This window comes from Coregonus clupeaformis, chromosome 2, assembly GCF_020615455.1.
Source record: "Coregonus clupeaformis isolate EN_2021a chromosome 2, ASM2061545v1, whole genome shotgun sequence".
Classification (NCBI taxonomy): domain Eukaryota; kingdom Metazoa; phylum Chordata; class Actinopteri; order Salmoniformes; family Salmonidae; genus Coregonus; species Coregonus clupeaformis.
In genome coordinates, this window is record NC_059193.1 from 21810146 (window position 1) to 21882234 (window position 72089).

Sequence of the window (72089 nt, forward strand, 5' to 3'; positions counted from 1 at the left end):
TTTTTGCTTCAACTGGCTGTCCAAATCCACTGAAAGATCGGAAATCCTGTCTGCAACTGTGTTTCTTGTCAGGCTGATATTTGCAAAAGCCTGGTGCTTTTCAGGGCACACAATCTCCGCTGCCTTCATCATGCATGTTTTTACAAATTCACCCTCACTAAATGGTTTTGAAGCCACTGCGATTTCATTAGCAATGAGGTAGCTAGCTTTCACTGCAGCGTCACTGATGTCTCGGCTGTGAGTAAACACAGACTGCTGTTTCTTCAGACCCGCCAACAGTTCATTCACCTTCTCTCTTCTCCGCTGTCCTTGAAAGTTGTCATATTTGTCGGCATGAAGACTCACATAGTGGCGACCAAGGTTATATTCTTTCAGCACTGCAACATGCTGTGAACACACCAAACATACAGCTTTCCCATTCAATTCCGTGAATAAATAGAAGGATGACAATTTTTCTTGGAACACTCTGCACTCTGCGTCCACTTTTCTCTTTTTTGACAGAGACATATTGGGGCAATGAGGGTGCCAAAGCACATAATGTTAAAAGTAGAAGCCGTAATAAATATTGCGGGCAAAACAAAGTAGCTCATCCGGACTGGCTGCACTTGCTTAACCTATTTGCTCTGCCCCGGTATAAACAATTTGCTTGCTTAACACAATTGCTATTCCGCCATCCAGTGGACACAATTGGAACAGCAGTTTCTTTTATTGAAAAATTGCAGCTCATTTTTATACTTTACAAAATCATCTCGCGGGCCGGATTAAACCCGTTTGCGGGCCTGATCCGGCCCACGGGCCGGACGTTTGACACCCCTGGTCTAACACATCTGCACCTTTAGGAATGGGACAGCTCTCTGTCCAGTGCTACAGATGGGACAAACACTGGTTAGTGGGTTAGTAGCATGCAGGTACAGAAACATGTACAGTCATAGGCTTTGTCCTAGTAATGGGATAGTTACATATCGGGATAATATTTTGACGATATATCATATATTTTTGACGATATATCGTATCTTTCTGACAATATCGCAATATTATTTTAAACTCCAGTATTTTTCCTTCATAGCTTGGAGAGAGAGAGAGAGAGAGAGAGAGAGAGAGAGAGAGAGAGAGAGAGAGAGAGAGAGAGAGAGAGAGAGAGAGAGAGAGAGAGAGAGAGAGAGAGAGAGAGAGAGAGAGAGAGAGAGAGAGACAGAGACAGAGACAGAGACAGAGACAGAGACAGAGACAGAGACAGAGACAGAGACAGAGAGAGATAAAATGTTTAGCCGAAAGCTATGAGTGGTAGTGATCATTAAACATGAATCATGTTCCAACAGTCCCCCAACTGCACACTGTAGAACTGGCCCTTGCCCTCACCCTCTCTCATACTGTTGCTGCCTCAGGGGCCGGAACCAGTCTGGGAGACACAGACATCGATGTGTTAGGACTGGTCCTAATATAATTCAAAATGGATGTCTCACTCAAATTTGCAAAGCATCCTTCTATCCATCTAGCCAAATTCTGTTATTGTAAGCAGAGTCCGAGAGTGAGTGCTCTGTGTGTGTGCTCTCTCTCTCTCTCTCTTTCTCTCACTCTCTCTGTGTGTGTGCTCTCTCAATTTCAATTCAATTTCAATTTAAGGGCTTTATTGGCATGGGAAACGTATGTTAACATTGCCAAAGCAAGTGAAGTAGATAGTAAACAAAAGTGAAATAAACAATAAATATTAACAGTAAACATTACACTCAGAAGTTCCAAAAGAAGAAAGACATTTCAAATGTCATATTTGTCACGGTTTCGGCCGAGGCTGCTCCTTCTCCTTGTTCGGGCAGGCTTCGGCGGTCGTCGTCCCCGGAGTACTAGCTGCCACCGTTCGTTGTTTCTGTGTTTGTTTGGTTTGGTCTGTTTTGGTACACCTGTTTCTCATTTTGTCTTGATTATGTGTCCTTTAAGTTCTCGTTGTTTCTGTCTTGTGGTTGTGTGTAACTGTTCCTTGTCAGCAGGTGCTTCCAGTCAGTTTGTGCTCTATTCCGTTTTGATAGAGAGTCCGCACTTGTTGTGCGTGTTTTGCATTTATACGCTGTGTGCGTTATTGTTCTCGTGCCTCCGGCTCTGTTTGTAGCCGTTCATTCTGTGGACTTTACTAAAGTATTTTTGGACTAGCATCTGTGTCCTGCATCTGATTCCTACACCACACCTATGCCCGCTCTGACAATATTATGTATATATACAGTGTTGTAACAATGTGCAAATAGTTCAAGTACAAAAGGGAAAATAAATAAACATAAAAATAGGTTGTATTTACAGTGGTGTTTGTTCTTCACTGGTTGACCTTTTCTTGTGGCAACAGGTCACAAATCTTGCTGCTGTGATGGCACACTGTGGTTTTTCAACAAGTAGATAAGGGAGTTTATCAAAATTGGGTTTGTTTTCGAATTCTTTGTGGATCTCTGTAATCTGAGGGAATATGTGTCACTAATATGGTCATACATTTGGCAGGAGGTTAGGAAGTGCAGCTCAGTTTCCACCTCATTTTGTGGGCAGTGTGCACATAGCCTGTCTTCTCTTGAGAGCCAAAGCTTTCCTTAAATTTGGGTCAGTCACAGTGGTCAGTTATTATGCCACTGTGTACTTGTGACACTCTGGCTCCAGGGACTCTGATTTATGGAGCCAGGGTTGTTCATTTTCATTTGGGTGTATTTCTATGTTGGGATTTCTAGTTGTGCATTTCTATGTTGTGGTGGTTCTTGATTATTCATGTGACTCCCAATCGGAGGTAACGAGTGACAGCTGTCGGCTCGTTATCTCTGATTGGGAGCCATATTTAAACTGTTGTGGTTTCACTGTGTGTTTGTGGGTTTTTGTTCCGTGTTCAGTCGTGTACTGTTGGACTTCACGTTTCGTCAGTGTTTATTGTTTTGGTTAGTGTACTTTATCTTAATAAAGTCATGTTCACTCAACGCGCTGCGCTTTGGTCTACTCATTCGTCAGACGACCGTGACAGAAAAACCCACCATAAAAGGACCAAGCAGCGTGTCCAGGAGCAAAGAGACTGGACATGGGAGGAGGCGCCTGGTAAGGAGATCGAGAGGCTGGCGATGGCCCAGGTGGGCAAATCGTGGTCCTGGGAGGACATGCTCGGGGGCAAGGGACCTTGGGGGAAGATCAAGGCCCTGGCGAGAGAGGAGCAACGGCGTCAGCAGGGTCATCGTTGGAAGGACGAGAGGCAACCCCAAAAAGTTTTTTGGGGGGCACATGGCTTAGGCGGCTGGGCAGCAGGAGGCTGCCACAGGGAGACGTGGAGAGAAGGCTATCGGATTACGGGAGCCATTGGCAGTAGAGGAAGGGAAGTTGTTGCGGCACGGCGTGAGAGACTGATGTGTGTTACCAGTCCGGTCCGGCCCGTTCCTGATCCCCAGTTAAAGCCAGTGGTGTGTGTTCCCAGTACGGACCGGCCTGTTCCTACTCCACGCATCAAGCCCACGGTGTGCGTCGCCAGTCCAGCCCGGCCTGTTCCTGCTCCACGCACAGAACCTACGGTGTGCGTCGACAGCCCAGCCCGGCCTGTTCCTGCTCCACGCACAGAACCTACGGTGTGCGTCGCCAGCCCAGCCCGGCCTGTTCCTGCTCCACGCACAGAACCTAAGGTGTGCGTCGCCAGCCCAGCCCGGCCTGTTCCTGCTCCACGCACAGAACCTACGGTGTGCGTCGCCAGCCCAGCCCGGCCTGTTCCTGCTCCACGCACAGAACCTACGGTGTGCGTCGCCAGCCCAGCCCGGCCGGTTCCTGCTCCACGCACCAGGGATATGGTGCGCCGCCAGCCCGGCCCGGCCTGTTCCGGCCACTCGCACCAGGGATACGGTGCGCGTCGCCAGCCCAGCCCGGCCTGTTCCTGCTCCACGCACCAGGGATATGGTGCGCTTCGCCAGCCCGGCCCGGCCTGTTCCGGCCACTCGCACCAGGGATACGGTGCGCGTCGCCAGCCCAGCCCGGCCTGTTCCTGCTCCACGCACCATAAAAAGCCCTGAGATGCGTGTCCTCAGCCTGGGACCACCAGTTCCGGCACCACGCATCAGGCCTACGGTGCGTCCCCAGGGCCCAGCATGCCCTGTTCCTTCTCCCCGCACTAGCCCTGAGATGCGTGTCCTCAGCCCGGTACCTCCAGTTCCGGCACCACGCACCAGGCCTACGGTGCGCCTCAGACGGCCAGAATCTGCCGTCTGCCCAACGGCGCCTGAACTGCCCGTCTGCCCAACGGCGCCTGAACTGCCCGTCTGCCCAACGGCGCCTGAACTGCCCGTCTGCCCAACGGCGCTTGAACTACCCGTCTGCCCTACGGCGCTAAAGCCGCCCGTCTGTACTGAGCCTGCAAAGCCGCCCGTCTGCCATGAGCCTTCAGAGCCGTCCGCCAGATCGGGAGCCGCTAGAGCCTTCCGCCAGACAGGAGCCGCTAGAGCCTTCCGCCAGACAGGATCAGCCAGAGCCGTCTGCCAGACAGGATCAGCCAGAGCCTTCCGCCAGACAGGATCAGCCAGAGCCTTCCGCCAGACAGGATCAGCCAGAGCCTTCCGCCAGCTATGAGCAGCCAGATCCGTCAGCCAGCCATGAGCAGCCAGAGCCTTCCGCCAGCCATGAGCAGCCAGATCCGTCAGCCAGCCATGAGCAGCCAGATCCGTCAGCCAGCCATGAGCAGCCAGATCCGTCAGCCAGCCATGAGCCGTCCAGCCAGGATCCGCCAGAGCCGTCCAGCCAGGATCCGCCAGAGCCGTCCAGCCAGGATCCGCCAGAGCCGTCCAGCCAGGATCCGCCAGAGCCGTCCAGCCAGGATCCGCCAGAGCCGTCCAGCCAGGATCCGCCAGAGCCGTCCAGCCAGGATCTGCCAGAGCCAGCCAGCCAGGATCTGCCAGAGCCAGCCAGCCAGGATCCGCCATTTAGTCCGGTACTGCCCCTTAGCCCTGTGCTGTCCCTTATCCTGGTGCTGTCCCTTATCCTGGTGCTGCCCCTTATCCTGGTGCTGCCCCTTATCCTGGTGCTGCCCCTTAGTCCGGTGCTGCCCCTTAGTCCGGTGCTGCCCCTTAGTCTGGTGCTGCCCCTTAGTCTGGTGCTGCCCCTTAGTCTGGTGCTGCCCCTTATCCTGGTGCTGCCCCTTCTCCTGGTGCTGCCCCTTAGTCCGGTGTTGCCCCTTAGTCCGGTGCTGCCTCTTAGTCCGGTGCTGCCCCTTAATCCAGTGGGGTTATATTGGAGGGTGGTCATTTGGAGGAGGCTACGTAAGCGGGTAGTGACTATGGTGGGGTGGGGACCACGACCAGTGCCAGAGCCGCCACCATGGACAGACGCCCACCCAGACCCTCCCCTAGACTGTATGCTGGTGCGCCCGGAGTTCGCACCTTTAGGGGGGGGTACTGTGACACTCTGGCTCCAGGGACTCTGATTTATGGAGCCAGGGTTGTTCATTTTCATTTGGGTGTATTTCTATGTTGGGATTTCTAGTTGTGCATTTCTATGTTGTGGTGGTTCTTGATTATTCATGTGACTCCCAATCGGAGGTAACGAGTGACAGCTGTCGGCTCGTTATCTCTGATTGGGAGCCATATTTAAACTGTTGTGGTTTCACTGTGTGTTTGTGGGTTTTTGTTCCGTGTTCAGTCGTGTACTGTTGGACTTCACGTTTCGTCAGTGTTTATTGTTTTGGTTAGTGTACTTTATCTTAATAAAGTCATGTTCACTCAACGCGCTGCGCTTTGGTCTACTCATTCGTCAGACGACCGTGACAGTACTCTCTGTTTAGGGGCAAATAGCATTCTAGTTTGCTCAGTTTTTTTGTTAATTCTTTCCAATGTGTCAAGTAATTCTCTTTTTGTTTTCTCATGATTTGGTTGGGTCTAATTGTGTTGTTGTTGTTGTCCTGTGTCTCTGTGGGGTCTGTTTGTGTTTGTGAACAGAGCCCCAGGACCAGCTTACTTAGGGGACTCTTCTCCAAGTTCATCTCTCTGTAGGTGATGGATTTGTTATGGAAGGTTTGGGAATAACTTCCTTTTAAGTGGTTATAGAATTTAACGGCTCTTTTATGGATTTTGATAATTAGTGGGTATCGGCCTAATTCTGCTCTGAATGCATTACTTGGTGTTTTTCGTTGTACACAGAGGATATTTTTGCAGAATTCTGCATGCAGTCTCAATTTGGTGTTTGTCCCATTCTTGGTTGGTGAGCGGACCCCAGACCTCACAACCATAAAGGGCAATGGGTTCTATAACTGATTCAAGTATTTTTTGCCAGATCCTAATTGGTATGTCAAATGTTATGTTCCTTTTGATGGCATAGAAGGCCCTTCTTGCCTTGTCTCTCAGATCGTTCACAGCTTTGTGGAAGTTACCTGTGGCGCTGATGTTTAGGCCGAGGTATGTGTCGTTTTTTGTGTGCTCTAGGGCAACGGTGTCTAGATGGAATTTGTATTTGTGGTCCTGGCAACTGGACCTTTTTTGGAACACCATTATTTTTGTCTTACTGAGATTTACTGTCAGGGCCCAGGTCTGACAGAATCTGTGCAGAAGATCTAGGTGCTGCTGTAGGCCCTCCTTGGTTGGTGACAGAAGCACCAGATCATCAGCAAACAGTAGACATTTGACTTCAGATTCTAGTATGGTGAGGCCGGGTGCTGCAGACTGTTCTACTGCCCTCGCAAATTCGTTGATATACAGTGAGGAGAACAAGTATTTGATACACTGCCGATTTTGCAGGTTTTCCTACTTACAAAGCATGTAGAGGTCTGTAATTTTTATCATAGGTACACTTCAACTGTGAGAGACGGAATCTAAAACAAAAATCCAGAAAATCACATTGTATGATTTTTAAGTAATTAATTTGCATTTTATTGCATGACATAAGTATTTGATCACCTACCAACCAGTAAGAATTCCAGGTCTCACAGACCTGTTAGTTTTTCTTTAAGAAGCCCTCCTGTTCTCCACTCATTACCTGTATTAACTGCACCTGTTTGAACTCGTTACCTGTATAAAATACACACCTGTCCACACACTCAATCAAACAGACTCCAACCTCTGCACAATGGCCAAGACCGGAGAGCTGTGTAAGGACATCAGGGATAAAATTGTAGACCTGCACAAGGCTGGGATGGGCTACAGGACAATAGGCAAGCAGCTTGGTGAGAAGGCAACAACTGTTGGCGCAATTATTAGAAAATGGAAGAAGTTCAAGATGACGGTCAATCATCCTCGGTCTGAGGCTCCATGCAAGATTTCACCTCGTGGGGCATCAATGATCATGAGGAAGGTGAGGGATCAGCCCAGAACTACACGGCAGGACCTGGTCAATGACCTGAAGAGAGCTGGGACCACAGTCTCAAAGAAAACCATTAGTAACACACAACGCCGTCATGGATTAAAATCCTGCAGCGCACGCAAGGTCCCCCTGCTCAAGCCAGCGCATGTCCAGGCCCGTCTGAAGTTTGCCAATGACCATCTGGATGATCCAGAGGAGGAATGGGAGAAGGTCATGTGGTCTGATGAGACAAAAATAGAGCTTTTTGGTCTAAACTCCACTCGCCGTGTTTGGAGGAAGAAGAAGGATGAGTACAACCCCAAGAACACCATCCCAACCGTGAAGCATGGAGGTGGAAACATCATTCTTTGGGGATGCTTTTCTGCAAAGGGGACAGGACGACTGCACCATATTGAGGGGAAGATGGATGGGGCCATGTATCGCGAGATCTTGGCCAACAACCTCCTTCCCTCAGTAAGAGCATTGAAGATGGGTCATGGCTGGGTCTTCCAGCATGACAACGACCCGAGACACACAGCCAGGGCAACTAAGGAGTGGCTCCGTAAGAAGCATCTCAAGGTCCTGGAGTGGCCTAGACCTGAACCCTATAGAAAATCTTTGGAGGGAGCTGAAAGTCCGTATTGCCCAGCGACAGCCCCGAAACCTGAAGGATCTGGAGAAGGTCTGTATGGAGGAGTGGGCCAAAATCCCTGCTGCAGTGTGTGCAAACCTGGTCAAGACCTACAGGAAACATATGATCTCTGTAATTGCAAACAAAGGTTTCTGTACCAAATATTAAGTTCTGCTTTTCTGATGTATCAAATACTTATGTCATGCAATAAAATGCAAATTAATTACTTAAAAATCATACAATGTGATTTTCTGGATTTTTGTTTTAGATTCCGTCTCTCACAGTTGAAGTGTACCTATGATATAAATTACAGACCTCTACATGATTTGTAAGTAGGAAAACCTGCAAAATCGGCAGTGTATCAAATACTTGTTCTCCCCACTGTATATGTTGAAAAGGGTGGGGCTTAACTGCATCCCTGTCTCACCCCACGACCCTGTGGAAAGAAATGTGTGTTTTTTGCCAATTATAACCACACACCTGTTGTTTCTGTACATGGATTTTATAATGTCATATGTTTTTCCCCCAACCCCACTTTCCATCAATTTATATAGCAGACCCTTATGCCAAATTGAGTCAAAACCACAGGCCTTTTTGGGTTGGAGGGTTTGTATTTTGTGCTGTAGTTCATTCAATTGGAGAATCCAGTGGGTTCTGGTAGTCTTTAATAGTTGATTCTAAGATTTGCATTTGATCATGTATATTTTTTTTGCTGTTTGTTCTTTGTTATAGGGCCAAAATGATTGGAGAAGTGGTTTACCCATACATCTCCATTTTGGATAGATAGCTCTTCGTGTTGTTGTTTGTTTAATGTTTTCCAATTTTCCCAGAAGTGGTTAGAGTCTATGGATTCTTCAATTACATTGATCTGATTTCTGACATGCTGTTCCTTCTTTTTCCATAGTGTATTTCTGTATTGTTTTAGTGATTCACCATAGTGAAGGCGTAGGCTCAGGTTTTCTGGGTCTCTATGTTTTTGGTTGGATAGGTTTCTCAATTTCTTTCTTAGGTTTTTGCATTCTTCATTGTTTTTGCTTTTCTTCGGTTTTCTGTTAAGAGATTTTTAGATTTCATAGGGAAGCTGAGAGGTCAAATATACTGTTTAGGTTTTCTACTGCCAAGTTTACACCTTCACTATTACAGTGGAACGTTTTGTCCAGGAAGATGTATAAAAGGGATTGAAATTGTTGTTGCCTATGGGTCATAGAGGCACAGTAAAAGGTAAAGGTAAGCATACTTTCCATTTTCACCTAAAGTTTCCTTTATTCATTCATTGATTAATAGAATATCTGGTTGCTATAAAAAATACGGTATAAAATACAATCATAGTTAAAGTGATAAATCAGCACCACTTTCTTTAATCGTCATAAAATAACCAGATAAATACACTGACTACAGTACATCTAACATGTTTTACCTTATACGGTACACGTAGTGAAATTGCCAAAACTACAATTAATATCATGCTGCTCCTTTTCTTCTGCATATTACTCTTCCAATGAGATATCAAGGTAGTGCCTCACGAAAGCAATAGTTAGGTCAACACTGGCATTATGGGAGATGAACCCCAGACAATCTTCAGAGAATGTTGACAGATGTCCCTCACAATGCTGCATGACAGACAATAGAATAAGATGATGATGATGATGATGACGACCGCCACACAACGACAACAAAGAATCATAATTCATGAAAGGGTAGTGAATTAAATGAAGTAGAATTTGTATGGTGGTTTGAGAGACTAAACAGTAGCAGTATCATCCAGCCCTTTTCAACAGACTGGAGTGTAGATTAATAGTAATCCCCTCATGAGTAAAACCATATTAGATTCACTCAGAGGGATTCAAAAGGACTACAAGGCACAATGAATACAGTCTGTATACAGTACATCAAAGCAACGTGTCTACATCATAACACCATAAGTGTTACTTTTAAATAGCCTACAACGCGTTTCCGGAGTAGTTCCTTACAATGTGCTAGCTATAGAGTACCACAGTATGAGTCATAATACCCATAACACCTATTGGTCAAACAAAGAAATGGTTCCAATCGTTTTTCCACCATTCATTTTTCCCATAGGGGATGTAAGAATCTCTGGATTAACTATCTAATGTTAGCTAAATTTAGTAATTAATAAAATTGGCAACATTTCTTTAAATTGACAATTCTGTGAACTGTCTTGTGCAATTTTTTTATTGACACAATACCAGTTTTTTATTTTTTTTAAATTCTTTTTTATTATTGGGGGTAGATCAGCTTTAATATATCAGATAGATTTTAACTTCCATCAATGTAATTGTCTGTATCGCTTCCAATCCCCCATGTTTTTTCTCTCTCTCGCATATATATACACACACATACAGTACATATCCTTTTTAAAAATATATTTCCCTTTATTACTTTCCAACCCCACCACCCCTTCCCTAATTGGAGTAAACTAGTGAACAACAACGCTTAGGCCTCTACTTCCAGCTTATACATACTATATACATTTTATGGACACAGTCAATTTTACAATAATTCTATTTTGTTTGTTTTTACTCCTGAACTTCCTCTATCCTCAAGCTCTCCGATAATTTTCATGATGTCCATCTGGTTTCCTTCTATATGCCATATCGTTCTAACTGTGCTCTTTCACAATACCTGTTAGCAATGGTGTCAGCTAGAGATGACATGCAGGAGCTTGCAGGGATTTGTAGTATACTTGAATGCTAATTAGCATTTTCAAATCTGAGAGTAAATAGAGCTGACTATATTGATAAAAGTCACCTTATCCAAGAGAGATTTACATGGTAATCATATAGCCACGACAGGGTAAGCCTACATGAAACACAGCCCTTATTTTAAGTGTTTCTAAAATTCCCTATGGGAAAAATGAATGGTGGAAAAACGATTGGAACCATTTCCCTGTTTGACCGCTATGTTTTATGGGAATTATGACACTTCCACTGTGGGGCTCAATAGGCACTACTGAATAACGGAATGCTATGGAATAGACCACACTTCCCAAGATGTCCCACAGGACAGAGAGCCCATTAAACATGAAGAGAATATTATCATAAACATTCACAATGCACTTTTTCCCATATTGCACAGTTGTAAGCACTTCAATCCACCAAGTCAATGCATTATTCCTACATTTTGTATTTTTGGCTCAACTGTTTGTGGACAAGGCACCAACTGGGTACAAGGCACAGTACAGTAGTGTATAGTGAAAGTCTCTTGCTTTGGAAACATTATTGGTGATTATGCTGCTGATTGGACAGATGGTCAAAAACTCGTGAGATGTGCCCAAAAGGTCAATGGCACCGCCTCAACAGTGTGATGGTAGGACATTACATTTCTCTGCTATAACAATGTCACACACATGTCCCTCTATTCACACATATACTGACACACACACACACACACACACACACACACACACACACACACACACACACACACACACACACACACACACACACACAATTGCACATTGATGTGTAAGCCTCCACTCAGTATCTCTCTTGAGCAAAGGCAGAGCAGTGTTATGGTCTCTACTGCCTCCTGTCTGTCTGTCTTTACTCCACAGTGACAGACTTGGCCAGGTTCCTGGGACAGTCCACCTGCAACCAGAGGAGAGAGAGTCAGCCATTAAACAAGACCAATACTGATGAGTAAAGGAGACAAGACTAGATACACATACAGCATAGGTGTATGGCAGTGTAGGCTCCTTATAAAAATACATTACAAAAGTTATATTCACGCACCAAATAATTGATTAAAACACACTGTTTTGCAATGAAGGTCTACAGTAGCCTCAACAGCACTCTGTAGGGTAGCACCATAGTGTAGCCGGAGGACAGCTAGCTTCTGTCCTCCTCTGGGTACATTGACTTCAATACAAAACCTAGGATGCTCATGGTTCTCACCACCTTCCATAGACTTATACAGTAATTATGACAACTTCCGCAGGGCATCCTCTTGCAGCATGAACTGACATGTTGTCCACCCAATCAAAGGACAAGAAAATGAGTCTAGTACTGAAAGCATAAGCTACAGCTAGCTAGCACTGCAGTTTATACAATATGGTGAGTAGATGACTCAAAGAGAGAGAAAGACAACAGTTGAACCGTTTTGAACAAATGCAGTTATTTAAAAATGAAGGAGAAGCAACAGAACGAGAGCTATATTTAATATTTTTTTCACTTTCACTTAGCTACTGAATGAGGCTAGCTAGTTTAGCCTACTCAAACAGAGAAGGGATGCTATGTTAGCTAGCTGGCTATGGCTATCCAACACTGTAACTCTTCCAAGTCAAGGTAAGCCTTTATTTGTATGAATTTATTACCACTGGGGCCCGCCGGTGTATCTGCTAAACTGCTTGCTTACTGTACACTGTACTGCATGATTGTAGCGGGTTTACTAATGTGTTAGTTCTAGTAGCTATATTGACTTGACGTTAGCTAATATGGTGACAAAGATGTAGGCTGTGTGTAGCGGTTAGCGGTTATGATATAAAGGTTTGGCTTGGAAAGGTTTTTCGCCTGGTCACAGACAGCTGATGTGTTGTGCACTGAAGTCCACAAGCGAAGGGGAAAGGTGAGAGGAGGAGAGCGCGTAGATGTAATTATCCAACCATCAAAGGGCTCATGCTGTTTGTATGTGGCTGCTATGAAAGTGAACTGTGTTTGTGTGTGATCAGGGGTGTATTCATTCCGCCGATCATGTTGAAAAACGTTTCTTAAACAGAAGCAAACGGAATGAAACGGGGATAAACATACATAATTTGTCCAATAGAAACTCTCGTTTGCAACTGTTAGACTAATTGATTACACCCTAGATCAGCTAGATGCAGGCAAGTGTGTGCAAGGCGGTTTTGAATGTGTCACTGTCTGTCACCTTGATTACTCAAATTTCTCTCGACCTGTGCACCTACATTGTCAACTTTCATTCATAGGCTAGGTTGTAGCAACCTCATGATGGGTATAGGGAGAATTCATGTAGTAGCCTAAACCCATCGATATTACATTGAGCTGGGTGAATGGAATATGAATGACAGTCATCCAATATGCTGTAATAGAAATAAAGCCATGCTCATTAAAAAAATAAACGTCCTCCCTCATCTTAAACGGCACCGACCGCCACTGGTGTATGGGTAGTTGATTTGGTGTGCACTTGTAACTGTTGATTTTGATACTTGTTGTAATGAAATTGAAAAAATAAAATAGTCAATAGTAGGGAATGAAATGCAAGGTACAGTAGAAGTCCATAAGGAAAGAGCAGTAAGATAAGGTAGTGGTAGACTCACGTCGTATCCTCGTAGCACGGCCAGGTGGAAAGACAGGAGCTGCAGTGGGATGACACTGAGGATGCCCTGGAGACAGTCCACTGTCTGAGGCAGCTCGATGGTCTTATACGCATTCTTAGACACCTCCGGGTCGTCCTGGCAACACAGGATAATCGGCCGCCCCTGAACGGGAAGGAGAGAAAGAAAGAGTGGTTTACAGAAGTAAATCGATCAATTCATTTTCATACATTATTCAAAGCTTTTCATAGTGAGGCTGTGTATTATTCTTTTTGTCTGTGTACTGTGCGTGAGCCAGTTTAGATGTGGGTGTGTATATGAGGTGGGTATTTAGTTGTGTCTATGTGAGTGAAGAATGTGACATACCGATCTGGCTGTGACTTGCTGCAGTGCGTTCTGACACTTGGTGTAGCAGGCGTCTCTCATGATGATCATGATGACCGGCATGTGCTTATCAATCAGAGCCAGGGGGCCGTGCTTCAGCTCCCCAGCCAGGATGCCCTCTGAATGCATGTACGTGATTTCCTTGATTTTCTGTTTGGGAAGAATCAATCAGTTATATAACATAATCAACAGTCTATAATTCATATAGATAAACCAGAACGTGAATACATAGAGATATATGTTTAATGATATATAAAGGACTGAAAAATAGGAGAAAAAGCAAAACATTGCCCCTAGAAACTGATTTAAGGTCAGTTTAGCATGTTCCCTATAATGGTTTAGGGTCAGGATTTGGGGTGGGTAAGCTGATCCTAGATCTGTCCTCACCAGCGCCCCCTCCAGACAGGTGGCATAGTTGAAGCCTCGTCCCATGACCAGCAGAGACTTCTGCTGATACAGCTCATCTGCTATTGACTTGATCTTCTTATCCAGAGTCAGAACCTTCTTGATCATGTCTGAGAGGAAGTGGAGAGAGAGAGAGAAAGGAGAGAATGCGAGGGAGAGAGAGAGAGAGAAAGGAGGAGGGAGAGGGGACAGAGGGTTTGGTTCACTCTTATTCATCTATTTTGTTCACTCAGTCCATTTTGTAACACCTGGTAGTACTCTATTGGTTATAGTGTGTGATGGTTATACCTGCAGTTTTGTTTCAGTGAGCTGGTTTATGGTGTGTAATGTGTCATTCTACACTGCTCAAAAAAATAAAGGGAACACTTAAACAACACAATGTAACTCCAAGTCAATCACACTTCTGTGAAATCAAACTGTCCACTTAGGAGGCAACACTGATTGACAATACATTTCACATGTTGTTGTGCAAATGGAATAGACAACAGGTGGAAATTATAGGCAATTAGCAAGACACCCCCAATAAAGGAGTGGTTCTGCAGGTGGTGACCACAGACCACTTCTCAGTTCCTATGCTTCCTGGCTGATAGTTTTGGTCACTTTTGAATGCCGGCGGTGCTTTCACTCTAGTGGTAGCATGAGACGGAGTCTACAACCCACACAAGTGGCTCAGGTAGTGCAGCTCATCCAGGATTGCACATCAATGCGAGCTGTGGCAAGAAGGTTTGCTGTGTCTGTCAGCGTAGTGTCCAGAGCATGGAGGCGATACCAGGAGACAGGCCAGCACATCAGGAGACGTGGAGGAGGCCGTAGGAGGGCAACAACCCAGCAGCAGGACCGCCACCTCCGCCTTTGTGCAAGGAGGAGCAGGAGGAGCACTGCCAGAGCCCTGCAAAATGACCTCCAGCAGGCCACAAATGTGCATGTGTCTGCTCAAACGGTCAGAAACAGACTCCATGAGGGTGGTATGAGGGCCCGACGTCCACAGGTGGGGGTTGTGCTTACAGCCCAACACCGTGCAGGACGTTTGGCATTTGCCAGAGAACACCAAGATTGGCAAATTCGCCACTGGCGCCCTGTGCTCTTCACAGATGAAAGCAGGTTCACACTGAGCACATGTGACAGATGTGACAGAGTCTGGAGACGCCGTGGAGAACGTTCTGCTGCCTGCAACATCCTCCAGCATGACCGGTTTGGCGGTGGGTCAGTCATGGTGTGGGGTGGCATTTCTTTGGGGGGCCGCACAGCCCTCCATGTGCTCACCAGAGGTAGCCTGACTGCCATTAGGTACCGAGATGAGATCCTCAGACCCCTTGTGAGACCATATGCCGGTGCGGTTGGCCCTGGGTTCCTCCTAATGCAAGACAATGCTAGACCTCATGTGGCTGGAGTGTGTCAGCAGTTCCTGCAAGAGGAAGGCATTGATGCTATGGACTGGCCCGCCCGTTCCCCAGACCTGAATCCAATTGAGCACATCTGGGACATCATGTCTCGCTCCATCCACCAACGCCATGTTGCACCACAGACTTTCCAGGAGTTGGCGGATGCTTTAGTCCAGGTCTGGGAGGAGATCCCTCAGGAGACCATCCGCCACCTCATCAGGAGCATGCTCAGGCGTTGTAGGGAGGTCATACAGGCACGTGGAGGCCACACACACTACTGAGCCTCATTTTGACTTGTTTTAAGGACATTACATCAAAGTTGGATCAGCCTGTAGTGTGGTTTTCCACATTAATTTTGAGTGTGACTCCAAATCCAGACCTCCTTGGGTTGATAAATTTGATTTCCATTGATAATTTCTGTGTGATTTTGTTGTCAGCACATTCAACTATGTAAAGAAAAAAGTATTTAATACGATTATTTCATTCATTCAGATCTAGGATGTGTTATTTTAGTGTTCCCTTTATTTTTTTGAGCAATGTATATGGCTTTAATATAGGAACTCACCTGGGAGTATCCTGAGTCCGTTGATGATCTCCAGCCTCCTCGGCTGCAGGGAGATCCTGTCCTCACTCATCATCAGACCAAACATAATGAGAGCCACAAACTGGCTGGTGTAGGCCTTGGTGCTTGCCACCCCGATCTCTGGGCCGGCGTTGATGTGCACCCCGCAGTCTGTGTCTCTGGAGATGGAGGAGCCCACTGTGTTGGTGACCCCCACCGTCAGAGCTCCTCTATCCTTACAGTACCTCAGAGCCATCAGGGTGTCTGCTGTCTCACCTGAGGGGGGAAGGAGGGAGATAACCAAGGCATGTTATCATTAATACAAGCAAAACACACTAGAATTCTCCCTTACTCAACAGATTATCCACAGTATCCATTCTAGCCTTCTCTCTATTAGAACATCCAGTCTCCACCAGAGAGAGAGTTCTCTCTCTATTAGAACATCCAGTCTCCACCAGAGAGAGTTCTCTCTATTAGAACATTCAGTCTCCACCAGAGAGATAGTTCTCTCTCTATTAGAACATTCAGTCTCCACCAGAGAGAGTTCTCTCTATTAGAACATCCAGTCTCCACCAGAGAGAGAGAGTTCTCTCTCTATTAGAACATTCAGTCTCCACCAGAGAGAGTTCTCTCTCTATTAGAACATCCAGTCTCCACCAGAGAGTTCTTTCTATTAGAACATTCAGTCTCCACCAGAGAGAGAGTTCTCTCTATTAGAACATTCAGTCTCCACCAGAGAGATAGTTCTCGCTATTAGAACATCCAGCCTCCACCAGAGAGAGAGAGTTCTCTCTATTAGAACATCCAGTCTCCACCAGAGAGAGAGTTCTCTCTCCATTAGAACATCCAGTCTCCACCAGAGAGAGATTTCTCTCTATTAGAACATCCAGTCTCCACCAGAGAGAGAGAGTTCTCTCTCTATTAGAACATTCAGTCTCCACCAGAGAGAGAGTTCTCTCTATTAGAACATCCAATCTCCACCAGAGAGAGTCCTCTCTATTAGAACATCCAGTCTCCACCAGAGAGAGTTCTCTCTATTAGAACATCCAGTCTCCACCAGAGAGAGAGAGTTCTCTCTATTAGAACATCCAGTCTCCACCAGAGAGAGAGAGTTCTCTCTCTATTAGAACATTCAGTCTCCACCAGATATAGTTCTCTCTATTAGAACATCCAGTCTCCACCAGAGAGAGAGAGTTCTCTCTATTAGAACATCCAGTCTCCACCAGAGAGAGAGAGTTCTCTCTCTATTAGAACATTCAGTCTCCACCAGATATAGTTCTCTCTATTAGAACATCCAGTCTCCACCAGAGAGAGAGAGTTCTCTCCATTAGAACATCCAGTCTCCACCAGAGAGATAGTTCTCTCTATTAGAACATCCAGTCTCCACCAGATAGTGTCAGCTTCCTGCCTCCTGTTTGTCTCCGGGCCTCTAGAGGTCATCTGTGTTCCCCTCTGCCTTAGTTCTTCCTCGTGTGTCCTATTAGCTTGATCCAGGTCACCTGTGCCTTGTTTCCCCTTGTGTATTTTAGCTGTGTGTTTTCCCCTTGTTTCTCACTTGGTTATTGAGTCCTGGCTATGTGTCTCCGGCTTTGTTCCACCGTGTCTTTCCAAGTAAGGTTTTCTAAGTTATCTTTAGTTTGTTTTTCTCCCCTCGTGGAGTTATTTTGTTTTGCCTCCTGTTTTGTTAACATACCTCTTTCTGAGAAGAACTTTTTGTTGGACTATTTGTGAATGGCGAAGAACCTTTGTTTTTACATTAAATCTACTGGCCTGGAGTATTGCCTTGGGTGTTTCATTTGGGTCCTACTACACCTCCTCTGTGGCTAAGGGTATTACCCCCCAGCTCTCCACATCTGAGACCGGAGTTCTAGCACGGCTTGTGACAGAATAACCAAGTCAATTATGGACCCAGAAACACTCAGTTCCCAGGACCTGTTGGCGGTGATCACTCGACATGAGGCTTCTTTCCAGCGCCATGAAGCCGTTCTCAGCCGACAAGAGGAGCTGATGGCTAGACATTCTCAACTCCTGGCCGAAATGATGAGTTCCCTTCACCAGCTCTTTGAACGCCTCCTTGGTCCTCTCCCTTCCCCCAGGTCACCTCCCAGTGACGACAGGCCTTCTCGGTTGGCGGAGCCCCGACTACCACCTCCCAAGCCCTTTTCTGGGGATCCAAGCTCTTGCCAGGGTTTCCTCACCCAATGCTCCCTCACCTTCGAGCTCCAATCCTCAAGTTTTCCCACAGACCGTTCCAAGATTGCCTACATCATTACCCTTCTTTCAGACAAGGCGCTCGCCTGGGCCTCTGCGGTGTGGCAGTCCCAGGAGGCCTGTTGTGATTCCCACGCTGCATTTGTAGAAGAGTTCAAGCGGGTGTTCGATCATCCTGTCAGTGGGCGGGAGGCTTCCAAGCGCCTACTGTCTCTCCGTCAGGGCTCCCGAAGCACGGCAGATTTCGCCATTGATTTTCGGACCATAGCAGCAAGGAGCGGATGGAATGATGAAGCGCTGAGGGTCTGCTTTCAGGGAGGGTTATCTGAGCCCCCTTCAAGATGAGTTAGCCACCCGAGAACCAGCTGGAGATCTCGAGTCCCTCATAGCCTTGGCCATCCGCCTGGACAATCGTCTAAGAGAGCGGAGAACGGCTCGCCGCCAGGTGCCTCAGTCCCAAGTTCCTCGGAGCAGCTCTGTTTCTCCTGTTTGGACTCCGTCATTCAGAGCTTCCCCGGCTCCTGAACTGCTCCAGGATTCCCGGAGAGCATGCAGTTAGGCCGTTCCAGGCTTTCTCCCAATGAAAGGGAACGTCGCATGAGGGAGCGTCGGTGCCTCTACTGCGGGGTTGCCGGCCACTTCCGATCCACTTGCCCCGAGCTTTCGGGAAACGCCAGTCCCCGCCCAGCTACAGGAGGGCTGTGATGGGGAGAATTAGAGCTCCTCCTACTAACGCTGTCCTGGCTATTCCAGCCACTCTGTCCTGGGAGGGCCACCAGCATCGGGTCCAGGCTATGATCGATTCCGGTGCCGCAGGTGATTTCCTGGATGTAACCTTGGCTAAGGAACTTAAGATCCCTACCCAACTACTTCCTCATCCCCAGGCAGTTACAGCCTTAGATGGCAGACCTCTGGAACCAGGAAAGGTTACAGAGGCGACTCAGTCCCTGCGACTTACCATCTCTCAACACCAGCAGGAGGAAACCTTCTATCTCATTGACTCTCCCGAGTATCCTATTATCCTGGGTCACCCTTGGCTATGCAGACATAATCCCCAGATCGACTGGCCTACTGGCACCATTCTAAGCTGGGGTCCCACTTGCCAACTCACCTGCATGCTTCAGAGTCCCTCAGGCCCTAGTACCCAGTTTCAAGAGTCTGTTGACGTCTCCCTAGTCCCCAGTGTTTACCATCGGTTCAAGGCTGTGTTCAGCAAGGCCCGGGCTACTTCCTTACCGCCTCATCGCACGTATGACTGTGCCATTGATCTACTCCCTGGGTGCTGCCCTCCTAGAGGTCGGATCTTTTCCTTGTCCTCCCCGAGCACGCAGCTATGGACACCTACATTAAGGAGTCCTTGGCAGCCGGCCTCATCCATGCCTCTACTTCCCCGGCTGGGGCGGGCTTCTTTTTGTTGAAAAGAAGGACGGGGGTCTTAGGCCTTGTATTGATTACCGGGGACTCAACAAGATCACGGTTCGGAATCGATATCCTCTTCCTCTCATGGCCACTGCTTTTGAGCTGCTTCAAGGGGCTTCCATTTTTTCTAAACTGGATCTCCGCAATGCTTACCATCTCGTGCGGATCCGGCAAGGTGACGAATGGAAGACGGCGTTCAACACGCCCACGGGGCACTATGAATATCGGGTGATGCCGTTCGGGCTCACCAATGCCCCCCGCAGTATTCCAAGCCCTGATTAATGATGTTCTCCGGGATATGCTTAATCTGTTCGTCTTCGTGTACCTGGACGATATCCTCATCTTCTCGAGGTCACTGAAGGAGCATGAGGGGCATGTTAGCCGGGTTCTCCAGAGGCTCCTTGACAATCACCTCTATGTTAAACCTGAGAAGTGTGAATTTCATGTTTCTCAGACTCAGTTTCTCGGGTTTATTGTCACTCCCGGGCACCTAGAGATGGATCCCAAGAAGGTCGAAGCGGTCCGCAGCTGGCCCACACCTGCCACGGTCAAGGAGGTTCAACGGTTCATTGGCTTTTCTAACTTCTATCGGAAGTTCATCAAGAATTTCAGCTCAGTGGTAGCCCCCTTGACGACGCTTACCAAGGGAGGAGGGACCAAGGTTCACTGGGGTCCGGAAGCAGCAGGGGGCCTTCGAGGATCTCAAGCGCCGCTTCACGTCTGCTCCGATTCTGGTGACTCCTGACCCAGAAAGACCTTTCGTGGTGGAGGTGGACGCCTCAGAGGTGGGGGTGGGAGCCGTCCTGTCACAGAGGGGTGAGGATGGGAGATTACACCCTTGTGCCTTCATGTCTCGCCGCCTGTCTGAGGCCGAGCGCAACTACCACGTGGGGGATCTAGAGTTGCTTGCAGTAAAACTGGCCTTGGAAGAGTGGCGCCATTGGCTTGAGGGGCTCAGCACCCGTTCCAGGTTCTCACAGACCACAAGAACCTGGAATATCTCCAACAGGCTAAGCGGATGAACCCTCGGCAAGCACGATGGTCCCTTTTCTTTAATCGATTCCAGTTCCTCCTGTCTTACCGACCTGGCACCAAGAACGTCAAGCCGGATGCCCTGTCTCGAGCCTATTCTCCCGAGGTACAAGAGAAGCCCTTGGCATCGATTATTCCGAGGTCTAGGATCGTCGCACCTCTTCAGTGGGAACTAGAAAGAGGGGTACGAGAAGCCCTTGTCCATGAGCCCGATCCAGGCGGTGGTCCTGCCGGTCGCCTGTACGTTCCTCTCTCTGTTCGGGCCCGCGTCTTGCAGTGGGGTCATGAGTCGCCCTTGACATGCCATCCAGGCAGTGCTCGCACACTGGAATTCCTCCGACGGCGGTTTTGGTGGCCGTCCATCAAGAAGGACGTGCAGGTCTATGTTGAGGCCTGCCCGGTGTGCAACCAGGGAAAGTCGACGCGCCAGCGACCCCAGGGACTGCTCCATCCCTTACCTATTCCTCGAAGGCCATGGTCACACCTTTCTCTGGACTTTGTTACGGGACTTCCTCCATCCCAGGGCAACACCGTCATCCTAGTGATCGTTGACCGGTTCTCTAAGGCTGCCCGGTTTATTCCCCTGCCCAAGCTGCCCTCGGCTAAGGAGACTGCTGAGCTCCTCATGAACCATGTCTTCCGGATATTTGGCATTCCCCTGGACGTGGTCTCTGACCGAGGTCCCCAATTCTCGTCCCGGTTTTGGGGGCCTTCTGCAGGCTTATTGGGGCCACAGCCAGCCTATCGTCAGGGTTCCATCCAGAGTCTAATGGCCAAACGGAACGGATTAATCAGGATCTGGAGACCACCCTGCGGTGTATGGCGGCCAGTAATCCCACGTCTTGGGCCACCTATATCATTTGGGCTGAATATGCCCACAACACCCTCCAGTCTTCAGCCACCGGATTGTCCCCCTTCGAATGCCAGTTCGGTTACAACCCTCCATTATTTCCAGAGGAAGAGGCGCAAGTTGGTGTTCCCTCGGCCCAGCGCTTTGTCCAACGCTGTAGGCGGACCTGGAAGAAGGCCAGGTGTATCCTCCTTCGGACCTCCCAGAGATACCAAAGTCAGGCTAATCGACACCGCCGGACGGCCCCTAGTTTCCGAGCTGGTCAGAGAGTTTGGTTGGCCACTAAGAACCTGCCCCTCCGGGTCGAATCCAAGAAGCTTTCCCAGAGATACATCGGCCCTTTCCGCATTGCTAGAAAGGTTAACCCTGTTTCGTATCGTTTGGTTCTGCCTCGCTCCCTTAGAGTTAACCCCACTTTCCATGTTTCACTCCTTAAACCTGTCTTGTCTTCTCCTTTTGCCCCCCCACGCAGACCCCCGCCACCTCCCAGGATCATTGACGGCCAGCCAGCCTACACAGTCCGCCGGATACTGGACTCCCGGAGGGTCCAGAACTCTCTGCAGTATCTGGTGGACTGGGAGGGCTACGGGCCAGAGGAGCGCTCCTGGGTTCCAGCCAGGGACATCCTGGACCCAGGTTTGATCCGAGATTTTCGCACCCTGGGGCCGGGGTGTTCTGGAAGGAACGTCAGGAGTCGTTCCTAGAGGAGGGGGTCCTGTCAGCTTCCTGCCTCCTGTTTGTCTCCGGGCCTCTAGAGGTCATCTGTGTTCCCCTCTGCCTTAGTTCTTCCTCGTGTGTCCTATTAGCTTGATCCAGGTCACCTGTGCCTTGTTTCCCCTTGTGTATTTTAGCTGTGTGTTTTCCCCTTGTTTCTCACTTGGTTATTGAGTCCTGGCTATGTGTCTCCGGCTTTGTTCCACCGTGTCTTTCCAAGTAAGGTTTTCTAAGTTATCTTTAGTTTGTTTTTCTCCCCTCGTGGAGTTATTTTGTTTTGCCTCCTGTTTTGTTAACATACCTCTTTCTGAGAAGAACTTTTGTTGGACTATTTGTGAATGGCGAAGAACCTTTGTTTTTACATTAAATCTACTGGCCTGGAGTATTGCCTTGGGTGTTTCATTTGGGTCCTACTACACCTCCTCTGTGGCTAAGGGGTATTACCCCCAGCTCTCCACATCTGAGACCGGAGTTCTAGCACGGCTTGTGACAGATAGAGAGTTTTATGAAACACCAACAACACAAAAATGTATAGCAGATTAATCGCTCTGAGGAATTACCTGATTGGCTGATGTAGAAGCAGACGTCGTCTCTGAAGACGGGCGTGTTGCGGTCCAGGAAGTCGCTAGCCAGTTCCACCATGACAGGAAGCTCTGTCAGCTCCTCCAGAATCTGTCTGGTCTGGGGAGAGGGAGGCAGGGGGAGAGAGAGGGAGAGAGAGAGAGAGAGAGAGAGAGAGAGAGAGAGAGAGAGAGAGAGGGAGACTCATCCTTATCATAATCACAATGGTCATCATCATCATCATCTTTTCCTTCTCCTCCTCTTCCTCAATCACACTTCTAGTTGGTTCACTTACAGCCACAGCAGCGTGGAAGCTCGTTCCACAGCCAATCACGATGAGACGTCTGCAGCGTTTGATCTCCTTCAGGTGGTCCTTCAGCCCTCCCAGGATCACTGAGAACAAGACAGGACAGGAGAGGAGAGACCATCAGGATTCATATTTAGTCCAAGGACGTAAGAGGGGTAACTATGGACTTCTTTACGTTACACTACTTTGACAACACAAACTAAGTCCAGGAGAGAAACAAGCATATTAAAGTTCCAGAGTGTGATCTCTGCTACTTTTAGAGTTATGATTCAATTTGTAAGCATTACCAACAGAGTGAATGTGAAAATGGATTCAAAATGGTCGCCCTCTGCTGGTGATTTGCAGGATGTACAATGATACAAGTAAAAGGAGGGCTGTAATTGGTCACATTGTCTACTATGTCAATTTCTCTGTATAAAATGGGCAATACTTTAACACTAGTCTTTTTTTGTCTGGGTTTCCTGAGGAATCACTCTATACATCCATGTAGTAACTGTTAATAACCTATGCTTGCCTCCGTGAGTTGCTGTGCTAATATTGATTGAGGTTATGGCAACGTACCATCAGCATCCTGGAACAACATGGAGTGACATCAATCAGAATATGACATCACAATGGTAAGCTACCTTTGTTGGTGTCAAAACAGATCCGCCCCCTCATTGTGTTGAAGACAGACTCTGGCTGCTCAAAGATCTCCTTTTGCATAAATGCCTCAAAGTTACCTGCACAGAAAGAGAGAGAGAGGAGGGACACGGAGCATGATGACTGTGTTTCAGTCTTACAGCTCAATGGTGTAGGTACTCCTCAACACCAACAGGGGGAGATCTTGTTCTACTTTTCTTAGAGCTATAGACAGCAGTAAAGTATGGTTGGCCATGGGCCTGTCTCTCTGTAAATCAGACTACATTTCTCAGGTATGACACGAGACCTTATCTTTGACCTCTGTGTGAATGGGAAGCTGTATTGGTATTGACCACTCCAGGCATATGACCGCTGTGTGAATGGGAAGGTGTATTGGTATTGACCAGCTCCAGGCATATGACCGCTGTGTGAATGGGAAGGTGTATTGGTATTGACCAGCTCCAGGTATATGACCTCTGTGTGAATGGGAAGGTGTATTGGTATTGACCAGCTCCAGGCATATGACCGCTGTGTGAATGGGAAGGTGTATTGGTATTGACCAGTTCCAGGTATATGACCTCTGTTTGAATGGGAAGGTGTATTGGTATTGACCAGTTCCAGGTATATGACCGCTGTGTGAATGGGAAGGTGTATTGGTATTGACCAGCTCCAGGCATATGACCGCTGTGTGAATGGGAAAGTGTATTGGTATTGACCAGTTCCAGGTATATGACCTCTGTTTGAATGGGAAGGTGTATTGGTATTGACCAGCTCCAGGTATATGACCGCTGTGTGAATGGGAAGGTGTATTGGTATTGACCACTCCAGTTTTTTGTTACCCTTAGGCACACATATCTAGAATGAGGCTTTGCCTACCCTCCTCAAATCCTAACCTGGCACAAAACGGACCTTACATTAGTGTGTAGGGCCTGGGACACTCTATCCTACTCCTAGTAAACTCCTAGGTTGCCATGGCGATGAGCACTAGGATCTCTAACCTCTGACCTTTCATAATCTCCTGTAGTTCCATCTGGAGGGTCTGGATGGCCCGGACTGAATCCTCCCCTGCCAGGCTGTTCAGCCTATGGAGGGACAACTTGCCCCCGACCACTGCTACTATGTCATCATCCTCCAGGTAGATCACCTTGTTGGTGTGCTCTATGATGGCACTGGGCAGGGACAGAAGAAGGAGGAGGAGGAAGAGGAGGGAGCATGAGACAAGCACAAAAACACAAGCATGCATGCACACACACACACACACACACCTAGGGCTTTCAGCTCACCTGGCGTCAGAGGCAAAGTAGTACTCCACAGCCTTGCCGTCTCCAGCTGAATTCACAGCAGTGGAGTTGTCTGGCCGGTTGTGGCTGTTTTTCTCCTGGACCCCCTCCTTGAACAGATCTACAGGACAGAGGGCAGGGGTTAGAGGGCAGGGGTTAGGGGTCATGGTTCAGACTGGGTCAGGGAAATCAACACTTCCTGCTTTACTTGAACTTTCACCTAGACTGTTTTAAGTCAGTTGTCATTAACTAGTGACTGCTTGTGACATGCTTATAACTGCTTATACTGTATGTCATGATCATGATGGTGGCTACTTAGCCTTCAAGGTGGAGGGTTCAAGTAAAGTGCTGCAAACTAAAGATTGCAAGTGTGAACAGTGAATAATAAACAGAGAGGGATTGAATCAACAACCCAATGATTTCAACCAAAACAAGACAGGTGGGATTAGAGTTCATGATCGTGATTGACAGACAACAGAGAGGAGTCAAGGGTCCTTTGACCATCAATAAACATGCTAATCATATGGTTACATTGCTTCACCAGGTGGAGGTGAAGGTTCAATTTGCAATCTGTATTGATTTGTCACATGGTATTTATGAGGTGACTCACACACAGTGACCTTTGCCCTTTGTCACAGTTACAGGAGTATTAGTCCCTGATAGCGATAAGTGACATCTCCTTGTCTCCTTGTTTCTTTCCTTCATCTGCACGCGACAGGTGAAAACACATTTCCATCCACTATGTTGCTTTCACCTATCCTGTGTTTTTAGATGAGCGGAGATGAGGGAAAGGAGCATAGAGGAGGAAGCCACTTTATAGCGTTGAGATGCACCCCATTAACCTCCTACTCTTCCTCGTTCCTTTCATTGGGCCTCAGACTTCGGACCCGCCCCACAAAATGTTTCCAGCAGGATACATCACTAATAAATCGGAGCTTAGCTAAGTAAACATATAGCAGGGTGAAGACAGTGAATAAATCTACAGGGTGTTCTCTAGATAGTTGACGCACACAGAGAGAACATAACCAACTGTTATTAACTGGCCAATGAGTAGGTAAGGAGCAGATTTATTATGACACACATGTCAAGATAAATCTTTGAAATCTATCATTTGGAGAGTGCTATCCTACTCATTGTTTATAAGTAATAGTTACTGGATGAGGATTCAGCACCCTATTCATTAGAAGAAAGGGAACTTTAGAGTCAGAATGTTATATTGCAATGTTATGTTATTAACCTGACACTACTTTCCACTGAGTGTGATCATGATGTTAACCTATAATAACCCATAGAGGTTCAACACAGTATTGGCAGCATTTCCACAAGAAGCAAGAGTCTCATTTCTCAACCATCATTTTTGTGATTCTGCATAATCTTTGCACTAGTAGACAATCATTTAACATTCGAATCATTGGAGACATTTGTCTGATTAAAGAGAATCTGATTGTTGTTAGTCATGCAACTCTTATGAGGTGGTTCAATCTTAACGTCCAATCAGAGGTCAAAACCCACAACACCCACGTGTGTATTGGGTAGTTAGCGCACCTACGGGCTCAGCAGCCCCCTGTCGTGCTGTAAACACTGGGGTGACTGCACAGTCCCTCAGGACAGAGTAGTATGGCGCTACGGATAGGACAGGGTTAGGGTTAGTCTTAGATGATTACATGTTATCACACACAAGAGGGTTATCATTAGTCTGGACCAGATGGTAAGTACTGCTACTGTTAGGGTCAGGACACAGATACTGCTCACAGTAAGTACTGCTACTGTTAGGGTTAGGACACAGTTAGTTAATTGAATGATTAGGTTGGTTAGTTTGTTATTCATGGGTTTACTCCTATTTACCTGAATCATGACTTGAGATATAGACATAACTTCACTTTTCATGCAAACCTCATTAATATCAATGCATGATTTATGCGTTTGTTCGAGTTATGCACTCGTATCTCAAGTCAGAGATCGGTCCATGAATATTATGTTCCAGAACGTGTTCAGATGCGTTAACTAACCCAGTCAGGTTTCTGTGAGAACAGTGGGCAGACAGAGGTTTAAGAACACTGTAAAGTGAGAATGTCAGACAGAGAGGAGGGTTGAGAGAGAGGAACAGAGCTCACCACTGTTGTACTGGATTGGGATGTGCTCTGCAGACAGCTCATACTTGCTCCGCACACCAATGAGCAGAGGACTTCCTCTCCTGAAGGAGAGAGAGAAAGGGCCGATGGATAGAGGGATGGGGATGAATGGGAAAGAGAGAAGAGAGATTGAGAAAGACAGAGGGGGTAGAAGGGGAGAAATGGTTAGATTTATATCTGTGTGAGAGAACACAAACACACACTTACACACACACGTGCGCACACACAGTGTAATGTCTTAATACATTTCTTGTGACTGTAATATTTCCCTCAGCAGGGGAATATGAGCTGGGATTGGTCTCCACACCTCAGCTGAACTCTTTCTCCCGAGTGTTACCATTGAATGACTCCCATTGTTCACTACACAATAATGAAGTACCTGGAGCACTCCTCGCTCTCTCTCTCCTTTTTCTCCCCTGTGTGTCTCTCTCTCGTCATACTATCTCTTACTTTCTCTTTGCCAGCCTCCCTCCCTCCCTCCATCCCTCTCTCCCTCCCTCCCTCCCTCCCTCCCTCCCTCCCTCCCTCCCTCCCTCCCTCCCTCCCTCCCTCCTCCCTCCCTCCCTCCCTCCCTCCCTCCTTTAATCTATGTCTCTGATCTTTTCTAGCACGTTCTTGCTCCTTGTCCTCCCTCTCCCCTACAGGTGGTTGCGTCAGTTCCTGCTCATGTTTCTAGCTCATCAGCCATGCATTCTGTCTCCAGTACGCCATGTGTGCTTCTCTGATTGGCTGATGCAGGTGTAGATGTAAGTGTCCATAACTGGTGAGGAGAGATGGCTTGGCAAACCTAACCTGCATATAGATCAAGTAGGACCTATGACGTAGTGTACTGTACACAAAGCACCTGATAAATATCTACATCTCAATTACACCTATGTATGTAGCATTGTAGTGCTTGACAGCTTACACCTGGCTGGGGTAATACCCACCTGAGGCTCAAAGAAAACAGCAACGTTTCTCAATTACACTATTTTCTTTCCCTCTGTTTACTGCATCCCTCTCTTCTCTGTCAGCCCTGTATGTGGGGCTGGGAGCTGTAAGCTGGGGCAGAGTGACGTCAGGCAGAAAGGCAGGCTGCTGTGCTGTTCTTTTTCAGATTCACAGTGTTTAAGTCACATGTACAGGGTTGCAGGGTACAGCGCTTAATAGTCACATGTACAGGGTTGCAGGTGTGATTGCAGGGTACAGTGTTTAATAGTCACATGTACAGGGTTGCAGGTGTGATTGCAGGGTACAGTGTTTAATAGTCACATGTACAGGGTTGCAGGTGTGATTGCAGGGTACAGTGTTTAATAGTCACATGTACAGGGTTGCAGGTGTGATTGCAGGGTACAGTGAAAGTCTTAGGCTCCAAGCTTCAACATGCAGGACTAAGTTAAATAAAAGAATGAAAATGGTCATAAAAAACAACAGAAGAAATAGCACTATACATTATTGAGAGAGAGAGAGAGAGAGAGAGAGAGAGAGAGAGAGAGAGAGAGAGAGAGAGAGAGAGAGAGAGAGAGAGAGAGAGAGAGAGAGAGAGAGAGAGAGAGAGAGAGAGAGAGAGAGAGAGAGAGAGAGAGAGAGAGAGAGAGAGAGAGAGAGAGAGAGAGAGAGAGAGAGAGAGAGAGAGAGAGAGAGAGAGAGAGAGAGAGAGAGAGAGAGAGAGAGAGAGAGAGAGAGAGAGAGAGATTCTCAGGCGAGCCTTGCTGGAGGGCTGATAGTTCTGCCAAAAAGAGAGGGAGCAGGGGCTAGCATCACTACTTAATCACTTCCATCCCTCCATTTCTCTCTCTACCCTGGGAGACACACCTAACAATGCAAGACATTTACTATCAGCTCAGTCTCTGACTCCCAAGACTAGGCTAAGCTAAAAACAGCAGGTAACTATCAGAGAGAAAGAGACAGAGAGACAGAGAGAAAGGGAGAGAGAGTTGTATTATTCAGTCAAACCCACTGTATCCAGGTGGAGCAACAACAGGTGGACTAACTGAACCCTGGCCAGTATATTAGTCTGCTGGCAACAGCACCAACCAACCATCCTCTTTACTGTGTACTATAAACCATAGGTCAACAACAGCCCTCGCCTCACCCTCTTTCCCTCAGTCTACCAACAAGGAAACAGAGAGAAATAATTGAAGAAATCAAGAGAGAAATCAAGAGATCAGAGGTGATTGAGTGTGATAGGTGCTGGCCAGGGTTTTTTCCCTGAGAAGCAAGAGGAAACAGAGCAGAGCCTTCATTTAATGAGTCACAGAGAGTAGAGTAGAGCCAGGCAGGAGGCCAGCAGCCAGCCTTAGAGAGGCCCTGCAAGGAGTGACTGAACCTGGACCACACTCCTCTCTTTCTCCCCCTGTCTGGGTCTCAAAGTCACACTGCTTCTCTATACAGTACCACACACACAAGTATGCATGAGGCACACAAACTAACATTTACATTTCAGTCATTTAGCAGATGCTCTTATCCAGAGCATATTACAGGAGCAATTAGCATTAAGTGCCTTGCTCAAGGGCACATCAAGGACAGATTTTTCACCTAGTCGGCTCGGGGATTCAAACCACCGACCTTTCGGTTACTGGCCCAACGCTCTTAACCGCTCACACACACGTCCACCCCTTTCCTGTAAACCCTGACTGTTCCAACTTCCAGTCATCATACGTGACCCATGGAATAGATGGAATAGACGTAGGCAGAGACACACAATCTGAAGATCAATATATGGCTATATATAGTCAGGTTTTATTGATTTATTATGGCAATAGACGATGAGTCAATGCCAATGGGTCTTGATCATTTTTTCTATCATGTGTTCATACGTTAGTCAGACAGACCGAGACGTGTGGGTGAGTGGACGTGGATACTGACCTGGTGGCTACAGCTTCTCCGGGGAAATGATGGCTTTTGAACACCAGAGCGAAGGCCCCCTCCTAAAACAGGATGCCAAAGAGGAGAGAATATGTTAGCGTCCATGATGATGATGATGAAGATGATGCCAGAGGAGAAGAAGGATGAAGATGAGAAGGAATTGTAAAAAGACTAAATACATGGGAGGAAAATGTAGAAGTCGAACAGACAGACAGCGAGCTTAAAAAGCAACATAAAAATTCCCTGTCTGTTTTTGGATAGTCTTTTAATCTGTGTAGTAGTGGGGGTGTGAGGGAGGGAGGGATGGGGGATGTTTAGGGAAGCTAAGGGGGAATAAGACCCTTATTGTATAAAACCAGCGGGGGGAGATAAAGGGGAAAGGAGTGGGAGGAGTGGGGAGAAGGAGATGGAGGAGAGAGGGGAGAGAAGAGGGAGAGGGGAGAGGGAGACGGAGGAGAGAGGGGAGAGGAGAGGGAGACGGCGGAGAGAGGGGAGAGGAGGGGGAGAGGGAGATGGAGGAGGATGAGGAGGAGAAAAAGATGGGAGGCAGTGGTCTTTAGACTGTAAGGGGTGTGCTCTGGTCTGGTTTCTATTAGCCCAAACCCTGTGAAGCTGTAAGCTACTCTGAGCTTTTACAGGGAGCCAGGGAGAGGGGAGATGGGGCTGAGATGAGCCAGGGAGAGGGGAGATGGGGCTGAGATGAGCCAGGGAGAGGGGAGATGGGGCTGAGATGAGCCAGGGAGAGGGGAGATGGGGCTGAGATGAGCCAGGGAGAGGGGAGATGGGGCTGAGATGAGCCAGGGAGAGGGGAGATGGGGCTGAGATGAGCCAGGGAGAGGGGACTAAAATGTAAATGTAAATGGGAGATGGGGCTGAGATTAGCCAGGGAGAGGGGAGATGGGGCTGAGATGAGCCAGGGAGAGGGGAGATGGGGCTGAGATGAGCCAGGGAGAGGGGAGATGGGGCTGAGATGAGCCAGGGAGAGGGGAGATGGGGCTGAGATGAGCCAGGGAGAGGGGAGATGGGGCTGAGATGAGGCAGGGAAAGGGGAGATGGGGCTGAGATGAGCCAGGGAGAGGGGAGATGGGGCTGAGATGAGCCAGGGAGAGGGGAGATGGGGCTGAGATGAGCCAGGGAGAGGGGAGATGGGCATGAGCTGGGACGGGCTCCAATAAGACAAAACTCAACAACATTAAACACAAAAGAGTGTGTTAAGAACTGAGCGAGACAGAGAGAAAGAGAGAGAAAATGACTGGACAATCTAGTTGGTGAAAAAGTAAGTTAGTCTGTCTCGCTCCTGGTCTCCAGATACAGATGTGATGTCACTAAAGATGTTGTTAGGGCGGTTACCATGATGACTGTTTTGGCGATGATGTAACACTATTAATGGGATGGAAAGTGAAGTAACGTCATACTGGGCTGAACAGAGAAAGATGGGAGGGGGTCAAATTTTAGGCCAGATTGGACTCAATGACCCCCTCTTTGACATAGAACTACGGGACAGGGGTATGGTATGATGACATCATCGAGAGGAACTGGGGGAGATTGTTGCTCTGCTGTTGTTAAAAACATCCCCATCTTACAATGCTGTTTTAAAACTGGCATTCATCATAGCGCCAGATGGAATCTAAGGGGGTTATTGTTATTTTGTCAAGCAATTAATTGTTTTGTTTAGTAGTAATAGTAGTAGTAGTAGTAATAGCAGTAGTAGTTGTAGTAGTAGCAGCAGTAGTAGTAGCAGCAGTAGTAATAGTAGTAGTAATAGTAGTAGTAGCAGTAGTATTAATAATAGTAGTAGTAGCAGTAGTAGTAGTAGCAGTAGTAATAGTAGTAGCAGCAACAGTAGTAGTAGCAGTAGTAGTAACAGAAGTACCTTACTTAGTAGTACCATAGTAATAACATATTGGTACAGTGTTGAGGTGTCCCAGTACTCACCAGCTGTTGAATGACCCGCTCCACCAGCGTAGAGAAGGACAGGTCGTCTCTCTCACGGTTGTCGTAAACATATTTTATCAGTTTAGGGATGACCTCTGTGTCCGTCTCTGACTCAAACTCGTAGCCCTTGGAGTTCTGAAAGAGGGTGGGGATCAGAATGAATGTTACAAGCTTACTGAAGCAGCACTCCCAGATGTTCCTTTAGCTAGCATAACAACTCCTCTAGCATAACAACTCCTCTAGCATAACAACTCCTCTAGCATAACAACTCCTCTAGCATAACAACTCCTCTAGATTAACAACTCCTCTAGACTAACAACTCCTCTAGCATCACAACTCCTCTAGACTAACAACTCCTCTAGCATCACAACTCCTCTAGACTAACAACTCCTCTAGCATCACAACTCCTCTAGCATAACAACTCCTCTAGCATAACAACTCCTCTAGATTAACAACTCCTCTAGCATAACAACTCCTCTAGCATTACAACTCCTCTAGCATAACAACTCCTCTAGCATAACAACTCCTCTAGCATAACAACTCCTCTAGCATAACAACTCCTCTAGCATCACAACTCCTCTAGCATTACAACTCCTCTAGACTAACAACTCCTCTAGCATAACAACTCCTCTAGCATAACAACTCCTCTAGCATAACAACTCCTCTAGCATCACAACTCCTCTAGCATAACAACTCCTCTAGCATAACAACTCCTCTAGCATAACAACTCCTCTAGCATAACAACTCCTCTAGCATAACAACTCCTCTAAACTAACAACTCCTCTAGCATAACAACTCCTCTAGCATAACAACTCCTCTAGCATTACAACTCCTCTAGCATAACAACTCCTCTAGCATAACAACTCCTCTAGCATAACAACTCCTCTAGACTAACAACTCCTCTAGCATAACAACTCCTCTAGCATAACAACTCCTCTAGCATCACAACTCTTCTAGCATCACAACTCCTCTAGCATAACAACTCCTCTAGCATTACAACTCCTCTAGCATAACAACTCCTCTAGCATAACAACTCCTCTAGCATAACAACTCCTCTAGATTAACAACTCCTCTAGCATAACAACTCCTCTAGCATAACAACTCCTCTAGCATAACAACTCCTCTAGACTAACAACTCCTCTAGCATCACAACTCCTCTAGACTAACAACTCCTCTAGCATAACAACTCCTCTAGATTAACAACTCCTCTAGCATAACAACTCCTCTAGCATTACAACTCCTCTAGCATAACAACTCCTCTAGCATAACAACTCCTCTAGCATCACAACTTCTCTAGCATCACAAATGCTCTAGCATCACAACTCTTCTAGCATCACAACTCCTCTAGCATAACAACTCCTCTAGCATAACAACTCCTCTAGCATAACAACTCCTCTAGATTAACAACTCCTCTAGCATAACAACTCCTCTAGCATAACAACTCCTCTAGCATCACAACTCCTCTAGCATAACAACTCCTCTAGCATCACAACTCCTCTAGCATCACAACTCCTCTAGCATTACAACTCCTCTAGCATCACAACGCCTCTAGCATAACAACTCCTCTAGCATAACAACTCCTCTAGCATAACAACACCTCTAGCATAACAAAGCCTCTAGCATAACAACTCCTCTAAACTAACAACTCCTCTAGCATTACAACTCCTCTAGCATCACAACTCCTCTAGCATCACAACTCCTCTAGCATAACAACTCCTCTAGCATAACAACTCCTCTAGCATAACAACTCCTCTAGCATCACAACTCCTCTAGCATCACAAATGCTCTAGCATCACAACTCTTCTAGCATCACAACTCCTCTAGCATCACAACTCCTCTAGCATAACAACTCCTCTAGCATAACAACTCCTCTAGCATAACAACTCCTCTAGACTAACAAATCCTCTAGCATAACAACTCCTCTAGCATAACAACTCCTCTAGCATAACAAATCCTCTAGCATAACAACTCCTCTAGACTAACAACTCCTCTAGCATAACAACTCCTCTAGCATTACAACTCCTCTAGCATAACAACTCCTCTAGCATAACAACTCCTCTAGCATAACAACTCCTCTAGACTAACAACTCCTCTAGCATAACAACTCCTCTAGCATAACAACTCCTCTAGCATCACAACTCCTCTAGCATCACAAATGCTCTAGCATCACAACTCTTCTAGCATCACAACTCCTCTAGCATAACAACTCCTCTAGCATTACAACTCCTCTAGCATAACAACTCCTCTAGCATAACAACTCCTCTAGATTAAAAACTCCTCTAGCATAACAACTCCTCTAGCATAACAACTCCTCTAGCATAACAACTCCTCTAGACTAACAACTCCTCTAGCATCACAACTCCTCTAGCATCACAACACCTCTAGCATCACAACTCCTCTAGCATAACAACTCCTCTAGCATAACAACTCCTCTAGCATCACAACTCCTCTAGCATCACAACTCCTCTAGCATAACAACTCCTCTAGCATAACAACTCCTCTAGCATAACAACTCCTCTAGACTAACAACTCCTCTAGCATAACAACTCCTCTAGCATCACAACTCTTCTAGCATCACAACTCCTCTAGCATCACAACTCCTCTAGCATAACAACTCCTCTAGCATAACAACTCCTCTAGCATAACAACTCCTCTAGACTAACATCTCCTCTAGCATAACAACTCCTCTAGCATAACAACTCCTCTAGCATAACAAATCCTCTAGCATAACAACTCCTCTAGATTAACAACTCCTCTAGCATAACAACTCCTCTAGCATTACAACTCCTCTAGCATAACAACTCCTCTAGCATAACAACTCCTCTAGCATAACAACCCCTCTAGCATCACAAATGCTCTAGCATCACAACTCTTCTAGCATCACAACTCCTCTAGCATAACAACTCCTCTAGCATAACAACTCCTCTAGCATAACAACTCCTCTAGATTAACAACTCCTCTAGCATAACAACTCCTCTAGCATAACAACTCCTCTAGCATCACAACTCCTCTAGCATAACAACTCCTCTAGCATCACAACTCCTCTAGCATCACAACTCCTCTAGCATTACAACTCCTCTAGCATCACAACTCCTCTAGCATAACAACTCCTCTAGCATAACAACTCCTCTAGCATAACAACACCTCTAGCATAACAGATCCTCTAGCATAACAACTCCTCTAAACTAACAACTCCTCTAGCATTACAACTCCTCTAGCATCACAAATGCTCTAGCATCACAACTCTTCTAGCATCACAACTCCTCTAGCATCACAACTCCTCTAGCATCACAACTCCTCTAGCATAACAACTCCTCTAGCATAACAACTCCTCTAGCATAACAACTCCTCTAGCATAACAAATCCTCTAGCATAACAAATTCCTCTAGCATAACAACTCCTCTAGCATCACAACTCCTCTAGACTAAACTAACAACTCCTCTGTTGAGCGTGAAAAACCCAGCAGCGTTGGAGTTCTTGACACAAACCGGTGCAACTGGCACCTACTACCATACCCCGTTCAAAGGCACTTAAATATTTTGTCTTGCCCATTCATCCTCTGAATGGCACACATACACAATCCATGTCTCCAATTGTCTCAAGGCTTAAAAATCCTTCTTTAACCGGTCTCCTCCCCTTCATCTACATTGATTGAAGTGGATTTAACAAGTGACATAAATAAGGGATCATAGCTTTCACCCGGATTCACTTGGTCAGTCTATGTCATGGAAAGAGCTGTTTTGTATACTCAGTGTATTTTAGTACATATTGAGACTTCACCTGCCACAAGAAACCAGTGAGACAGAACACAGATACAAAATGAATTAGTACATACCATATTGACTAACTGTCATAGCATATCAACTGCTTATGATAAATTAATTGCTAATAATTACTGATACCATTGGTAATAGCTGAGATATGGTCAAATGGGGGAAAAGAACGGGGTAAACAACATCAAAGTACTTCCTTAAGAAGGGCATGGTTCAGAATTTGGCTTCTCCCTTTGTAGTTTACAGCATGTATAGTACAGTCATGGCTGGGGCAGAAACAGCGCTACTTTCCCAGCAACTTTCGCAGGTTGATGTTTTATTGTAAGTGACATCAATAAGGGATCATAGCTTTCACCTGGTAAAGATTTGGCATGGGCATGGGTAGGGTTAAGTGGACTATTTGCATTGTCCCCACCCTCTCTTTTACAATGCTGCTACTCTCTGTTTATTATCTATGCATAGTCACTTTAACTCTAACTACATGTACACATTACCTCAATTACCTCGACTAACCTGTACCCCTGCACATTGACTCTGTGTCGGTACCCCCTGTATATAGCCTCGCTACTGTTATTTTACTGCTGCTCTTTCATTATTTGTTATTTATATTTTTTACTTAACACTTATTTTTCTTAAAACTGCATTGTTGGTGAAGGGTTTGTAAGTAAGCATTTCACTGTAAGGTTGTATTCACCTGTTGTATTCAGCGCATGTGACAAATACAATTTGATTTGATTGGATTGGATATCATGGAAAGAGTTCTTAATGTTTTGTATACTCAGTGTAGTTGCAATGGGATGGGTAACAACATTCTATACCACAATAATAAGGAGTGGTAACTAGTAATACCAGTAGAGGTCTATCTAGTCCTAACCTGAGTGACATCACAATCAATTCAAATTCTGAGTGAATCACACGACTATGAGAAAGTGGGACTTGAAAGGGGTGTGCGTTAAAATCGAGGCAAGAGAGAGAATCGCCAATCAAAATAAATGTTCTATCACAGCAACCATATTATTTTTGGAGAGCCCAAGTGATTCTGAGTTTGGGCATAGAAAGTTTATATTGAAAACTATTTAGATTTTTTTTATTTTTTTTATTTTTTATTTCACCTTTATTTAACCAGGTAAGCCAGTTGAGAACAGGTTCTCATTTACAACTGCGACCTGGCCAAGATAAAGCAAAGTAGTGCAATAAAAACAACACAGAGTTACATATGGGGTTAAAAACATAAAGTCAGAAATACAACAGAAAATATATATACAGTGTGTGCAAATGTAGCAAGTTATGGAGGTAAGGCAATAAATAGGCTATAGTGCAGAATAATTACAATAGTATTAACACTGGAATGCTAGATGTGCAAGAGATTATGTGCAAATAGAGATACTGGGGTGCAAAAGAGCAAAATAAATAACAATATAGGGATGAGGTAGTTGGGTGGGCTAATTTCAGATGGGCTGTGTACAGGTGCAGTGATCGGTAAGGTGCTCTGACAACTGATGCTTAAAGTTATTGAGGGGAGATAAGAGTCTCCAGCTTCAGAGATTTTTGCAATTCGTTCCAGTCATTGGCAGCAGAGAACTGGAAGGAATGGCGGCCAAAGGAGGTGTTGGCTTTGGGAATGACCAGTGAGATATACCTGCTGGAGCGCAGACTACGGGTGGGTGCTGCTATGGTGACCAATGAGCTAAGATAAGGCGGGGATTTGCCTAGCAGTGATTTATAGATGGCCTGGAGCCAGTGGGTTTGACAGCGAACATGTAGTGAGGACCAGCCAACAAGAGCGTACAGGTCACAGTGGTGGGTAGTGTATGGGGCTTTGGAGACAAAACGGATGGCACTGTGATAGACTACATCCAATTTGCTGAGTAGAGTGTTGGAGGCTATTTTGTAAATTACATCGCCGAAGTCAAGGATCGGTAGGATAGTCAGTTTTACGAGGGCATGTTTGGCAGCATGAGTGAAGGAGGCTTTATTGCGAAATAGGAAGCCGATTCTAGATTTAACTTTGGATTGGAGATTCTTTATGTGAGTCTGGAAGTTGAGTTTACAGTCTAACCAGACACCTAGGTATTTGTAGTTGTCCACATACTCTAGGTCAGACCCGTCGAGAGTGGTGATTCTAGTCGGGTGGGCGGGTGCCAGCAGCGTTCGATTGAAAAGCATGCATTTAGTTTTACTAGTGTTTAAGAGCAGTTGGAGGCTACTGAAGGATTGTTGTATGGCATTGAAGCTCATTTGGAGGTTTGTTAACACAGTGTCCAATGAAGGGCCAGATGTATACAAAATGGTGTCGTCTGCGTAGAGGTGGATCTGAGAGTCACCAGCAGCAAGAGCGACATCATTGATATACACAGAGAAAAGTGTCGGCCCAAGAATTGAACCCTGTGGCACCCCCATAGAGACTGCCATAGGTCCAGACAACAGGCCCTCCGATTTGACACACTGAACTCTATCTGAGAAGTAGTTGGTGAACCAGGCGAGGCAGTCATTTGAGAAACCAAGGCTATTTAGTCTGCCAATAAGAATGCGGTGGTTGACAGAGTCGAAAGCCTTGGCCAGGTCGATGAAGACGGCTGCACAGTACTGTCTATTATCAATCGCGGTTATAATATCGTTTAGGACCTTGAGCGTGGCTGAAGTGCACCCGTGACCAGCTCGGAAACCGGATTGCATAGCGGAGAAGGTACGGTGGTATTCGAAATGGTCGATGATCTGTTTGTTAACTTGGCTTTCGAATACTTTGAAAGGCAGGGCAGGATGGATATAGGTCTGTAGCAGTTTGGATCTAGAGTGTCACCCCCTTTGAAGAGGGGGATGACCGCGGCAGCTTTCAATCTCTGGGGATCTCAGACGTTATGAAAGAGAGGTTGAACAGACTAGTAATAGGGGTAGCGACAATTTCGGCGGCTAGTTTTAGAAAGAAAGGGTCCAGATTGTCTAGCCCAGCTGATTTGTAGGGGTCCAGATTTTGCAGCGCTTTCAAAACATCAGCTGTCTGAATTTGTGTGAAGGAGAAGCGGGGGGGGCATGGGCAAGTTGCAGCAGAGGGTGCAGAGTTGGTGGCCGGGTTAGTGGTAGCCAGATGGAAAGCATGGCCAGCTGTAGCAAAATGCTTGTTGAAATTCTCGATTATTGTAGATTTATCGGTGGTGATAGTGTTTCCTAGCCTCAGTGCAGTGGGCAGCTGGGAGGAAGTGCTCTTATTCTCCATGGACTTTACAGTGTCCCAAAACTTTTGGAGTTAGTGCTACAGGATGCAAATTTCTGTTTTAAAAAGTTAGCCTTTGCTTTCCTGACTGCTTGTGTATATTGGTTCCTAACTTCCCTGAAAAGTTGCATATCGCGGGGGCTATTTGATGCTAATGCTGTACGCCACAGGATGTTTTTTAGCTGGTCAAGGGCAGTCAAGTCTGAGGAGAACCAGGGGCTATATCGGTTCTTAGTTCTGTATTTTTTGAATGGGGCATGTTTATTTAAGATTGAGAGGAAATTACTTTTAAGGAACAACCAGGCATCCTCTACTGACGGAATGAGATCTATATCCATCCAGGATACCTGGGCCAGGTCAATTAGGAAGGCCTCCTCGCTAAAGTGTTTTAGGGAGCGTTTGACAGTGATGAGGGGTGGTCGTTTGACCGCGGACCCGTTACGGACGCAGGCAATAAGGCAGTGATCGCTGAGATCCTGGTTGAAGACAGCTGAGGTGTATTTAGAGGGTATGTTAGTCAGGATGATATCTATGAGGGTACCCATGTTTACGGATTTAGGGTTGTACCTGGTAGGTTCGTTGATAATTTGCGTGAGGTTGAGGGCATCTAGCTTGGATTGTATAATGGCTGGGGTATTAAGCATATCCCAATTTAGGTCACCAAGCAGTACAAACTCTGAGGATAAATGGGGGGCAATCAATTCACATATGGTGTCCAGGGCACAGCTGGGGGCTGAGGGGGGTCTGTAGCAAGCGGCAACAGTGAGAGACTTATTTCTGGAAAGGTGGATTTTTAGAAGTAGAAGCTCAAACTGTTTGGGCACAGACCTGGATAGTATGATAGAGCTCTGCAGGCTATCTCTACAGTAGATTGCAACTCCACCCCCTTTGGCAGTTCTATCTAGACGGAAAATGTTATAGTTGGGGATGGAAATTTCAGAATTTTTGGTGGCCTTCCTGAGCCAGGATTCAGACACTGCTAGAACATCAGGGTTGGCAGAGTGTGCTAACGCAGTGAATAACTCAAACTTAGGAAGTAGACTTCTGATATTTATGTGCAAGAAACCAAGACTTTTGCGATTACAGAAGTCATCAAATGATAGCGCCTGGGGAGTAGGAGTGATACTGAGGGCTGCAGGGCCTGGGTTAGCCTCTACATCACCAGAGGAACAGAGGAGGACTAGAATAAGGATACGGCTAAAGGCTTTAATAACTGGTCTTCTAGTGCGTTGGGTACATAGAATAAAGGGGGCAGATTTCCGGGTGTTATAGAAAAGATTCAGGGCATTATGTACAGACAAGGATATGGAAGGATATGAGTAAAGTGGAGGTAAACCTAAGCGTTGAGTAACAATGAAAGAGATAGCATCGCTGGAGGCATCAATTGAGTCGGTCTCCGCGTGTATTGGGGGAGGGGCAAAGGAGCTATCTAAGGCAGGTTTAGCTAGCCTGGGGGGTCTACAGTGATATAGTACAATTAGAAATAACCGAAACAACAATTTTACGAACTCCCTTCCTTATTTAAATCACTTGCGCTGCTCACGCTGTGAAGTCCACAATATAGAGGGTAACTGAACAAATACGTTGTAGGATTTCTACATAGCCTATGTATGACTTCTGCCTAAAGCAAACATTGCCCATTGCCACTTTGTCAATTCCATTTCAATTCACTTGCATTTGTATAGAATAGTGCAACAGTCAAAAAGCCCTACACAAAGGACCCAGGCCTAAGATTGTCAAAGGGAAAGCTTTGCATGACAGAATGTTTGAAACCCTATAACACTTCTGATCATATCTCGGACCTTAACCAAGGGTGTGACCCAAAACAGGCTGAAGTTTATGGTGGAGTCATTTATACTGAAATAGAGTGAAACTACAGAAACACAGACGGGGGACTGGAGAGGTAGGGTAGGACTTACCAGGTACTTCTTTAACTCTTTGTAGTTGGTGATGATGCCATTGTGGATGACAACAAACTCTGGGGAAAAGAGAGACAGAGAGAGAATACAGTGAAGATACTGTCCAAAACATATTTAATATGATAATGTGTGCCTGAGGAAGGACATGGCTTTGGTCAACTCAAGTAGAACCTGTCTGTCTGTCTGGCCGTCTGGCCTGCCTCTGTCTGGCCTGCCTCTGTCCGGCCAGCCTCTGTCCGGCCGGCCTCTGTCCGTCTGTCCGTCCGGCCGGCCTCTGTCCGTCTGGCCTGCCTCTGTCTGTCCGTCTGGCCTCTGTCTGTCCGTCTGGCCTCTGTCTGTCCGTCTGGCCTCTGTCTGTCCGTCTGGCCTCTGTCTGTCCGTCTGGCCTCTGTCTGTCTGTCCTCTGTCTGTCTGGCGTATCTCATGTACTATGTCTGGATGTGTATAATTACTTCTTTCACTGAGGCCTCCCTGTATAAGAGACAAGCTCCTCGAGACCCTCCCTACAATAGAGACGGTGAAGGGGAGGCAGGGCCTGGTCACAGAGGTGGTGGGCTGGTCACAGTCTGTGAGGTGTACCGGTAACTACACAGTGACATCTCTGGACAATCAGTAACCAGAAAAAAAGCTAGCTCACCTCCATTCCAGAAACCTATGTGGCAGAGCAGTGGGTGGGTGTATGTATGTATGGCATGAGTGCGTATGTGTGTAGTGTGTGTAGTGTGTGTTACCGTTGTTCTTGTCGGAGCGGTGGGGATGACAGTTGAGGGCACTGGGTTCACCGTGGGTAGCCCAGCGTGTGTGAGCGATGCCAAAATGTGTGTCCAACTCCGCCTCCAGATCCATGCCGTCTTTCTCTGCTCACAAGACACATCAAGAACTGATCGATGCCATGAGCATGTGATATTATATATATGTCAATGACTGATCAGTAACATGAAAGGGAGCGACATTGCATCGGTCAATAAAGGTACATTATAAAGCACTGTGATAAAGGGTGAAGCTAACAGAGGACTACGGAAGTGTAATTCAGCTCAGAAGTCTTACCATAAACCCTTAGCATAACCTAACGTAGTAGGTGTGAAAGAAACGCCTGAAACTAGATCCCCTTATATACTGGTCTTGACGAGAAGAAAAAAACTGTCTGGGGAGGTTCTCTTCTGCACTATTCAACCAATCCAGTAAATGAGGACGAGGAGTTAAGATGGAGTATCGCCAAAGACAGTATAGTACTTAGGTTTAGAAACTCTGTGGTGTCGCCTTGTTAACGTCTAAAAACGGAAGTCGCGTCACATAATCTCTTTTCATTTCCCCTGAAAACCGGAACATCCGGTTCTTGAGGACTCGGCAGAGGCTACCCTTACCATAACCCTACACTGTCGCCTCTTTCATTAGAGAGGTATTGGTTATGGCAAAGAAGGAGGGAAGTGAACTGAAAGGGTCCTTAGGCAGAAGGACAGAAGACAGGAGTTACCAAGAAGAAAGAGAGCTACAGACTATAGAATACTTTGTAAACACATAATACTGACACTGGAGAAAAGGAATGTGATGGATGCAGGTAGTCATGGAACCTACTGTAGAGCTCTTCATCCAGGGCCTTGACCTTGCCTTTCTTCTTTATGAGAACAATGTTGCTGTTGTCTTCTGCTGTCGTCTTCTTGTTGCCGTCCACAGCTATGCCTGAAACCAGAAAAACCAGAAAAACTAATGAGGCAAATGTAAACCAATACCAACCATAAACCAATCATCATCACTGCAGTCTATATTAGCTGGCTAGTACGCTGCAAGGCTAATCAATGAATCAGGTCAACTTGAGAACTGAGACAGTAGTCATGACAATGTGAAAGCTTGTTTGAAAGACTCCAAATCCTAATCCATTTAAAACCTTTTAATGTGATTTAATTATCTTCCCTGAGATAATTCAGGGAAGAGTTAAGTTGTTAATTTAGAGCAAAGAGCTGATTATTGTGGAACCCCTGTGAATATCAACCAGCTGATTACTGTGGAACCCCTGTGAATTTTAACGAGCTCAAATAGAATGACAGGTAATGAGTGTGTGTGTGTGCAGCATATGGGTTTTACCGGCCATGAAAGGGCATATGTGTTCCATGATAAACAAATATGGGGGGAGTGTTCATGCGTGTCTGTGGACTCTGGAATATGCCATTGGAGGAATGTCAAAGCAATAATAAATACCAGTGAGGCAGATATCATTGGTGTACGGTGAGGCTCAGAACAGGATTAAAGGCTACAGATTCTCTCCTCACATGAGGGCTCTCTACTACTACCACCTTCTCTGTTATAAGTTCAACTCATCAGACTTATCTGAACGTTGCTGACCGATGCCCTGTCCCAAATCAACCCCTAGCTGTAGCTATGATCAGATAGTGGAAGTAATAAGGTATTACAGCTAGATGGAGTGCCCACACCCAGTTTCATATGAAGCATGTAATCAGATGTGCACAACTCACCTAATCGTACCTGTCCTGTCTGTCTGTCAACATAGCCCTGATTCCTGGACCTAGATCTACAATGCACTCATCAGGATGATCTATAATTGACAGTAACTGGCAGCACTCAGCTGCCTTGTAAGTGATTAGATACCATAGCTTCAGTATGACCACACAGAGCATGCACCAATACGGTCTAACCGGCCCGAAGCACAAAGAGCAGAAATCAGTAGTCCTTGGGTTTTATGATGTAACAGTGATTTACTATGATTAGTCATAGTTGAGTTGTGCCATAACACTGTCTGTATAGTTACACAGTAAGACTGGATACATTAGTAGAGTGTGTGTGTGTGTGTGTGTGTTCAGGGTGAAAGATCTGTCGATGTGCCCTTGAGCAAGGCACTTAACCCTAATTTTCTTTAGGGGTGCTGTACTACTATGGCGGACCCTGTAAAACAACACATTTCACTGCACCTATCTGGTGTATGCGAAAATAAAACATATTTATTTATTTATTTACCTGCTGAATCATAGCCTCTGTACTCCAGCCTCTGCAGTCCCTTCACCAGCGTCTCAAATATCTCCTTTCTGGTGCGAGGCACACAGTAATTGAGGTAGGCAAAGATCCCTGCAATGAGGCCAAGTGAGAGAGAGAGAGAGAGAGAGAGAGAGAGAGAGAGAGAGAGAGAGAGAGAGAGAGAGAGAGAGAGAGAGAGAGAGAGAGACAGAGAGAGAGAGAGAGAGAGAGAGAGAGAGAGAGAGAGAGAGAGAGAGAGAGAGAGAGAGGAGAGACAGTCACAGACACAGACAGACAGACAGACAGATAGACAGAGAGACAGACAGAGACAGATAGACAGCGAGACAGACAGACAGCGAGACAGACAGAGACAGAGATAGACAGACAGAGAGACAGACAGAGAGACAGAGAGACAGACAGAGGCAGCGAGACAGAGATAGACAGACAGAGAGAGAGACAGATAGAGACAGCGAGACAGAGATAGACAGACAGAGAGACAGATAGACAGCGAGACAGACAGACAGCGAGACAGACAGAGACAGAGATAGACAGACAGAGAGACAGACAGAGAGACAGAGAGACAGACAGAGACAGCGAGACAGAGATAGACAGACAGAGAGACAGACAGAGACAGCGAGACAGAGATAGACAGACAGAGAGACAGACAGAGACAGCGAGACAGAGATAGACAGACAGAGAGACAGACAGACAGAGAGACAGACAGAGACAGAGAGACAGATAGACAGCGAGACAGACAGACAGCGAGACAGACAGAGACAGAGAGACAGACAGAGAGATAGAGAGACAGACAGAGACAGCGAGACAGAGATAGACAGACAGAGAGACAGATAGACAGCGAGACAGACAGACAGCGAGACAGACAGAGACAGAGATAGACAGACAGAGAGACAGATAGAGAGACAGAGAGACAGACAGAGACAGCGAGACAGAGATAGACAGACAGAGAGACAGACAGAGACAGCGAGACAGAGATAGACAGACAGAGAGACAGACAGAGACAGCGAGACAGAGATAGACAGACAGAGAGGCAGACAGACAGAGAGACAGACAGAGAGACAGACAGAGACAGCGATACAGAGATAGACAGACAGAGAGACAGATAGAGACAGCGAGACAGAGATAGACAGACAGAGAGAGAGAGAGAGACAGACAGAGAGACAGACAGAGACAGAGATACAGAGATAGACACAGATCAGCTCTCGTCTTTTCACTGTTTTTTTTACCCTCCCTTTCGTTATTCGATCTTCATATTCAACTTGAGCCTTTTTATCAGTTATTTTACTGAAATGAGCAGTGTGTAGGTCTATTGTAGATTGTACATTCGGTACTGGGTTGTTGAGTTAGGGATTGGGCTGTCATTTCCCATAGTCGTGTTACAATACGTCCTATATTCTGTTTGCAAAGGGTGTAAATCCTATTCTGTTGCTATGGTGCAGCAAACAGTTGATGAGTTGAGGAGGCTTGTACTATATATGTTTTACAGTGTATTTATTCAAATATAGAATAAAACTCTCAGCAAAGTAGTGTAAGAAGTTGAGAACAGAGACGGATAAAGTGTCACTCAGTAACCCAACATTTGTTTGTTGTAGTTCATAATCCTCTCTTCCTGTGTTTGGGAATATAATCCTCTATAATATACTGGAAACAGTGGCCTATGCAGATGGGTTACTGACATTACATTTTAGTCATTTAGCAGACGCTCTTATCCAGAGCAATTAGGGTTAAGTGCCTTGCTCAAGGGCACATCGACAGATTTTTCACCTAGTCGGCTCGGGGATTAGAACCAGCGACCTTTCGGTTACTGGCACAACGCTCTTAACCACTAAGCTACCTGCCGCCCCAGCCAACTGGGGCAGCATAAAAGTGAAATGAAATTATAATATCATTTTAAAAATTGTATATCAATGAATTAGTCCCTAGCCAACTGGGGAAATAATGGTAGCATTTACAGAATATTTGGTGCTGTCTGAATAGGATGTAAAGGGCCTGTCTCAATGAGCAAACCATTACAGTGTACTACAGTTGTTCCCAACCAGGGGTACTAGGAACTGAAAAGGGTTAGGAACCACTGGTGCACTATATTGCCGGGGTTCTGATAAAAACATAACACATTATGCTCTGTAGAGTGCCTCAAAGGGGGTCCGTGATGTGTGATGTGTGCAATTAAAGTTCCCAGTCTGCGCGCTGCGATGGAGGGAGGTTGGTTTAAGGTGGCCATTTAGCGGAGCACATTGCGCAATGTTCGCCTCACCCAGGTACACTCTTAGTAAAAAGGGTTCCAAAAGGGTTTTTCGGCTGTCCCCATAGGAGAACCCTTTCTGGTTTCAGGTAGAACCCTTTCTGGTTCTAGGTAGAACCCTTTTTGGTTTCAGGTAGAACCCTCACCTTCTGTGGAAAGGGTTATCCTTGGAACCCAAAATAGTTATATCTGGAACGAAAAGGCGATACTTCTTCAAAGGGTTCTCCTATGGGGACAGCCGAAGAAACCTTTTAGGTTCTAGATAGCACCTTTTTTTCTAAGAGTTGCCGAGAAGAGCAAACTGGTCGACCTAGATATAGTGTCTGCTGTAAAGCTTTGCTTATATTACTCACCTCGGGGTAAAATTGTTATTATTACTATTAAACTAAAAGTATTTAAATAGTATATAATCCTACATTTGCATGATAATGCATAATCATATTTCAGCAACAGAAATGTGCATAGGCCTAGAGTCCAACGACTCGGATGACACCTACATCTTTAAGCATAGGCTACGTAGCAGCTCAACATCCTATTCAGGATGCATGGAATCTATCGCGGAAGGATCAGAGTCCCACCAATATATGGTACTGAGGACCGCAGCAGAACACTGTAATAACCTCCATTTTTATTACTAGTTGTAATACAACTTATATTTACATTTAATCAAGGTTTATATTTATATATATTTTAAAAAATCCCTACACTGACATGTAAATTGCCTACAAGAATGACACCTCATTCCGCATTCAGTGACGCACATACACAAACTGTCTGAACAGACTGGTTTAAAAAAGCCTACAACAACATACATAATAATTAGGTCAGATTCCAATACTAGTAGTAGCCTAAACTAGACTAGCCTACCGTAATGTTTATGCATAATGCGTAATCTGTCTCCTGATTAGGCTATCCAGGTTGCCATTTCCATGATGCACAGTAAAAGATGTAGCCCTATCCGCCTTACCACACATGGTTCTGATTGTCTTGTCCCAACTGGATACTGTTCAGGGCGACGGCCGGTTCGTGGTAGTTTACCCCGTTACTACTGTCTGTAGTTCCCGAGTAGAATCCAAATGGAACTGTGTAAAACTTCTCACTCACACCACTTATTTAAAGGCAGTTTCCGCAAGCGCGGGCTGCACCCCGGCCCCGTCTCCAAGGCAACTAGGGAAACCACCCTTTCACTGTAACCTACACCAACTTTATACTGTAATGTGGACTACTTCCTATCACTCAAGTTTTACTGTAAACCTGTCCTTACATATTCTAGAGACTTCCCATCATACTATAATTGAGACATCATGTGCACTGAACTAAACTAATACCTGAATCTTAACATAGTCAAAAAGAGCCAAAGGCATACTTAAAAGGTTCTGCAACTGATACATTTCCTCATCCTCATCCTCATCATCTTCCTCCTCCCCATCATCATCAATAGTATTTGATGTCCTTGCATACAGTGCCTTGCAAAAGTATTCATCCCACTTGGTGTTTTTCCTATTTTGTTGCATTACAACCTGTAATTAAAATTGATTTTTATTTGGATTTCATGTAATGGACACACACAAAATAGTCCAAATTGGTGAAGTGAAATGAAAAAAAAAATTTGTTTCAAGAAATTCTAAAAAATGTATAACGGAAAAGTGGTGCGTGCATATGTATTCACCCACTTTGCTATGAAACCCCTAAATAAGATCTGGTGCAACCAATTACCTTCAGAAGTCACATAATTAGTTAAATAAAGTCCACCTGTGTGCAATCTAAGTGTCACATGATCTGTCACATGATCTCAGTATATATACACACACCTGTTCTGAAAGGCCCCAGAGTCTGCAACACCACTAAGCAAGGGGCACCACCAAGCAAGCGGCACCTTGAAGACCAAGGAGCTCTCCAAACAGGTCAGGGACAAAGTTGTGGAGAAGTACAGATCAGGGTTGGGTTATAAAAAAAAAACTGAAATGTGAACATCCCAAGGAGCACCAATAAATCCATTATTAAAAAATTGAAAGAATATGACACCACAACAAACCTGCCAAGAGAGGGCCGCCCACCAAAACTCACAGACCAGGCAAGGAGGGCATTAATCAGAGAGGCAACAAAGAGACCAAAGATAACCCTGAAGGAGCTGCAAAGCTCCACAGCGGAGATTGGAGTGTCTGTCCATAGGACCACTTTAAGCCGTACACTCCACAGAGCTGGGCTTTACTGAAGAGTGGCCAGAAAAAAAGCCATTGCTTAAAGAAAAAATAAGCAAACACGTTTGGTGTTCGCCAAAAGCCATGTGGGAGACTCCCCAAACATATGGAAGAAGGTACTCTGGTCAGATGAGACTAAAACTGAGCTTTTTGGCCATCAAGGAAAAAACCCAACACCTCTCATCACCCCAAGAACACCATCCCCACAGTGAAGCATGGTGGTGGCAGCATCATGCTGTGGGGATGGTTTTCCATCGGCAGGGACTGGGAAACTGGTCAGAATTGAAGGAATGATGGATGGCGCTAAATACAGGGAAATTCATGAGGGAAACCTGTTTCAGTCTTCCAGAGATTTGAGACTGGGACGGAGGTTCACCTTCCAGCAGGACAATGACCCTAAGCATACTGCTAAAGCAACACTCGAGTGGTTTAAGGGGAAACATTTAAATGTCTTGGAATGGCCTAGTCAAAGCCCAGACCTCAATCCCATTGAGAATCTGTGGTATGACTTAAAGATTGCTGTACACCAGCGGAACCCATCCAACTTGAAGGAGCTGGAGCAGTTTTGCCTTGAAGAATGGGCAAAAATCCCAGTGGCTAGATGTACCAAGCTTATAGACATATACTGCTCAAAAAAATTAAGGAACACTTAAACAACACAATGTAACTCCAAGTCAATCACACTTCTGTGAAATCAAACTGTCCACTTAGGAAGCAACACTGATTGACAATAAATTTCACATGCTGTTGTGCAAATGGAATAGACAACAGGTGGAAATTATAGGCAATTAGCAAGACACCCCCAATAAAGGAATGGTTCTGCAGGTGGTGACCACAGACCACTTCTCAGTTCCTATGCTTCCTGGCTGATGTTTTGGTCACTTTTGAATTCTGGCGGTGCTTTCACTCTAGTGGTAGCATGAGACGGAGTCTACAACCCACACAAGTGGCTCAGGTAGTGCAGCTCATCCAGGATGGCACATCAATGCGAGCTGTGGCAAGAAGGTTTGCAGTGTCTGTCAGCGTAGTGTCCAGAGCATGGAGGCGCTACCAGGAGACAGGCCAGTACATCAGGAGACGTGGAGGAGGCCGTAGGAGGGCAACAACCCAGCAGCAGGACCGCTACCTCCGCCTTTGTGCAAGGAGGAGCAGGAGGAGCACTGCCAGAGCCCTGCAAAATGACCTCCAGCAGGCCACAAATGTGCATGTGTCTGCTCAAACGGTCAGAAACAGACTCCGTGAGGGTGGTATGAGGGCCCGACGTCCACAGGTGGGGGTTGTGCTTACAGCCCAACACCGTGCAGGACGTTTTGCATTTGCCAGAGAACACCAAGATTGGCAAATTCGCCACTGGCACCCTGTGCTCTTCACAGATGAAAGCAGGTTCACACTGAGCACATGTGACAGATGTGACAGAGTCTGGAGACGCCGTGGAGAACGTTCTGCTGCCTGCAACATCCTCCAGCATGACCGGTTTGGCGGTGGGTCAGTCATGGTGTGGGGTGGCATTTCTTTGGGGGCCGCACAGCCCTCCATGTGCTCGCCAGAGGTAGCCTGACTGCCATTAGGTACCGAGATGAGATCCTCAGACCCCTTGTGAGACCATATGCTGGTCCGGTTGGCCCTGGGTTCCTCCTAATGCAAGACAATGCTAGACCTCATGTGGCTGGAGTGTGTCAGCAGTTCCTGCAAGAGGAAGGCATTGATGCTATGGACTGGCCCGCCCGTTCCCCAGACCTGAATCCAATTGAGCACATCTGGGACATCATGTCTCGCTCCATCCACCAACGCCACGTTGCACCACAGACTGTCCAGGAGTTGGCGGATGCTTTAGTCCAGGTCTGGGAGGAGATCCCTCAGGAGACCATCCACCACCTCATCAGGAGCATGCCCAGGCGTTGTAGGGAGGTCATACAGGCACGTGGAGGCCACACACACTACTGAGCCTAATTTTGACTTGTTTTAAGGACATTACATCAAAGTTGGATCAGCCTGTAGTGTGGTTTTCCACTTTAATTTTGAGGGTGACTCCAAATCCAGACCTCCATGGGTTGTTAAATTTGATTTCCATTGATAATGTTTGTGTGATTTTGTTGTCAGCACATTCAACTATGTAAAGAATATTCATTCAGATCTAGGATGTGTTATTTTAGTGTTCCCTTTATTTTTTTGAGCAGTGTATATACCCCATGAGGGGGGGGGGGGGGGTGAATAGTTATGCACGCTCAAGTGGTCTGTTTTTTTTGTCTTATTTCTTGTTTGTTTCATAAGAAAAAATATTTTGCATCTTCAAAGTGGTAGGCATGTTGTGTAAATCAAATGATACAAACCTCCCAAAAAATCAATTTTAATTCCAGGTTGTAAGGCAACAAAATAGGAAAAATGCCAAGGGGGGTGAATACTTTCGCAAGCTACTGTATAAGCTGGTCTAGTTCTTGTGGCAGTTTTGTTTGGCGAGTCTAGCAGTCTGGACTGACCACCTGGCAGTCAAACCTGGGTTGTACACCTCAAGACCATGTTATTCTACAGAGCTTAAGCCTAGGCTCGGGTCTTCAGGTCTCAGACGAGATCACTCATCATGCAAGCATAGTTCACTGAACCACCTCCACTCAACTTTACGTAGAGCTACAGATAGTCAGAGCAACTAGGCCAAGCATGCCAATGGAGTCTATAGTCCAGTCCAGTCCAGTCTTTATCATACCATTACTGTCAGTGGGGTACTGATATCGTCCCAATCCCTGTAAATTTACAATCTTGACGTGGCTTTATAACTTTGTAGGCCAAGGGAGGACCTTGAGAGTAATTACTCACAATCATTTAGCAACAAATAAAGGGAGATATAAGGAAACATCCACCAAGGGATGGCCCAATTTAAATATATGATAGTGGATACAGAGGGATGAATGGCATGCATTGATTATTTAGGAGTGGGTTGATTGTGCACACAGTAACTGAGCTTTATTGCACATATTAAATGTGTATGGCTGTATAACACAGGAATTGTAGTGATAAATCGTCTATATAAACTGTTGTTAAGGTGATGCAAAGCGATGTTTGTCCACAGTACTGTTTGATTAATAGTTTATCAAGAGAGGAGTGGAGGGTAGAGACAGTCAGAACAGATGAAAGGGTTGGTGTGAGGTGTGACCCAGGTGCGGTGCAGGTTAGACAATAGGCAGTAGGCAGAGATGGTGAAACAATGATCTTTACTTTACTTTACTGATGGTCCCGAAGCCAGGATACAGAATAACAGACTTCACACGAAAAAGAAAGGCGGAGCAAATAAGACTCCAAAAAACAGGCAGACAGACAAAAATACAAAATACTAACTATGACTGAAATAATAAATAAACAGGGAGAACACTTATAATAATAATATGCCATTTAACAGACACTTTTATCCAAAGCAACTTACAGTCATGTGTGCATAAATTTTTACGTATGGGTGGTCCCGGGGATCGAACCCACTACCCTGGCGTTACAAGCGCCATGCTCTACCAATTGAGCTACAGAGAACACTTCGCACGTGCCTGTCCATACGTCCCGTGATCAGACACTGATTAGTACTGCTTGGCATAGTGAAACTAGTAGAGAAAACTGAGCAAGGGAAAAAAGGGAAGTGAGGGCATAAATACACAGGTGAATCAGATAGACACAGGTGACACCAATAGGAAGATGATTAGTCCCTACTGTGTGTGAGGAGGTGCCTAAGGTTGTTGGAGTATGACACCTAGTGGGTCGCTCCGGAACTGCGATCCCCTCCCGTAACAACAGAGAGTCAGAGGGAAGAATACACACAAAGAAAATGGTTCTATATAGTGCCAAATAAGGGTTATTTGGCTTGTAACCATAGCGGATCCCTTTTTGGTGCTATATAGAACCTTTTTTTAAAAGGTTATATAAAGAACCATGCTCATTAGGTTCTAAATGGAACCTGTATGGTGCTGTAAAGAACCCTTTACTAAGATTCTTTAAAGAACCTTTAATAAAAAGTTATATGTAGCACCGAAAAAGAGGTCCGTTATGGTTACAACCATTTTTGGGGCTATATAGAACAGTTTTGTTTTATGGTTCTTTATAGAACTTTTATGGAGAATAATTCTATAAAAAAACATTTTCTTAATCTCAAAAGTTATTTGTAGATCAATTTGAAGAACCACACATAACTTTTTATTCTGGTTAGCCATATTATATTGTTAAAATTCTGTATTGTTGTTATTGTTTTAACTGACAAGTTGAATTAGGTGTGCTGGCTCTGGAACAGCTGGGGGTCCCTGAGGAGAGAATTAAGAACCACTGATTTAGTCAACTGTTCTCAATTGACACAAGGCAATGTGAGAGTTTTTCACAAGATACCATCACTGGCCTTAGTTTAAATAAACTTGTAGCCACATAACACAACAGATTGCATGAACTGGAATGACACTCTCACTCATGGTTCCACAAAAAGAGCTGTGTGCAAACCACGCCCCAAAATATTTGAATGAGCCGCCACCCCTACATTTTAATTATCACTAAAAGAGGAAAGAACCCTTTTCTGAACTGCAAATAACCATTGAAGTGCTCAAAGGGTTCTTTGAGTCATTATGGTTCCACATAGAACCATCGCCCTTCTCAAATAACCCTTGAGGAACCCTATTTTCTTAGTGTGTAGAGAGACAGAGGGAGCAGAGGGAGCAGATGTACGGTGTCCATATTAGGACGCTCTCAGTCTCAGTAAGACTTGAGTCAATCTCAGTAAGAGTTGAGTCATTTGCAGTAGGAGTTGAGTCAGTCTCAGTAAGAGTTTAGTCATTCTCAATAGGTTGAGTCAGTCGCAGTAGGAGTTGAGTCAGTCTCAGTAGAAATTGAGTCAGTAGAAGTTGAGTTAATCTCAGTAGAAGTAGAGTCATTCTCAGTAGAAGTTGAGTCATTCTCAGTAGAAGTTGAGTCATTCTCAGTAGAAGTTGAGTCAGTAGAAGTTGAATCAGTCTCTGTAAGAGTTGAGTAATTCTTGGTAGGAGTTCAGTTAGAAGTCATTCTCAGTAGTCGCAGTAGGAGTTGAGTCAGTCTCAGTAGAAATTGAGCCAGTAGAAGTTGAGTCATTCTCAGTAGGAGTTGAGTCAGTCTCAGTATAAGTTGAATCATTCTCAGTATAAGTTGAGTCAGTCTCAGTATAAGTTGAGTCAGTCTCAGTAGTCCCCTGGAGCTCAGTTGGTAGAGCATGGTGCTTGCAACGCCAGGGTTGTGGGTTGGTTTCCCATGGGGGGCCAGTATGAAAATGTATGCACTCACTAACTGTAAGTCGCTCTGGATAAGATGTAAGTTGAGTCAGTAGAAGTTGAGTCAGTCTTGGTTGGCATTGAGTTGATCTCTATAATAGTTGAGTCATTCTCGGTAGGAGTTGAGTCATTCTCAGTAAGAGTTTAGTCATTCTTGGTAGGAGTTGAGTCATTCTCAGTAAGAGTTGAGTCATTCTCGGTAGAAGTTGAGTCAGTCTGATAAAGACTGGACTGGACTATAGACTCCATTGGCAGGGCAGATTTGCATGCCTGGGCTAGTTGCTCTGAATATCTGTAGCTCTGCGGAGGTGGTTCAGTGAACTATGCTTGCATGATGAGTGATCTCGTCTGAGACCTAGAGACCCGAGCCTTAGCTATGAGTACTAACATGGTCTTGACAACCCAGGTTTGACTGCCAGGTGGTCAGTCCAGCCGGCTAGGGTCGCCGAACAAAACTGCCACAAGAACTAGACCAACGTATGTGCAAGGACATCGAATAATATTGATGATGAGGATGATGATGAGGGGAAGGAGGAAGATCATGATGATGATGATAAGGAGGAGGAGGAAGATGAGGATGAGGGTGATGATGAGGATGAGGGGAAGGAGGAGGATGATGATGATGATGATGAGGGGAAGAAGGAAGATGATGATGAGCATGATGATGAGAATGATGATGAGGATGAGAATGATGATGATGGTAATGAGGATGTTTAAGGACTTTCCATATAAAATTCATTTCACAACTAATCACAAGATACATTCCCTTGTTCTTCATAACATCACTGATGATGGAAAATGTGCTTCCAGGAACTTTTACCTCCATGGAAGTGTTTTAATTATGCCTTTGGCTCTTTTTGATGCAAAATGTCAGGTATTAGTTTAGTTCAGTGCACATGATGTCTCAATTATAGTATGATGGGAAGTCTCTGGATTGTGTCTCAACTCTTACTGAGACTAAGAGTGTTCTAATATTAACACTGTACAAATAAATAGCACTTAAAATAAAGATGGAAAAAATTGAATTTTATTTATTGTAACCTTTGTTTTACTAGGCAGGTCCATTATTAACAAATTCTTATAAACAATGACAGAAAGACAGTGGTCAGAAAGTGTAAGAACGAGAAAGAGCGAGAGAGAGAGAGAGAGAGATAGATAGAGAGAGAGAGAGAGAGAGAGAGAGAGAGAGAGAGAGAGAGAGAGAGAGAGAGAGAGAGAGAGACAGAAACAAGGGAGACATTTAGAAAAGAGAGAAACAGAGAGAAAGAGAGGAGAGTGAGATCCGCACTAGCACGGTTCTGTCTGACCACATCATCCCCTCTGACTCTGCTTGAGGAATTTGTGCGAGTCCAGCCAAGTCACACGCCTTTCTGCGCTATGTCCGACCCAGGCCATGACCCATACCCTAACCCAGTCCAGACGATAGCCTCTCACACTACAGGAATCAGGCCTCATTTCACAGGTGGCCTACCCTGTCATAAAACATTTACGTAATGCCATCTCAGGAAGGCCCAGAAATGTTCCAGTGAGAGAGAGAGATCGGAGCAGATGAGGGTGTCTGTCTTCAGTGCTGTAATGTACAGTACGAGAGCCCCATCCTTCAGTCAATGGAAAGTAATCCTCATCCACAGAGACCTTCTCACAAAACATTATCACACTCCACCAAGTTCAGCTGGTTATGTATTCACAGTTATTCAAGATCTAGAGTCTATCAGGTGATGGGCATATTTTGTGTATAAGGATTTCTTATATGCAGGCAGGTGCTTGCAGTGAGTGCGTTCTGTGTTAGGGTATATGTGCTATGTTACTGTAGTGTATGCTGAGTGTGTGTCTGTATGTCAATCAATCAATAACATTTTATTTGACACAAGTGACGAATACAACAGGTGTAGACTTTACCGTGAAATGCTTATTTATGAGCCCTTTCCCAACAATGCAGAGTTTAAAATAAAAAATGTCTAACAGAAAATAGTAACACAATACATAGCAATAACGAGGCTGTATACAAGGAGTACCGGTAACGAGTCAATGTGCGGGGGTACGAGGTAGTAATGAGACTATATACAAGGAGTACTGGTACCGAGTCAATGTGCGGGGGTACGAGGTAGTAATGAGACTATATACAAGGAGTACCGGTACTGAGTCAATGTGCGGGGGTACGAGGTAGTAATGAGACAATATACAAGCAGTACCGGTACCGAGTCAACGTGCGGGGGTACGAGGTAGTAATGAGACTATAGACAAGGAGTACTGGTACCGAGTCAATGTGCGGGGGTACGAGGTAGTAATGAGACTATATACAAGCAGTACCGGTACCGAGTCAATGTGCGGGGGTACGAGGTAGTAATGAGACTATATACAAGGAGTACCGGTACCGAGTCAACGTGCGGGGGTACGAGGTAGAAATGAGACTATATACAAGGAGTACCGGTACCGAGTCAACGTGCGGAGGTAGGTAGTTGAGATAATACAGTTGAAGTTTACATACACCTTAGTCAAATACATTTAAACTCAGTTTTTCACAATTCCTGACATTTAATCCTAGTAAAAATTCCCTGTCTTAGGTCAGTTAGGATCACCACTTTATTTTAAGAATGTGAAATGTCAGAATAATAGTAGAGAGAATGATTTATTTAAGCTTTTATTTATTTCATCACATTCCCAGTGGGTCAGAAGTTTACATACACTCAATTAGTATTTGGTAGCATTGCCTTTAAATTGTTTAACTTGGGTCAAATGTTTCGGGTAGCCTTCCACAAGCTTCCCACAATAAGTTGGGTGAATTTTGGCCCATTCCTCCTGACAGAGCTGGTGTAACTGAGTCAGGTTTGTAGGCCTCCTTGCTCGCACACGCTTTTTCAGTTCTGCCCACACATTTTCTATAGGATTGAGGTCAGGGCTTTGTGATGGCCACTCCAATACCTTGACTTTGTTGTCCTTAAGCAATTTTGCCACAATTTTGGAAGTATGCTTGGGGTCATTGTCCATTTGGAAGACCCATTTGCGACCAAGCTTTAACGTCCTGACTGATGTCTTGAGATGTTGCTTCAATATATCCACATAATTTTCCTTCCTCATGATGCCATCTATTTTGTGAAGTGCACCAGTACCTCCTGCAGCAAAGCACCCCCACAGCATGATGCTGCCACCCCTGGCTTCACGGTTGGAATGGTGTTCTTCGGCTTGCAAGGACCCCCTTTTTCCTCCAAACATAACAATGGTCATTATGGCCAAACTATTCTATCTTTGTTTCATCAGCCCAGAGGACATTTCTCCAAAAAGTATGATTTTTGTCCCCATGTGCAGTTGCAAACCGTAGTGTGGCTTTTTTATGGCGGTTTTGGAGTAATGGCTTCTTCCTTGCTGAGCGGCCTTTCAGGTTATGTCGATATAGGACTCTTTTTTACTGTGGATATAGATACTTTTGTACCTGTTTCCTCCAGCGTCTTCACAAGGTCCTTTGCTGTTGTTCTGGGATTGATTTGCACTTCTCGCACCAAAGTACGTTAATCTCTAGGAGACAGAACGCGTATCCTTCCTGAGCGGTATGACAGCTGCGTGGTCCCATGGTGTTTATAATTGCATACTATTGTTTGTACAGATGAATGTGGTACCTTCATGCGTTTGGAAATTGTTCCCATGGATGAACCAGACTTGTGGAGGTCTACAAATTGTTTGCTGAGGTCTTGGCTGATTTATTTTGATTTTCCCATGATGTCAAGCAAAGAGGCACTGAGTTTGAAGGTACAGTGAGGGAAAAAAAGTATTTGATCCCCTGCTGATTTTGTACGTTTGCCCACTGACAAAGAAATTATCAGTCTATAATTTTAATGGTAGGTTTATTTGAACAGTGAAAGACAGAATAACAAAAAAAAAATCCAGAAAAACGCATATCAAAAATTGTATAAATTGATTTGCATTTGAATGAGGGAAATAAGTATTTGACCCCCTCTCAATCAGAAAGATTTCTGGCTCCCAAGTGTCTTTTATACAGGTAACGAGCTGAGATTAGGAGCACGCTCTTAAAGGGAGTGCTCCTAATCTCAGCTTGTTACCTGTATAAAAGACACCTGTCCACAGAAGCAATCAATCAATCAGATTCCAAACTCTCCACCATGGCCAAGACCAAAGAGCTCTCCAAGGATGTCAGGGACAAGATTGTAGACCTACACAAGGCTGGAATGGGCTACAAGACCATCACCAAGCAGCTTGGTGAGAAGGTGACAACAGTTGGTGCGATTATAACACAAAATAACTGTCAATCTCCCTCGGCCTGGGGCTCCATGCAAGATCTCACCTCGTGTAGTTGCAATGATCATGAGAATGGTGAGGAATCAGCCCAGAACTACACGGGAGGATCTTGCCAATGATCTCAAGGCAGCTGGGACCATAGTCACCAAGAAAACAATTGGTAACACACTCAAGAAAGCACATATACAGGCCCATCTGAAGTTTGCCAATGAACATCTGAATGATTCAGAGGAGAACTGGGTGAAAGTGTTGTAGTCAGATGAGACCAAAATCAAGCTCTTTGGCATCAACTCAACTCGCCGTGTTTGGAGGAGGAGGAATGCTGCCTATGACCCCCAAGAACACCATCCCCACCGTCAAACATGGAGGTGGAAACATTATGCTTTGGGGGTGTTTTTCTGCTAAGGGGACAGGACAACTTCACCGCATCAAAGGGACGATGGACGGGGCCATGTACCGTCAAATCTTGGGTGAGAACCTCCTTCCCTCAGCCAGGGCATTGAAAATGGGTCGTGGATGGGTATTCCAGCATGACAATGACCCAAAACACATGGCCAAGGCAACAAAGGAGTGGCTCAAGAAGAAGCACATTAAGGTCCTGGAGGGGCCTAGCCAGTCTCCAGACCTTAATCCCATAGAAAATCTGTGGAGGGAGCTGAAGGTTTGAGTTGCCAAACGTCAGCCTCGAAACCTTAATGACTTGGAGAAGATCTGCAAAGAGGAGTGGGACAAAATCCCTCCTGACATGTGTGCAAACCTGGTGGCCAACTACAAGAAACGTCTGACCTCTGTGATTGCCAACAAGGGTTTTGCCACCAAGTACTAAATCATGTTTTGCAGAGGGGTCAAATACTTATTTCCCTCATTAAAATGCAAATCAATTTATAAAATTTTTGACATGCATTTTTCTGGATTTTTTTGTTGTTATTCTGTCTCTCACTGTTCAAATAAACCTACCATTAAAATTATAGACTGATCATGTCTTTGTCAGTGGGCAAATAGTACAAAATCAGCAGGGGATCAAATACTTTTTTTCCTCACTGTAGGCCTTGAAATACATCCACAGGTACACCTCCAATTGACTCAAATTATGTCAATTAGCCTGTCAGAAGCTTCTAAAGCCATGACATCATTTTCTGGAATTTCCCAAGCTGTTTAAAGGCACAGTCAACTTAGTGTATGTAAACCTCTGACCCACTGGAATTGTGATGCAGTGAATTATAAGTGAAATAATCTGTCTGTAAACAATTGTTGGAAAAATTACTTGTGTCATTCACAAAGTAGATGTCCTAACCGACTTGCCAAAACTATAGTTTGTTAACAAGAAATTTGTGGAGTGGTTGAAAAACTAGTTTTAATGACTCCAACGTAAGTGTATGTAAACTTCCGACTTCAACTGTATGTACATGTACAGCGCCTTCAGAAAGTATCCACACCCCTGGACTTTTCCCATATTTCGTTTTTTTCCAAATTGGGATTAAAACTGATTTCATTGTCATTTTTTGTGTGATTTATTAAGCAAATGTTTTACTCCTGAACTAATTGAAAAACATAACTCTACTTTGTCATTATGGGGTATTGTGTGTAGGCCAGTGACAAAAAAATCTAAATTTAATTATTATTATAATTTTTTTTAAAGACTACGTTTTAGTCTTTTGAGCTTCTAGTCATGTAATCTATGCAGCCTACTCAATCCCTTTTTATAGCTGCTGTTTACAGGCCTCCAGGGCCATTTACAGCGTTCCACACTGAGTTCCATGAATTCCTATTGGACTTATAATAATAGATAATATTCTAATTTTTGGTGACTTTAATATTCACAAGGAAAAGTCTACAGACCCACTCCAAAAGGCTTTCGGAGCCATCATCGACTCAGTGGGGTTTTGACCAACATGTCTCCCGACCTACTAATTGCCACAGTCATACCGTGGATCTAGTTTTGTCCCGTGGAATAATTATTGTGGATATAAATATTTTTCCTCATATTCATGGACTATCGGACCACCATTTTATTAAATTTGCAATCCCAACAAATAATCTGGTCAGACCCCAACCAAGGATAATCTAAAGCTGTGCTATAAATTCTCGGACAAACCCAAAGATTCCTAAATGCCCTTCCAGACTCCCTCCACCTACCCAAGGACGTCGGAGTACAAAAATCGGTTAACCACCTAACTGAGGATCTAAATTTAACCTTGCGTAATACCCTAGATGCAGTCTCACCCCTAAAAACAAAAAGCATTTGTCACAAGAAATTTGCTCCCTGGTATACAGAAAATACCCGAGCCATGAAGCAAGCTTCTAGAAAATTGGAACGGAAATGGCACTCCACCAAACTAGAAGTCTTCCGACTAGCTTGGAAAGACAGTACCGTGCAATATCGAAGAGCCCTCACTGCTGCTTGGTCATCCTATTTTTCCGACCTAATTGAGAGAATAAGAACAATCCAAAATGTATTTTTGATACTGTCGCAAAGCTTACTAAAAAGCAACATTCAACAAGAGAGGATGGCTTTCACTTCAGCGGTGATGAATTCATTAACCTCTTAAGGATCGGACCCTTTTTTTCAATTTTCGCCTAAAATGACATACCCAAATCTAACTGCCTGTAGCTCAGGACCTGAAGCAAGGATATGCATATTCTTGATACCATTTGAAAGGAAACACTTTGAAGTTTGTCGAAATGTGAAATTAATGTAGGATAATACAGTGTCTTGCAAAAGTATTCATCCACCTTGGCATTTTTCCTATTTTGTTGCATTACAACTTGTAATTTAAATAATAATAATAATAATATGCCATTTAGCAGACGCTTTTATCCAAAGCGACTTACATCCATAAATGGATGTGTATTTGAATTTCATGTAATGGACATACACAAAATAGTCCAAATTGGTGAAGTGAAATGAAAAAAAGAACTTGTTTCAAAAAATTCAAAAAAATAAATAACCGAAAAGTGGTGCGTGCATATGTATTCACCCCCTTTGCTATGAAGCCCCTAAATAAGATCTGGTGCAACCAATTACCATCAGAAGTCACATAATTAGTTAAATTAAGTCCACCTGTGTGCAATCTAAGTGTCACATGATCTCAGTATATATACACCTATTCTGAAAGGCCCCAGAGTCTGCAACACCACTAAGCAAGGGGCACCACCAAGCAAGCGGCACCATGAAGACCAAGGAGCTCTCCAAACAGGTCAGGGACAAAGTTGTGGAGAAGTACAGATCAGGGTTGGGTTATAAAAAAATATCTGAAACTTTGAACATCCCACGGAGCACCATTAAATCCATTATTAAAAAATTGAAAGAATATGGCACCACAACAAACCTGCCAAGAGAGGGCCGCCCTCCAAAACTCACGGACCAGGCAAGGAGGGCATTAATCAGAGAGGCAACAAAGAGACCAAAAATAACCCTGAAGGAGCTGCAAAGCTCCACAGCGGAGATTGGAGTATCTGTCCATAGGACCACTTTAAGCCGTACCCACCACAGAGCTGGCCAGAAAAAAGCCATTGCTTAAGAAAAAAATAAGCAAACACGTTTGATTTTCGCCAAAAGCCATGTGGGAGACTCCCCAAACATATGGAAGAAGGTACTCTGGTCAGATGAGACTAAAATTGAGCTTTTTGGCCATCAAGGAAAACGTTATGTCTGGCGCAAAGCCCAGACCTCAATCCAATTCAGAATCTGTGGCATGACTTAAAGATTGCTGTACATCAGCTGAACCCATCCAACTTTAAGGAGCTGGAGCAGTTTTGCCTTGAAGAATGGGCAAAAATCCCTGTGGCTAGATGTGCCAAGCTTATAGAGACATACCCCAAGAGACTTGCAGCTGTAATTACTGAAAAGGGTGGCTCTACAAAGTTTTGACTTTGGGGGGGGGGGGGTACAAACCCCCCCAAAAAATCCATTTAAATTCCAGGTTGTAAGGCAACAAAATAGGAAAAATGCCAAGGGGGTGAATACTTTCGCAAGCCACTGTATAACACATTAGATCTGGTAAAGGATAATACAAACAAAAAAACATGTGTTTGCTATTATTGTTATTTATAATCATCTTTGAAATGCAAGAAAGGCCACAATATAATATTCCAGTTTAGGCGCAATTTAGATTTTGGCCACTAGATGGCAGCAGTGTGTGCGCAGAGTTTCAGATTGATCCAGTGAAGCGTTGCAATACTGGACATTTTTGTATCAAGTCTGCCCAAATGTGCCAAATTGGTCAATTTATACATTTTCAAGTACATAACTATAGAGAACATGCAAAAATGATATGGAATTGCAAAATGTAAATTCACACACTCCCAGGAATGTCATACATGATGGATCATTAGCTTATACACTAACTTTCACACATCTAGATGGCTGGGCGGGGTGGGTGTGGAGCCAGAGACAGCAGGGGTTCAAACTGTAGAACCCAGTTCCTACATTTGAATATAAAAATTGATTTTATCAAACAAAACTATGCTACATTTTATCTCTGGGACCCTTAGGATGACAAATCAGAGCAAGATTACTGAATGTAAGTATATTATTTACCTTCAGAGGTGAATGTATCAAACTAGTTGCCGTGATATGTTTTTTGTTGTTGTGCACTCTCCTCAAACAATAGCATGGTATTTTTTCACTGTAATAGCTACTGTAAATTGGACAGTGCAGTTAGATTAACAAGAAGTTAAGCTTTCTGCCCTATTAGATATGTCTATGTCCTGGAAAGTTTGCTGTTACTTACAACAGTCATGCTAATCACGTTAGCGCACGTTAGCTCAACCATCCCGTACACTGGAACCCGATCCCGTAGAGGTTAGAAATGCCAAAATATTCTCTCAAATTCAGCCATGCTGATGAGCAGACCACGCCCCGCCCCCTGCCAAGGCTGTTGCCCAGCAACTCACTGCCTTCCTGAAGACAAATAATGTATACAAAATGCTTCAGTCTGGTTTTAGACCCCATCATAGCACTGAGACTGCACTCGTGAAGGTGGTAAATAACCTTTTAATGGCGCCAGACCAAGGCTCTGCATCTGTTCTCGTGCTCCTAGATCTTATTGCTGCTTTTGACACCATCGATCACCATATTATTTTGGAGAGATTAGAAACCCAATTGGTATAAACAGACAAGTTCTTGCCTGGTTTAGATCTTATCTGTCGGAACGATATCAGTTCGTCTCTGTGGATGGTTTGTCCTCTGACAAATCAATTGTACGTTTCGTTTTAGGATCACTATTGTTTTCACTATATATTCTACCTCTTGGTGATGTCATTCGGAAACACAATGTCAACTTTCACTGCTATGCGGACGACACGCAGCTGTACATTTAGATGAAACATGGTGAAGTGCCAAAATTGCCTACCCTGGAAGCCTGTGTTTCAGACATAAGGAAGTGGATGGCGGCAAATGTTTTACTTTTAAACTCGGACAACACAGAGATGCTAGTTCTAGGTCCCAAGAAACAAAGAGATCTGCTGTTGGATCTGACGAACCTCCCTTGCTGTCTCTGCCTGGCCGGCTCCCCTCTCTTCACTGGGATTCTCTGCCTCTGACCCTATTACGGCGGCTGAGTCACTGGCTTACTAGTGCTCTTCCATGCCGTCCCTAGGAGGGGTGCGTCACTTGGGTTGGGTTGAGTCACAGACGTGATCTTTCTGTCCGGTTTTGCGCCCCGTCGGGCTCGTGCGGTGGAGGAGATCTTCGTGGGCTATACTCAGCCTTGTGTCAGGGTAGTAAGTTGGTGGTGTGTTGATATCCCTCTAGTGGTGTGGGGGCTGTGCTTTGGCAAAGTGGGTGGGGTTATTTCCTGCCTGGTTGGCCCTGTCCTGGGGTATCGTCGGACGGGGCCACAGTGTCCCCCGACCCCCCCTCCGTCCGTCTCAGCCTCCAGTATCTATGCTGCAATAGTCCATGTGCCGGGGGGCTAGGGTTAGTCTGTTATATCTTGTGTAATTCTCCTGTCTTATCTGGTGTCCTCTGTGCTTAAGTGCTCCCTCTAATTCTATCTCTCTCCCTCCTGGAGGACCTGAGCCCTAGGACCATGCTGGTCATCTACGAATCTGGCCTTAATGGCCATGTGCTCTTATATGCTTCACTAGGCACAGCCAGAAGAGGACTGGCCACCTCTCATAGCCTGGTTCCTCTCTAGGTTTCTTCCTAGGTTCCTGCCTTCTAGGGAGTTTTTCCTAGCCACCGTGCTTTTACATCTGCATTGCTTACTGTTTGGGGTTTTAGGCAGGGTTTCTGTATAGCATGTTGTGACATCTGCTGATGTAAAAAGGGCTTTATAAATACATTTGATTGATTGCTTGATTTAATTCAGGCTGTAACCAGGGGTGAAAGTAGAATATATTTATTCCTGGTACGAGGCCTCCAATGTGTGCATGCCTAATCATAGAATTACATATACAATCCCTATTAATTCAATAGGATCTCTGTGGGCCTAGTTGTAAAGATTTGTCATTTAACTTTGAAAATGTATTACATTTTATTGTGGCATAAACACAACCAGTCATGTTTTCATCTGATTGTCAAACTCACTTCAAAGGGCTCTTTTAATAGGCTACCAGCGCACGTTCATCGACTCGCAACATATTTCCAGCCTCTAAACACTGGTGCATGGAAAGAGAAATCTGTTACACAAAATACCAAAAAGTGTAGTGACATTTGGTGGTAGTCATTAGGCCAGAATTTATGCAACTTCTGCTGTCCAAGCACGTCTCGGTACCGGTCACTTATCTCCTCCTTGGCAAAATGTCAGTGTTCTCGTCGAACCACATTGTAGGCTATACCACCCGTTTTCATGTCCATTCGCAAGTTTTTCATGCCTCTGACATGCAGTAATCATAAATAATTGTGTAGTAGCCTACAGTTTTCTTGTAACACAACAAAATGTGGAAAAAGTCAAGGGATGTGGATACTTTCTGAAGGCACTGTAGGTTGGGGTAAAAGTGACTATGAATCAGAATAGATAATAAACAGAGTAGTAGAAGCGTATGTGGAGAGTGTTAAAGTGTGTGTGTGTGTGTGGCGTCAATATGCACGTGTGTGTTTGTTTTGTATGTGTGAGCGTATGTAGTGTGTGTATGTGTGTGTGAGAGTGTGTGGGTAGAGTCCAGTGAGTGTACATAGAGCCAGTGTTAGAAAGTCAGTACAAAAAAGGGTCAATGCAATAGTCCGGGTAGCCATTTGATTAACTGTTCAGCAGTCTTATGGCTTGGGGATAGAAGCTGTTCAGGTGCCTTTTGGTCCCAGACTTGTCGTTCCGGTATCGCTTGCCATGCGCTACCAGAGCGGACAGCCTATGGCTTGGGTGGCTGGGGTCTTTGACAATTTTTAGGGCCCTTCCTCTGACACTGCCTGGTATAGAGGTCCTGGATGGCAGGGAGCTCGGCCCCAGTGATGTACTGGGCCGTACGCACTACCCTCTGTAGCGCCTTGTGATCGAGGGCGGTGCAGTTGCCATACCAAGCGGTGATGCAGCCAGTCAAGATGCTCTCAATGCTGCAACTTTTTGAGGATGTGATAGGCCATGCCAAATATTTTCAACCTCCTGAAGGGGAAAAAAGGTGCTGTCGCGTGTGTGTGTGTGTGTGTTTATGTGCAAGGTGCTTGTGCAGGTGTGTGTGCGTGCCTGTGAGCATTTGCGTGCTCTAACGATGTGTTCACCATCCCTCCTCCTCATCCTATCATATCCACCCCAGAGATCAAAGGTTCCCTAATCGCTATGGTGATATGAAATGATGGGCGCTCATTCAGCGGTCAGCCATATAAATGAGACAAGGATGGTTTGCTTCAACATTCCGCTTCATCATCATTTTTAAGCCTTTTGTCGAGAACATACTTGGCTTTTACATTAGGGATGGTGTGTGTGTGTGGTATTTGTGTGTATGGATGAGGCGTTAACGTGAACTCTATTTTACAGTTCCTCAAACATTGATAACACCACGTTAACATTGTAAATATAGATTTACAAGTTATTAATCAGGGTGACAAAACATTCATTTTTATTTCTCTATTTACATTGGTAACCAGTTTATAATAGCAATAAGGCACCTTGTGGGTTTGTGGTATATTGCCAATATACCACAGCTAAGGGCTGTATCAAGTGTTGCATAGTGCCTAAGAACAGCCCTTAGCCGTGGTATATTGGCCATATACCTGCCCCCTCAGGCCTTATTGCTTAATTATAAACCGGGTAGTTTGGGTCCTGGATGCTGATTGGCTAAAAGCCTTGGTATGTCAGACAATATCCCACAGTGTCATGTCTACTCCCGCTCCCCCTCTCCGGCGCTCGAAGTCGCTGGTTTACTAATCATTGGCTCTGAAAACCATCATTACGCGCACCTGCGCCTCATCATGAGACTCACCTGGACTCCATCACTTCACTGATTACTTCCCCTATATCTGTCACTCCCTTAGGTTCATTCCCCAGGCAGTATTGATGATGTGTTTCATGTCCAGACGCTACTCCTGTTTTGTATCGTTGGATGTTCATTGTTTTATTAAACTTTCCACATGCACCTGCTTCTCGACTCCCAGCATCATCGTTACAGAATACTGCCTAAACAAATGGAAGCGGCAGGAAATCAGGACATCTCCCAGACGGTCGACGAACAGGGATACCTACTTCGTCAACACCACGACCAGCTGGCGCAACTGGGGACAGCTATGGAAGAGGTTCTTCACAGTCTTCAACATCTCGAACATACCCGAGAGGCGTTGCCTTCAACTAGCAGAGGATACTCTGCCACCAGTTGACCCAGCGAGCCAGCACACCAGTCTATTCAGCAGCCCGCCCAGGTCAGCGATGCCCGTTTGTCCCTCCCGGATAATTATGACGGAACCCCATCTAAATGCCGTGGCTTCCTACTACAGTGCTCCCTCTATTTTGCGCACCAGATGGGAGCCCCCACCACCGAGAGGTCCAAGGTTGCCACGGTTATTTGTCTGCTGACTGGGTGGGCGTTGGAATGGGCCACAGCTGTCTGGGAGAGAGGAGGAGCTGGATTCGTATGAGGGGTTCACGGCTCTGTTCAGAGGTATCTTAGATAATCCGCCGGAGGGCAGAGAGGGGGGTGAGCGCCTACTCCAACAACGGCAGGATGGCCAGACCGTGTCCTCCTGTAGCTCAGTTGGTAGAGCATGGTGCTTGCAATGCCAGGGTTGTGGGTTCGATTCCCACGGGAGGCCAGTATGAAAAATGTATGCACTCACTAACTGTAAGTCGCTCTGGATAAGAGGGTCTGCTAAATGACTAAAATGTAAAAAAAAAAAATGAGTACGCGTTCACCTTCCGGACAGTAGCAGCATCCAGCAGATGGAATGAGCCGGTGCTCCATACGTTATTCAGAAGAGGACTGCACGAGGAGGTCCAGACGGAACCTCTCCTTGGACGCACTCATCGCGATGGCCATACATCTGGATAACCTACTTCGGGAGTGTCGGTACCCTCATCGCTTCTCTCCCTCCCTCAGTGAACACTCTGTATCAGAGCCTGAACCCAAGGAGGTAGGGGTCACATGCCTCCCCACGGCGGATCGACGCAGACGGGGACAGCTGGGGCTCCGTCTCTATTGTGGTCAAGGAGGGCACCAGCTCCAGCAGTGTCCAGTACCTCCCAACTCGGGATCCTCAAGAGCAGAGGGATGGTCACGTGATCTTCCACCTCCTGGGGCAGGTGTGAGTATCCCCTCTACATCACTTTTTTTGTGTCGATCACACAAACTGACTGTCCCTCATGTACTGTTTCTACAGCGCTAGTGGATTCCGGTGCTGCGGAGTACTTTATTGACCAGACCTCCTCTCTTAACATCACCTCATACCCGCTCTACTTTATTGACCAGACCCTTGCCTCCTCTCTTAACATCACCTCATACCCGCTCTCCTCTCCGTTTCCGGTTCAAGCCCTTGATAATCGGCCACTAGGATCCGGGACCATCACACACATCACCACACCACTCACCCTCACTGTGGAGTCCATCCATCAGAGAACATTCCCTTCATCACTAGTGCACCAGCTCACAAGATCATCCTCAGCCTCCCATGGCTCCCATGGCTCCAACGCCGTAACCCCACCATCTCATGGTTGAGGTTGAAAATCACAGACTGGGCACCCGAATGCCGGAGGACCTGCTTTCCCGGCCCCACGTTGGTTGAGAGTCCTGTGGTTGCCTTGGCTGAGACCAAGGCCATGGAGGAGTACATCCTTGAGGCGCTCCAACAAGGTTTAATCCGCACATCCACCTCTCCTGCGTCTGCAGGCTTCTTCTTTGTGGCTAAGAAGGATGGAGGATTACGCCCATGTATTGATTACAGACGACTAAATGAGATCACCACCAAGTACCGTTACCCTCTCCCATTGGTTCCGGCAGCCATCGAAGAGCTCCGCGGGCCCGGTTCTTTACCAAATTGGACCTGCGGAGTGCTTACAATCTCATCCACATCCGGGAGAGGGATGAATGGAAGACAGCTTTCAGCACGATGTCTGGTCACTACGAGTATTTGGTGATGCCTTTTGTCTTGGCCAATGCTCCATCAGTGTTCCAGGCATTCGTCAACGAGGTGATCCGGGACATGCTCGGATGCCAGGCGGTCGTGTATATCGACGACATCTTGGTCTACTCGGCCACCTTGGAGGATCATATCGCTCAGCTGTAGTATCCATCGGGATGCTGAATGGGCCAGAGTCTCAGACAGACTCACGGTCCGATGAGGGGGATCTCTGAGGATCTGAACCCGAGGTAGAAGCCACCAGAGAGGAAGACAGAACAAAGGATTGCCAGAGGTTGCTGCATTCGACTTCCACGGCGAGTGACATATCTCCATGGCTGGTTGGTAGGATCGAGAACAGGAACATCCACCAAGTCATCTGGAAGCAACCTACTAACTCCATTCTCCAGGGAAGGGGGAGACCCCTTTGGGGAGAGATCGCTGCAGAGCACCGGCCAGTCGGCTGTGGAGAGCCGACACGGCGGTGACGCTTCCACCAGGCCAGAGCGGCGTACGGCTACTTGGGTAGAAGAGAAAGGGAAAAGTAGACGTGCGTGGATTCCGCAGTAGCTTGTGTAAGTTCAATACTTGTTTGCTAAGAGTAGCCACTTCGCCCCTGTAGTCCTCTGCAAGCAAACAGTTGCTACATTGAAAGTCTGGGAGGTCCACATTGTCCCGGAATAGAGCAAAATAAACACAGCTCCTGCAGCGTTGAAAACATTTGTTAGCGTCCTCCATTTGAGGCTATAGGCTAGCTAGGCGAATCAGTTTACAGTGCATTCGGAAAGTATTCAGACCCCTTCACTTTTTCCACATTTTGTTACGTTACAGCCTTATTCTAAAATGGATTTTAAAAAAGAAATCCCTCATCAATCTACACACAATACCCCATAATGACAAAGCAAGTTTTTTAGACATTTTTGCAAATGTATTTAAAATAAAAAACGGAAATATTACATTTACATAAGTATTCAGACCCTTTACTCAGTACTTTGTTGAAGCACCTTTGACAGCGATTACAGCCTCGAGTCTTCTTGGGTCTGAAGCTACAAGCTTGTCACACATGTATTTGGGGAGTTTCTCCCATTCTTCTCTGCAGATCCTCTCAAGCTCTGTCAGGTTGGATGTGGAGCGTTGCTGCACAGCTATTTTCAGGTCTCTCCAGAGATGTTCTATCGAGTTAAAGTCAAGGCTCTGGCTGGACCACTCAAGGACATTCAGAGACTTATCCCGAAGCCACTCCTGCGTTGTCTTGGCTGTGTGCTTAGGGTTGTTGTCCTGTTGGAAGGTGAACCTTCGACCCAGTCTGAGGTCCTGAGCACTCTGGAGAAGGTTTTCATCAGGGATCTCTCTTTACTTTCCTCCGTTCATCTTTCCCTCGATCCTAACTAGTCTCCCAGTCCCTGCTGCTGAAAACCATCCCCACAGCATGATGCTGCCACCACCATGCTTCACCGTAGGGATGGTGCCAGGTTTCCTCCAGACTAGACGCTTGGCATTCAGGCCAAAGAGTTCAATCTTGGTTTCATCTGACCAGAGAATCTTGTTTCTCAAATCAAATCAAATCAAAATGTATTTGTCACATGAGCCGAATACAACTTACTTACAAGCCCTTAACCAACAATGCAGTTTTAAGAAAATAAGAGTCAAAAAAATATTTACTAAATAAACTAGCATTATGGCTAATGAATCCAGGTAACATCTCCAGCCCTCTCCTATAGGGCATTATTTAAGCAATAAGGCCAGAGGGGGTGTGGTAGCTGACCAATATACCACAGTTAAGGGCTGTTGTTAGGCACAACGTGAAATTGAGTTTGATGTTATATGTTAATAAAAGCCTTATGACTTTTATTTTGTCATTTGCCGTGGTATATCAAGAACAGCGTAGTGATACTTCAGATAGAACAGTAAACAAGTATTTTTGCGTCATACCCATGGTAGCCTATCGTCTGACATACACACGGCTGGAATGCTATTTTAGCTAATCAGCATCCAGGATCCAAACTACTCGGTGGATCCCTGTGGAGAGACATTCCTCTTTCATCTCCTCTGATCTCTCTGACAGAAATTCTGTCTATTAAATGTATACATAGTTGAGATCATCCATGGGGTGTTGTCTGAGTTAGGCTGGAGGTAAGTGATTTTGTTGTTGTGTGCTGCGGCCTTATGGTGCTGGCCTTCACACATCTGTGTGGACCACAGTGCGTGGTATAGGCAGAACGTAGTGTCAGAGAAAAGAAAAGGCTGTATTATGTCATGGTTGTCCTGGTCTGGGACTCCACCACTCTCTCTGAGCTCTCTCTGTGAATTGTTCTCTCTCTCTCTCTCTCTCTCTGCTCTCGCTTTGAATTTTTCTCTCTCTCTCTCTCTCTCTCTGCTCTCTCTTTGAATTTATCTCTCTCTCTCTCTCTGCTCTCTCTTTTAATCTCTCTCTCTCTCTCTCTCTTTGAATTTCTTTCTCTCTCTCTGTCTCTCTGCTCTCTCTTTGAATCTCTCTCTCTCTCTCTCTCTCTCTCTCTCTCTGGTCTGTCTTTGACTTTATCTCACTCTTTGAAGTTCTGTCTCTCTGTCCTGTCTTCCTGTCTTTATCTCTCTCTCCTCCCTGTCTCTCTTGGTTTTTCTTTCTCTCCTTCTCCCTCTCTTTTGCCTGTGTTTCTTTGCCTTAGCCTGCTGATTGTGTGGGTTTAATGTTACAGACAGTCAACTTTGCACCCCGCTCTCTCTTGGCTGGGCTGACGTAACTAAGGGAATCCAGCGGTGGTTATGGGCTGAGGCCCCAGCTAATTATCAGCTGGATGGATTCCTCCAGTGTTGTGGCATCCGCCTGTTTCCCACAGTAACCTGACGTGAGACAGGAGAGGCCTAAAGCTTCCTGCCTCCAGCAACTCTCAGCTCCACCACATCCCCATGGTATGGGGTATACAGTGTGTGTGTGTGTGTGTGTGTGTTTGTATGTCGAGTGTGTGCATGCTTGTTAGTATGTGTGTGTGAGAGTTGAGTGTACGTGTGTGCAGAGGCGTCATGCCCATAGGGGGCACAAGGTCACGTGCCCCCTCAGATTTGTCCCGTTTTAAAACAATTTAAGCCCACGCTTTAGCACCATTATCTATAAAAATATCTGTCATCAGTATTTTGCAGAGGGGGCACACTGACAGGACCAGGCAAAGAGTTACCATTTCTTAAAGAATCAATGTGCAACATTCATTGAAATGACAATTGAACAGGTAAAGAGGTATGCTTAGATAACCTATGCAGAAAAATAGACATAATTTTGACATAGAATTAGGCATCATGATTATGGCTCTAGATTGCAGTAAAAAACTGTTTCAGGTGTTTGAAAAATGCTAAATTCTCCACCCCCTCCATCATCACGTACTTTGTGCCCCTTCTACAATAATGGGTGCATGACGCCCCTGTGTGTGTGTGTGTGTGTGTGCTTGCAGTCGTCTACTCTGCTGTTTAACACCAAGCCTGCTGCTCTCCTTCTGTCATCACTTCACTTTCCCTTTCTCAGTTCCTCGTCCCTCTCTCCTGGTCTGGCTCTCCATTTAGACCTTTCACTAAACACTGCAAACCTCTGGACTTAAGATTGTAACTCATGCCTGTACATGACTGGTCCATGTCTGCCCTCGCTCTCTGCACCACCTGAAAATCAGACCTGGATGCCCTGAAAGCCTGTAATTAGGCCAAACCAGAGCCATATATATAGAGAGTTGGGTCAACCTTTAGAATGTTGAATATTGTTCTAATTCTAGACATTCAGTTACATAGCATTGTTTAAATATTCCCTGTGTAATGTTAATGGGGAGCTAACTTGGCTGCAATAGAATGTTGTAGTGTCATGTAAATGCATCATAATGCAAAAACCTCAATGTCCCAACTCTCTAAATACATGGCTTTTGGCCAAACTATAAGTGGAGAGGGTTAGGAAGTTACCTCC

At 45.5% G+C, this 72089-nt stretch overlaps 1 protein-coding gene across 2 annotated transcripts; it reads right to left on the reverse strand.

Annotated features, from left to right (window-relative positions):
* Positions 1-10746: 10746 nt before the first annotated feature.
* On the reverse strand, positions 10747-47089 carry LOC123493088 (glutamine--fructose-6-phosphate aminotransferase [isomerizing] 2-like). Of its 2 annotated transcripts, XM_045226951.1 has the most exons (19): positions 46921-47089; positions 43697-43804; positions 42302-42406; positions 41458-41583; positions 40727-40785; positions 31824-31958; positions 29889-29950; positions 27024-27103; positions 26455-26532; positions 24913-25030; positions 24635-24798; positions 23635-23730; positions 22997-23094; positions 22701-22821; positions 15918-16190; positions 13953-14080; positions 13548-13715; positions 13185-13346; positions 10747-11499 (listed from the first exon to the last, which is right to left on the reverse strand). In XM_045226951.1, the coding sequence occupies exons 1-19, from the start codon at positions 46925-46927 to the stop codon at positions 11455-11457; spliced, it is 2133 nt and encodes a 710-aa protein (XP_045082886.1). In that variant the 5' UTR covers positions 46928-47089; the 3' UTR covers positions 10747-11454. The 2 variants fall into 2 exon arrangements, with proteins under 2 accessions (XP_045082886.1, XP_045082887.1); XM_045226952.1 differs by lacking the exon at positions 26455-26532.
* Between the last annotated feature and the right edge of the window lie 25000 nt (positions 47090-72089).

Coding starts and splice junctions, on each gene's coding strand:
- LOC123493088 (XM_045226951.1), bottom strand. Junction 41,584..42,301: donor CCTGGATGAAGAGCTCTACA/GTAGGTTCCATG, acceptor TCTTGTGAGCAG/AGAAAGACGGCATGGATCTG. Junction 23,731..24,634: donor ACTACAGGAGATTATGAAAG/GTCAGAGGTTAG, acceptor CTTTCTGTGCAG/GTAACTTTGAGGCATTTATG.